The sequence below is a fragment of the Pseudophryne corroboree genome, chromosome 6 (genome assembly GCF_028390025.1).
Source record: "Pseudophryne corroboree isolate aPseCor3 chromosome 6, aPseCor3.hap2, whole genome shotgun sequence".
NCBI classification, from domain to species: domain Eukaryota; kingdom Metazoa; phylum Chordata; class Amphibia; order Anura; family Myobatrachidae; genus Pseudophryne; species Pseudophryne corroboree.
Window position 1 is genome coordinate 224,062,844 of NC_086449.1, and position 72,089 is coordinate 224,134,932.

Consider the following 72,089-nt stretch of genomic DNA (forward strand, 5'->3'; position numbering starts at 1 on the left):
CAGAACCCTGGGAGGGCTTCTGTTCCTGGGCAGGGGCTGCTTGCTGTCCTCTCTTACCCCTTCCTCTGCCCCGGGGCAGATATGACTGTCCTTTTGCCCGCTTGTTCTTATAGGACCGAAAGGACTGCGGCTGAAAAGACGGTGTCTTTTTCTGTTGGGAGGGGGTCTGAGGTAAAAAGGTGGATTTTCCGGCAGTTGCCGTGGCCACCAGATCCGATAGACCGACGCCAAATAATTCCTCCCCTTTATACGGCAATACTTCCATATGTCGTTTAGAATCCGCATCACCTGACCACTGTCGCGTCCATAAACTTCTTCTGGCAGATATGGACATCGCATTTACTCTCGATGCCAGAGTGCAAATATCCCTCTGAGCATCTCGCATATAAAGAAAAGCATCCTTTAATTGCTCTATAGTCAATAAAATACTGTCCCTATCCAGGGTATCAATATTTTCAGTCAGGGAATCCGACCAGACCACCCCAGCACTGCACATCCAGGCTGAGGCGATGGCTGGTCGCAGTATAACACCAGTATGTGTGTATATACTTTTTAGGGTAGTTTCCAGCCTCCTATCAGCTGGATCCTTGAGGGCGGCCGTATCAGGAGACGGTAACGCCACTTGTTATGATAAGCGTGTGAGCGCCTTATCCACCCTAGGGGGTGTTTCCCAGCGCGCCCTAACCTCTGGCGGGAAAGGGTATAATGCCAATAACTTTTTTGAAATTAGCACTTTTCTATCTGGGTTAACCCACGCTTCATCACATACATCATTCAATTCCTCTGATTCAGGAAAAACTACAGGTAGTTTTTTCACCCCCCACATAATACCCCTTTTTGTGGTACTTGCAGTATCAGAGATATGCAAAGCCTCCTTCATTGCCGTGATCATATAACGTGTGGCCCTACTTGAAAATACGTTTGTTTCTTCACCGTCGACACTAGATTCAGTGTCCGTGTCTGGGTCTGTGTCGACCGACTGAGGTAAAGGGCGTTTTACAGCCCCTGACGGTGTCTGAGACGCCTGGGCAGGTACCAACTGGTTTTCCGGCCGTCTCATGTCGTCAACTGATTTTTGTAATGTGCTGACATTATCACGTAATTCCATAAACAAAGCCATCCATTCCGGTGTCGACTCCCTGGGGGGTGACATCACCATTATCGGCAATTGCTCTGCCTCCACACCAACATCGTCCTCATACATGTCGACACACACGTACCGACACACAGCAGACACACAGGGAATGCTCTTATCGAAGACAGGACCCCACTAGCCCTTTGGGGAGACAGAGGGAGAGTTTGCCAGCACACACCCAAGCGCTATAATATATATGGGAACAACCTTATATAAGTGTTGTATCCTTATAGCAGCTTAAATATATAAAATATCGCCAAAAAAAAATGCCCCCCCTCTCTGTTTTACCCTGTTTCTGTAGTGCAGTGCAGGGGAGAGTCCTGGGAGCCTTCCTCACAGCGGAGCTGAGCAGGAAAATGGCGCTGTGTGCTGAGGAGAATAAGCCCCGCCCCCTATTCCGGCGGGCTTTTCTCCCGGAGTTTGAGATATCTGGCATGGGTTTAATACATCCATATAGCCTCAAGGGCTATATGTGATGTATTTTTTAGCCATAAAAGGTATTATACATTGCTGCCCAGGGCGCCCCCAGCAGCGCCCTGCACCCTCCGTGACCTATGGTGTGAAGTGTGTGACAACAATGGCGCACAGCTGCAGTGCTGTGCGCTACCTTCATGAAGACTGAAAAGCCTTCTGCCGCCGGTTTCTGGACCTTCAATCTTCAGCATCTGCAAGGGGGGTCGGCGGCGCGGCTCCGGGACGAACCCCAGGGTGAGACCTGTGTTCCGACTCCCTCTGGAGCTAATGGTGTCCAGTAGCCTAAGAAGCCAATCCATCCTGCACGCAGGTGAGTTGAACTTCTCTCCCCTAAGTCCCTCGATGCAGTGAGCCTGTTGCCAGCAGGACTCACTGAACATAAAAAACCTAAAAACTTTTTCTAAGCAGCTCCTTAAGAGAGCCACCTAGATTGCACCCTGCTCGGACGGGCACAAAAACCTAACAGAGGCTTGGAGGAGGGTCATAGGGGGAGGAGCCAGTGCACACCACCTGATCCTAAAGCTTTATTTTTGTGCCCTGTCTCCTGCGGAGCCGCTATTCCCCATGGTCCTGACGGAGTCCCCAGCATCCACTTAGGACGTCAGAGAAATATACCATAGCCACCAGAAAAAGGGTTAAAAGAGCTAAACATCTATGGCCTCTGATACAGACTTATACAGCATTGTCATCTTTGGCCAATACTTCCCTTTTACCTTGCCATACCCGTGGTAGGAATGTCGGGGACTATGTAGTGAAATTGGATGTAACTTAGTTAACCAAGAACCAGGAATCCCATTTTCTAAGAGCTAAAAATGGTTGTTTTAGATGTTTGGGGTGTGCTACGTGCAATATGTTAATCATGGGAGCTACGTTTAATCACCCATTGACAGGCAGAAAGCTAATGATCAAACACCATCTTACCTGCACTACCACACATGTAATTTACCTTCTCAGGTGTCCGTGTGTTCTTGTCTATGTGGGCAAGACTATAGGGCAGTTTCATGAACGAATGGTGCTATATCGAAGAGCCATTAAAAAAAGCGCATGAGAAAGGGGTGAGTGATCAACCATTTGCCCAACACTGTTTGTCAGCTAAACATGGAGTGGCGAGCATTAGGGCCATACTTCTCGACCATGTCCCTAGTGCCTTGCGGGGTGGCAATAGGGAAAAAGCTTTGTTGCAGAGAGAGTCCCGTTGGATCTATAAGTTTAAAAATAAAGAAATAAATCACGTGGTATTACGATGTCTAATCCTTTTCGCGTACAGTCAAAACACACTGGTACGCCCAATCTCGTCTGATCTTGGAAGCTAAGCAGTGTTTGGGCCTGATCAGTACTAGGAAAGGAGACTACCTGGGAAGATTGGGTACTGTAGTGTCTAATAAATTACGTCAATTTAATACCAACTTATAATGATAATTGTAATGTACACCTCCAATATACCATCGTAGTTCACGAAAAGCTCTGCACTCTAATTATTTTATTCATATGTCCTCAATCCGCACCTTGCACTGTCATTTTAATATATATTTTATATGTCACCACCTTGCACTTCGTACTGCTATATAATATATTTTTTTACCTACTGCTATTTATTATTTCTAACCTATGTATCTTAAGGTTCTTTATATAGTATATTATATGTATCATTGCACTAGCTTTTTTAATATATTTTATATGTCAATATCTTGCACTTTGCACTGCTATATAATATACCTTTGAATATTTCCAACCCATTTATCCTAAGCTCCTTTGCATATTGTCTTATATTTATTATTGCACTAGCACTTTACTTTTTTAATAAAACGAGAATTATGCATGTCCTTTATTCTACTATAGTTCTCATGGTTTGAGCTGATAATAATATAGAAACCGTTCTGAACGCTTGTAAATAACATTTTTGCTAAGTTATTACCATTTCTTTTCTCTTTATTTATGGAATCGTTGTCATGGACACGGATGTACCTAGAACACATCTGGGTCTGAAAGAACTACCAAAAGATGGCCACCACATTATGGAAATCATTGGACTTAATCCCAGCAAAGATGGCCGCCGCCTTACTGGTCTTTTGAGACAGAACTCTCCTGTATACTCTGATGAATGCCGGGGACAGCCATGGACGCAAGCGCAGAGGATCTCCTGGAAGCCGGGAGCTGCCGCGGGTTCGTGCGCAGATGCGGACCGGAAGTGGGGTGGAAATGACGAAGACGCGACACCCGTCACCGGAAGTGTGGCGGAAATGCCGCTACTAACATCTGTACAGGCCAGACACAACATGGCCATGTTAAAATATAGAATGATTGCGCAAGTGCCTAGCTCCTTAAGAAGAGGAAATAGATCAAAAAAATTGCTTCAATTAGAGGCTAAATGGATTTTCACCCTGGATACGGTTAATCCAAGGGGTTTGAATGAATCCCTCAGCCTGACATGTTTTCTGTAAAGAATTGAAGTTATCTAAAAGTGCATCCATGGTTATAGTTAGTCCCCTGTAAGGGTAGATACCCTCATGTAGTTTATGATATAATATATAGTTCCAAGTAATAATATAGGGGTTGATAGTATATGGCCCGGTGACCTAGTATCCTGTGCAGGGTAATGTTTCAGTTTTATATGGTTATTTTTATTTTTTATTTCTTATTTTGATATTCAAGCACTTAGCACTTTTGGCACAAGCATTACTCATGGTTATATGCATGGTGTAGTATGTACCATTAGGTTTAGTACTGTTATGTATTGAATTGACAGTTTTATGCACGGAATGATATAACTTTTGCCATAATGTTGCTGTTTGGCGATTGCCATGGTAACTAGCCCTGTGTGTGTTCCCTCCTCCCAGCCCGTCAGCTCCGCTGTGCTCATGGATGACGCCGCATCCGGTACACGTGACAGGAAGACTGGCATGACCCAGCGGCGGTTGGCAACACTGTCCAGAGGACGAGGTCACTTCCGGTAATCGTCACCGGAAGTGCAGCGGATTCCAGACTCGGCGTGCGGCAGTGGGCAGGTAGAGGCAGGAGTTTGTAAGTATAAATGTATTCACTATTGTACACTTTTGTTATCCTGATGATGGGGTGTTATGCCCCGAAACGTCGATAATATGCACTGACTTTGTGCACTTAAATTCATTCATTTGAAAGTCTTGGAGTGCCGCCTGTTTTTCTTTGGTTATATATATATATATATATATATATATATATATATATACACTGCTCAAAAAAATAAAGGGAACACTAAAATAACACATCCTAGATCTGAATGAATGAAATATTCTTATTAAATACTTTGTTCTTTACATAGTTGAATGTGCTGACAACAAAATCACACAAAAATTATCAATGGAAATCAAATTTATTAACCCATGGAGGTCTGGATTTGGAGTCACCCTCAAAATTAAAGTGGAAAAACACACTACAGGCTGATCCAACTTTGATGTAATGTCCTTAAAACAAGTCAAAATGAGGCTCAGTAGTGTGTGTGGCCTCCACGTGCCTGATGACCTCCCTACAACCCACAGGATGCACATCAATGCGAGCTGTGGCAAGAAGGTTTGCTGTGTCTGTCAGCGTAGTGTCCAGAGCATGGAGACGCTACCAGGAGATTGGCCAGTACATCAGGAGATGTGGAGGAGGCCGTAGGAGGGCAACAACCCAGCAGCAGGACCGCTACCTTCACCTTTGTGCAAGGAGGAACAGGAGGAGCACTGCCAGAGCCCTGCAAAATGACCTCCAGCAGGCCACAAATGTGCATGTGTCTACTCAAACGATCAGAAACAGACTCCATGAGGGTGGTATGAGGGCCCGACGCCGACAGGTGGGGGTTGTGCTTACAGCCCAACACCGTGCAGGACGTTTGGCATTTGCCAGAGAACACCAAGATTGGCAAATTCGCCACTGGCGCCCTGTGCTCTTCACAGATTAAAGCAGGTTCTCACTGAGCACTTGACAGACGTGACAGAGTCTGGAGACACCAAGAAGAACCTTCTGCTGCCTGCAACATCCTCCAGCATGACCGGTTTAGCAGTGGGTCAGTAATGGTGTGGGGTGGCATTTCTTTGGGGGGCCGCACAGCCCTCTATGTGCTCGCCAGAGGTAGCCTGACTGCCATTAGGTACCGAGATGAGATCCTCAGACCCCTTGTGAGACCATATGCTGGTGCGGTTGGCCCTGGGTTCCTCCTAATGCAAGACAATGCTAGACCTCATGTGGCCAGAATGTGTCAGCAGTTCCTGCAAGACAAAGCATTGATGCTATGGACTGGCCCGCCCGTTCCCCAGACCTGAATCCAATTGAGCACATCTGGGACATCATGTTTCGCTCCATCCACCAATGCCACATTGCACAACAGACTGTCCAGGAGTTGGCGGATGCTTTAGTCCAGGTCTGGGAGGAGATCCCTCAGGAGACCATCCGCCACCTCATCAGGAGCATGCCCAGGCATTGTAGGGAGGTCATACAGGCCCAAGGAGGCCACAGACACTACCTAGCCTCATTTTGACTTGTTTTAAGGATATTACATCAAAGTTTGATCAGTCTGTAGTGTGTTTTTCGACTTCAATTTTGAGGGTGACTCCATATCCAGACCTCCATGGGTTAATAAATTTGATTTCCATTGATAATTTTTGTGTGATTTTATTGTCAGCACATTCAACTATGTAAAGAACAAAGTATTTAGTAAGAATATTTCATTCAATCAGATCTAGGATGTGTTATTTTAGTGTTCCCTTTATTTTTTGAGCAGTATATATATATATATATATATATATATATATATATGTGGCCCGGCACTCCGAACAAAGATTACAGCTGCCACGGGTGCCTTCTATGAAGTGCAGTAGAAAAAATAGCGGCACTTCACTGGTCTTAATCCAGCCTCTTTGTCAGGGAGCATTTTTGTACTTTGACAAAGAGGCTGGATTAGCCTCATAACGTTGGTATTTTCTTGTATGCCAATACACTTTACACTTTGATTAAGACTATTGGAGTGCCGCTACTTTTTTCTACTATATATATATTTTTCTACTATATCTTTCGATCTCCCTACTGCAACCTCCATCCAGTGCCAGCTGTGATTCCAGAAACTTACTGCACCTGCATAGGGTCAGATTTCTCTGGAGAAGTACAGGTTGAGTATCTCATATCCAAATATTCCGAAATATGAAATATTCCGAAATACAGAATTTTTTGAGTGGGAGCGGAATAGTGAAACCTTTGTTTTCTGATGACCCAATGTAAACAAATTTTGTTTAATACACAAAGTTAGTAAACAGATTGTATTAAATGACCTTCAGGCTGTGTGTATAAGGTGTATATGAAACATAAATGCATTCTGTGTTTAGACTTAGGTCATATCGCCATGATATATCATTATGGTATGCAATTATTCCAAAATACGGAAAAATCCGATATCCAAAATACCTCTGGTCCCAAGCATTTTTGATAAGGGATACTCAACCTGTATTTCACAATGGTGAGGAAGTAACTCTCAGAGACAGCAGTTATCACTACCGCTGCCCGTTCAGGTTTCACTTAGTACATAGTGGGGGCATGTTCATTTAAGATGAAAATATCCACCATGAAATGGAGAGTTAGTAATCACAGCAGTGCCACAATTATTACTACATAGGCTCCTATCAATGACGTGCAATGAGGTAAACGGATGAGCAGGCAATGGCTAGTGCCAGAGCCAGATTTACACACACATATATGAACCCGAAGTTTCATGTGAGCATTATACAAGTATGTAGCAGTATATAATGCTGGAAATTTGATGAGTATTGAGCAGAGATGTGCAGGAAAGGTAGGTAGGGGAGGCAGTGCCTCAATTGTCATAGACCAGTTTACTCCAGACTTTTGACTATAAAAATTATAACAATAATAATATAAAGAAGATAATATCTTCTTTGTATTTTTCATATAATTTTTATAGTCAAAACGCTGGAGTATTGTTATGCACACCAGTGCCTGCAGGAATGTACTGGTGTCTGAACAGAGAGGGATGCAAAACAAATGAACTCACAGACAGACTGGGAAATATGACATAACGTACACAGAAGGTGATAGGGTAACAAAACCAACACAGAGTGAACAGAGAAGCCCAGAGACTAAGAAACTGGGTGTCTCCCTAGTATTAGAAATGCTCAGATGGAAAAAGCAAGATGTTGTGTTTTAATACGTAGAGAACCCGAAATGCTGTTGCTAAGGGCAACAGCAAAACCCTAAAGGGTTACCAACGGGTGTGGCAGTAAACTCCTTGGTCAGAGATGGAATAATAGACACAAGGAGAGTCTCCACAATCCTAATTCTCACTTGCAGGGCCCAGGTACAGCTTACTGCCACTAAACTGACACATGGACACCCTGCACAGTGAGAGAGGATTAAGCAGGCAGGTCTGAAAGTACAGCCACAAACCTGCTGGGTTCACAGAATATCAAAAGAACCTCAGCAGGCTAAACGACTGACTCCAGTCTTACTGCTAGGTCTGGATTGGCAGAGTGTAGTACCAAATCCCCAGGCCTATTTGCAGTAAGCAACAACAAATACAAAGCTACACAGTACTGGCTAACTTTCAGGAACTGACTAACCAACAAAGATTCAGCAGCATCTGCTTAACCTGAGAAGAGGCCTTATAAAGCAGGTGCTGTCCACGCCCCCCTCAGACCTCACAGACTGTGAGCACAAAAACCAGCACCGGATCCCCTGCCTGTAACCACTGCACAGCAAAAGACCCGAACCGGAGTATCAGCTGCGCTCAGGTTACTCCGCTAGCACTTGTCTCCCGGTTGCCATGACGACGTGGCAGCACAGGGCAGGAGACCCTAACAGTACCCCCCCTCTGACGAGGGGTCAAAGAACCCCTACCACCGGGTTTATCGGGGAACTGCGAGAAGAAAGAGCGTATCAGTCTGGGGGCATGAAGATCACAACTGCGCACCCACGACCGCTCCTCCGGGCCATACCCCTTCCAGTGCACCAAAAATGACAGCCGACCCCGAACCATCTTGGAGTCAAGAATCCTTTCAACAACAAACTCCCTCTGGCCACGTATCTGAAGAGGGGAAGGTCTTCCTCTGGAAGAAGGATTACTAATCGCCCGTTTTAAAAGGGAACAATGAAATGTTTTATTGATACCCAAAGAACGGGGCAGATCTAACTGAAATGCCACCGGATTGATAACCCTGGTGATCTTATAAGGGCCGATGAACCGGGGGCCTAACTTATGAGATGGCTGTCTCAACTTCAAATTCTTGGTAGACAACCAGACGAAGTCTCCTAATTTGAAGCTGCAGGGTCTTTTCCGCTTATCAAAAACCCTTTTGGTCACTAATGACACAGACACAAGGGCTTTCTTCACTTTCCTCCAAATACCTCTAAGGACCGAAACGACAGAGGAACCACCAGGCGTGGAGTCCAGGGGGTCAAAAGAATTGGCCTTAGGATGATGCCCATACACACAAAGGAAGGGAGAGATCCCTGTAGCAGAGTGAGCCGCGTTGTTATAGGCAAACTCCGCCATTGACAGATGAGCAACCCAGTCAGTCTGACACTTGGAGACATAACACCTGAGGAACTGCTCCAAGGACTGGTTCACCCTTTCAGTCTGCCCATTAGACTGCGGATGGTAGCCTGACGACAAGCTGACAGAAATCTGGAGATCGGAACAAAATGCCCTCCAGAATTTGGCCACAAACTGGGATCCGTGGTCAGAGACCACATCAAGTGGCAACCCGTGGAGACGCACAACATGCAGCATAAATAATTCAGACAGGCGTCTGGCCGATGGCAGCCCAACCAGTGGAACGAAGTGCGCCATCTTCGAAAACCTGTCAACGACAACCCAGATGGCTGTCATCCCCGAGGATTTGGGCAAGTCCACAACAAAATCCATTGAAATGTGGGTCCATGGCTTAGATGGAATAGAGAGTGGATGTAATGGGCCAACAGGAACCCCTCTAGGAGTCTTATTTCGGGCACAGATGTCACATGCCCGAACCCACTGATCCACATCCTTAGCCACCGAGGGCCACCACACCGCCCTAGATAGCAACTCCCGAGTTCTGGCAATACCCGGGTGACCTGCCGACTTCTTGGCATGGAATTCCAGGAACACTCGCTGTCTTAACCTAGGAGGCACAAACAAAAGACCTACCGGAAGGTCTGGAGGAGCCTGCTCCTGTGCTCTAAGGACTAATGACAAGAGGTCCTGGGTAATGCCCACTTTAATACATGATGGGGACACAATGGGCAACGGCTCCTCGGTGGTCTCCTGGATTGGAGCAAAACTCAGCGAGAGCGCATCAGCCTTGATGTTTTTTGACCCAGGGCGATATGTTATCAAAAAATTAAAGCGAGCAAAAAACAAAGCCCATCGTGCCTGCCTGGCATTGAGACGCTTCGCTGACTCTAAATATGCCAAATTCTTATGGTCGGTGAGAATTGAGACCACAAACTTAGCCCCCTCAAGCCAGTTTCTCCACTCCTCGAGTGCATCCTTAATAGCCAACAATTCCCGGTTACCCACGTCATAATTCATCTCGGCAGGCGAAAATTTACGGGAAAAGTAAGCACAGGGATGAAGGCGATTATCAGACACTCCCATCTTAGAGAGCACTGCCCCAATACCCATCTCAGAGGCATCCACCTCCACCACAAAAGGACGCTCTGGATCTGGGTGTCGCAGCACCTTGGCTGAGACAAATGCCCTTTTGAGACGGGCAAAAGCCGCTTTGGCCTCACGAGACCAGTGAGCAACATCCGCCCCTTTCTTAGTGAGTGCCACCAAGGGCGCCACTATAGACGAAAATCCAGCGATAAATCGTCTATAAAAATTTGCAATGCCCAGGAAACGCTGAAGCGCCTTCAAACTAGTGGGCTGCACCCAATCCAGGACTGCCTGTACCTTGGAACCCTCCATTTGGAAACCTTCTGGGGAGATAATATATCCTAGAAATGCGATTTGCTGAACTTCAAATTCGCACTTCTCCAGCTTCGCCCCAAGCCGGTGGTCTCTGAGTTTCTGGAGGACTAAGCGTACATGCTTCCGATGTTCCTCCAGGGAATGGGAGAAGATTAGGATGTCATCTAAGTATACAACTAAGAATCTATCCAAATATTCCCTGAGCACATCGTTCATGAAATCCTGGAAGACTGCCGGGGCATTACAGAGCCCAAAAGGCATCACCAAATATTCATAATGCCCTGAGTTGGTATTAAAGGCAGTCTTCCATTCATCCCCCTCTCTTATTCGGATTAGATTGTACGCACCGCGTAGGTCAATCTTAGAAAAAATGGTGGCAGTACGAAGCTGGTCAAACAAGACCGAAATGAGAGGCAGTGGGTATGAGTTTTTAATCGTGATACGGTTCAATTCCCTGAAGTCGATGCAGGGTCGCAATGAACCGTCCTTTTTACCCACGAAGAAGAACCCCGACCCAACTGGAGACTGTGAAGGTCTGATAAATCCTTTAGCCAAGTTCTCCTGAATGTACTCTGCCATAGCCTGAGTCTCAGGACGTGACAGGGAGTACAACCTGCTCTTGGGAAGCTTAGCATTCGGCAACAAATCAATGGCACAGTCATAGGGGCGATGGGGAGGTAGTACCTCTGCAACTTTTTTGGAGAACACGTCCGCAAAATCTGCATAACACCCTGGCAATCCTGGCAAACTTAGCTGCGAGAGCCTGACTGGAAGGCTCAAGCAACTCCTGAAACAATCAGTACCCCAACTAAGAATCTCCCCAGAGACCCAGTCAAATTGAGGATTGTGGGCCCTTAACCAGGGTAACCCCAACACCAATGGGGCAAAAGTACAGACAGTCACATAAAAGGACAATTTTTCAGAGTGTGTGGCTCCAATAAACAAAGAAATCTGGCTAGTGCAAGAGGTAATTTTACCCTGGGATAATGGTTCCCCGTTTAACCCACAAATCTCAATTTCCGACGCCAAGGGTACTAAGGAAACAGAGTGTTTCAGGGCGAATTGGCGGTCCATAAAAACCCCGTCGGCCCCACTGTCCACAAAGGCCCCAGTCTTGACAGTTTGACCGAGGATCTTCAAGGTCACCGGAATGATAAAAGTCTTCTTGGGAAATTCTGACTTCTGGCCTGACAGGATATTTCCCATCACCCTCAGGCCCTGAAGTTTTCCGGCTTTTCTGGGCATGATACTACCACATGACCCTTATTCCCACAGTACAAACACAACCCCTGCTGTCTCCTCCGCGTCTTCTCACGCGAGGAGAGGCGGGTAGCCCCAATCTGCATAGGCTCCTCGGAAAATTCCTCAGAGTCTGAGGTTCCCTTGGGAAAGAAGGAAACCTTGGTCTCCCTTTCAAGCCTACGCTCTCTCAGCCGTCTATCCACCCGGATGGATAACTGCATGAGCTGATCCAAGCTATCAGGCAAGGGATATTGTACCACTTGGTCTTTTATCTGGTTAGAAAGACCTCTTCGGTACTGGTGTCTCAGGGCTGGGTCATTCCACTGGGTATCATGGGCCAACCTCCGAAACTCCGTACAGTAAACCTCAACTGGCCTTCGCCCTTGCTTAAGGATCGAAATCTGAGCCTCGGCTGAGGCCGTCTTGTCAGGGTCATCATACAACATGCCCAGTGCCGTAAAAAAAGCATCAACACTTTTAAGCGACGGACAGTCAGGCTGCAACCCATATGCCCAGACCTGTGGGTCTCCTTGTAGCAAGGAAATCACTATGCCCACCCGCTGAATCTCTGACCCAGAAGACTGAGGCCTAAGCTGGAAATATAACTTGCAGCTCTCCTTGAAACAAAAGAACTGCGAGCGATCTCCAGAAAAACGATCCGGAAGATTTACTTTCGGCTCCTTAACCCCTGAAGGTGCTGCTGCTGAGGGAGCTCCGCCAGCGGCCTGGGAGGTGTGCATTTTAATGGACAAATCATTAAATTGACGAGTCAGGACCTGCACCTGATCGACCACCTGTTGCAACGTATTTTGAGGGGTATGCTCCATATTCCCACAAAATTTCAGCAGGAGTATTGGGCTGCTGAATATGTTATGCACACCAGTCCCTGCAGGAATGTACTGGTGTTTGAACTGTTATGCACACCAGTGCCTGCAGGAATGTACTGGTGTCTGAACAGAGAGGGATGCAAAACAAATGAACTCACAGACAGACTGGGAAATATGACATAACGTACACAGAAGGTGATAGGGTAACAAAACCAACACAGAGTGAACAGAGAAGCCCAGAGGCTAAGAAACTGGGTGTCTCCCTAGTATTAGAAATGCTCAGATGGAAAAAGCAAGATGTTGTGTTTTAATACGTAGAGAACCCGAAATGCTGTTGCTAAGGGCAACAGCAAAACCCTAAAGGGTTACCAACGGGTGTGGCAGTAAACTCCTTGGTCAGAGATGGAATAATAGACACAAGGAGAGTCTCCACAATCCTAATTCTCACTTGCAGGGCCCAGGTACAGCTTACTGCCACTAAACTGACACATGGACACCCTGCACAGTGAGAGAGGATTAAGCAGGCAGGTCTGAAAGTACAGCCACAAACCTGCTGGGTTCACAGAATATCAAAAGAACCTCAGCAGGCTAAACGACTGACTCCAGTCTTACTGCTAGGTCTGGATTGGCAGAGTGTAGTACCAAATCCCCAGGCCTATTTGCAGTAAGCAACAACAAATACAAAGCTACACAGTACTGGCTAACTTTCAGGAACTGACTAACCAACAAAGATTCAGCAGCATCTGCTTAACCTGAGAAGAGGCCTTATAAAGCAGGTGCTGTCCACGCCCCCCTCAGACCTCACAGACTGTGAGCACAAAAACCAGCACCGGATCCCCTGCCTGTAACCACTGCACAGCAAAAGACCCGAACCGGAGTATCAGCTGCGCTCAGGTTACTCCGCTAGCACTTGTCTCCCGGTTGCCATGACGACGTGGCAGCACAGGGCAGGAGACCCTAACAAGTATACTGGTCTATGACATGCCTCACCTTACCGCACGTTACTGACTGACTCATATATCTGTAATTATCATTTTCTGCATTTCGTAGAGAAGCCATACATCTCAAAGACTTCATTGCTTGTCTTAGCCTAATAGAAGATACCGTTAAATTGCATTTGTACTATTACTGTACTATTTCGATGGTTATTAGTATTGCATTATTCTATGCTACTGTCTATTTTACTGTCAATTGTTTTTATTTAATTGTAATTAGAGATACGCACCGGACATTTTTCGGGTTATGTGTTTTGGTTTTGGATTTGGATTCGGTTCCGCGGCCATGTTTTGGATTCGGACGCGTTTTGGCAAAACCTCCCTGAAATTTTTCTGTCGGATTCAGGTGTGTTTTGGATTCGGGTGTTTTTTTACAAAAACCCCTCAAAAACATCTTAAATCATAGAATTTGGGGGTAATTTTGATCCTATAGTATTATTAACCTCAATAACCACAATTTCCACTCATTTCCAGTCTATTCTGAACACCTCATACCTCACAATACTATTTTTATTCCTAAAATTTGCACCGAGGTCGCTGGATGACTAAGCAAAGCGACCCAAGAGGGCGGCACAAACACCTGGCCCATCTAGGAGTGGCACTGCAGTGTCAGACAGGATGGCACTTCAAAAAATTGGCCCCAAACAGCACATGATGCAAAGAAAAGAGAAAAAGAGGTGCACTGTGGTCGCTGGACGGCTAAGCTAAGCGACACAAACACCTCAATATCACAGGAATTATTAGTTCTAATCAATGGTATTATTGGTCCAAATCACTGGAAGAAAATGACAAAATCACTGGAATTATTCGTTCTAATCAATGGTATTATTGGTCCAAATCACTGGAAGAAAATGACAAAATCACTGGAATTATTCATTCTAATCAATGGTGTTATTGGTCCAAATCACTGGAAGAAAATGACAAAATCACTGGAATTATTCGTTCTAATCAATGGTATTATTGATCCAAATCACTGGAATTATTCGTTCTAATCAATGGTATTATTGGTCCAAATCACTGGAAGAAAATGACAAAATCACTGGAATTATTCGTTCTAATCAATGGTATTATTGGTCCAAATCACTGGAATTATTCGTTCTAATCAATGGTATTATTGGTCCAAATCACTGGAAGAAAATGACAAAATCACTGGAATTATTCGTTCTAATCAATGGTGTTATTGGTCCAAATCACTGGAAGAAAATGACAAAATCACTGGAATTATTCGTTCTAATCAATGGTATTATTGGTCCAAATCACTGGAAGAAAATGGAATGGATGGATACTTGCAGTGACACAGAGCTGCAAGATACAGCAATGGCCTACTGTACACAACTATATACTGTTGGGTCCCCAAAATGCTGCACTGTAATACTATATATACTGCTCACAAAAATGCCGCACAGATATGGAATGGAAACTTGCAGTGACACAGAGCTGCAAGATACAGCAATGGCCTACTGTACTGTACTACTATAATTATTATATAGATGACAGATATAAAGTTACATTGTGGGGGAATCCAGTATACGTTCTATCACCAGGTACCAGTGAATGGCCACATCATGTATATAGGTGACAGATATAAATTTACATTGTGGGGGAATCCAGTATACATTCTGTCACCAGGTACCAGTGAAAACCACATTATGTATATAGGTGACATATATAATGTTACATTGTGGGGGAATCCAGCATACGTTCTGTCACCAGGTACCAGTGAATGACCACATCATGTATATAGGTGACAGATATAACGTCACATTGTGGGGGAATCCAGTATACGTTCTGTCACCAGGTACCAGTGAATGACCACATCATGTATATAGGTGACAGATATAAAGTTACATTGTGGGGCAATCCAGTATACGTTCTGTCACCAGGTACCAGTGAATGACCACATTATGTATATAGGTGACAGATATAAAGTTACATTGTGGGGGAATCCAGTATACGTTCTGTCACCAGGTACCAGTGAATGACCACACCATGTATATAGGTGTCAGATATAAAGTTACATTGTGTGGTAATCCAGTATATGTTTTGTCACCAGGTATCAGTGAATGACCACATCATGTATATAGGTGACAGATATAAAGTTACATTGTGGGGGAATCCAGTATACGTGCTGTCACCAGGTATCAGTGAATGACCGCATCATGTATATAGTAGAGATGAGCGCCTGAAATTTTTCGGGTTTTGTGTTTTGGTTTTGGGTTCGGTTCCGCGGCCGTGTTTTGGGTTCGAACGCGTTTTGGCAAAACCTCACCGAATTATTTTTGTCGGATTCGGGTGTGTTTTGGATTCGGGTGTTTTTTTCCAAAAACACTAAAAAACAGCTTAAATCATAGAATTTGGGGGTCATTTTGATCCCAAAGTATTATTAACCTCAAAACCATAATTTACACTCATTTTCAGTCTATTCTGAATACCTCACACCTCACAATATTATTTTTAGTCCTAAAATTTGCACCGAGGTCGCTGTGTGAGTAAGATAAGCGACCCTAGTGGCCGACACAAACACCGGGCCCATCTAGGAGTGGCACTGCAGTGTCACGCAGGATGTCCCTTCCAAAAAACCCTCCCCAAACAGCACATGACGCAAAGAAAAAAAGAGGCGCAATGAGGTAGCTGTGTGAGTAAGATTAGCGACCCTAGTGGCCGACACAAACACCGGGCCCATCTAGGAGTGGCACTGCAGTGTCACGCAGGATGGCCCTTCCAAAAAACCCTCCCCAAACAGCACATGACGCAAAGAAAAAAAGAGGCGCAATGAGGTAGCTGTGTGAGTAAGATTAGCGACCCTAGTGGCCGACACAAACACCGGGCCCATCTAGGAGTGGCACTGCAGTGTCACGCAGGATGGCCCTTCCAAAAAACCCTCCCCAAACAGCACATGACGCAAAGAAAAAAAGAGGCGCAATGAGGTAGCTGACTGTGTGAGTAAGATTAGCGACCCTAGTGGCCGACACAAACACCGGGCCCATCTAGGAGTGGCACTGCAGTGTCACGCAGGATGTCCCTTCCAAAAAACCCTCCCCAAACAGCACATGACGCAAAGAAAAAAAGAGGCGCAATGAGGTAGCTGTGTGAGTAAGATTAGCGACCCTAGTGGCCGACACAAACACCGGGCCCATCTAGGAGTGGCACTGCAGTGTCACGCAGGATGTCCCTTCCAAAAAACCCTCCCCAATCAGCACATGATGCAAAGAAAAAGAAAAGAAAAAAGAGGTGCAAGATGGAATTATCCTTGGGCCCTCCCACCCACCCTTATGTTGTATAAACAAAACAGGACATGCACACTTTAACCAACCCATCATTTCAGTGACAGGGTCTGCCACACGACTGTGACTGATATGACGGGTTGGTTTGGACCCCCCCCAAAAAAGAAGCAATTAATCTCTCCTTGCACAAACTGGCTCTACAGAGGCAAGATGTCCACCTCATCTTCACCCTCCGATATATCACCGTGTACATCCCCCTCCTCACAGATTATCAATTCGTCCCCACTGGAATCCACCATCTCAGCTCCCTGTGTACTTTGTGGAGGCAATTGCTGCTGGTCAATGTCTCCGCGGAGGAATTGATTATAATTCATTTTAATGAACATCATCTTCTCCACATTTTCTGGATGTAACCTCGTACGCCGATTGCTGACAAGGTGAGCGGCGGCACTAAACACTCTTTCGGAGTACACACTTGTGGGAGGGCAACTTAGGTAGAATAAAGCCAGTTTGTGCAAGGGCCTCCAAATTGCCTCTTTTTCCTGCCAGTATAAGTACGGACTGTGTGACGTGCCTACTTGGATGCGGTCACTCATATAATCCTCCACCATTCTATCAATGTTGAGAGAATCATATGCAGTGACAGTAGACGACATGTCCGTAATCGTTGTCAGGTCCTTCAGTCCGGACCAGATGTCAGCATCAGCAGTCGCTCCAGACTGCCCTGCATCACCGCCAGCGGGTGGGCTCGGAATTCTGAGCCTTTTCCTCGCACCCCCAGTTGCGGGAGAATGTGAAGGAGGAGATGTTGACAGGTCGCGTTCCGCTTGACTTGACAATTTTGTCACCAGCAGGTCTTTCAACCCCAGCAGACCTGTGTCTGCCGGAAAGAGAGATCCAAGGTAGGCTTTAAATCTAGGATCGAGCACGGTGGCCAAAATGTAGTGCTCTGATTTCAACAGATTGACCACCCGTGAATCCTTGTTAAGCGAATTAAGGGCTGCATCCACAAGTCCCACATGCCTAGCGGAATCGCTCCGTGTTAGCTCCTTCTTCAATGCCTCCAGCTTCTTCTGCAAAAGCCTGATGAGGGGAATGACCTGACTCAGGCTGGCAGTGTCTGAACTGACTTCACGTGTGGCAAGTTCAAAGGGCATCAGAACCTTGCACAACGTTGAAATCATTCTCCACTGCACTTGAGACAGGTGCATTCCATCTCCTATATCGTGCTCAATTGTATAGGCTTGAATGGCCTTTTGCTGCTCCTCCAACCTCTGAAGCATATAGAGGGTTGAATTCCACCTCGTTACCACTTCTTGCTTCAGATGATGGCAGGGCAGGTTCAGTAGTTTTTGGTGGTGCTCCAGTCTTCTGTACGTGGTGCCTGTACGCCGAAAGTGTCCCGCAATTTTTCTGGCCACCGACAGCATCTCTTGCACGCCCCTGTCGTTTTTTAAAAAATTCTGCACCACCAAATTCAAGGTATGTGCAAAACATGGGACGTGCTGGAATTTGCCCATATTTAATGCACACACAATATTGCTGGCGTTGTCCGATGCCACAAATCCACAGGAGAGTCCAATTGGGGTAAGCCATTCCGCGATGATCTTCCTCAGTTGCCGTAAGAGGTTTTCAGCTGTGTGCGTATTCTGGAAAGCGGTGATACAAAGCGTAGCCTGCCTAGGAAAGAGTTGGCGTTTGCGAGATGCTGCTACTGGTGCCGCCGCTGCTGTTCTTGCGGCGGGAGTCCATACATCTACCCAGTGGGCTGTCACAGTCATATAGTCCTGACCCTGCCCTGCTCCACTTGTCCACATGTCCGTGGTTAAGTGGACATTGGGTACAACTGCATTTTTTAGGACACTGGTGAGTCTTTTTCTGACGTCCGTGTACATTCTCGGTATCGCCTGCCTAGAGAAGTGGAACCTAGATGGTATTTGGTAACGGGGGCACACTGCCTCAATAAATTGTCTAGTTCCCTGTGAACTAACGGCGGATACCGGACGCACGTCTAACACCAACATAGTTGTCAAGGACTCAGTTATCCGCTTTGCAGTAGGATGACTGCTGTGATATTTCATCTTCCTCGCAAAGGACTGTTGAACAGTCAATTGCTTACTGGAAGTAGTACAAGTGGGCTTACGACTTCCCCTCTGGGATGACCATCGACTCCCAGCGGCAACAACAGCAGCGCCAGCAGCAGTAGGCGTTACACGCAAGGATGCATCGGAGGAATCCCAGGCAGGAGAGGACTCGTCAGACTTGCCAGTGACATGGCCTGCAGGACTATTGGCATTCCTGGGGAAGGAGGAAATTGACACTGAGGGAGTTGGTGGGGTGGTTTGCGTGAGCTTGGTTACAAGAGGAAGGGATTTACTGGTCAGTGGACTGCTTCCGCTGTCACCCAAAGTTTTTGAACTTGTCACTGACTTATTACGAATGCGCTGCAGGTGACGTATAAGGGAGGATGTTCCGAGGTGGTTAACGTCCTTACCCCTACTTATTACAGCTTGACAAAGGGAACACACGGCTTGACACCTGTTGTCCGCATTTCTGGTGAAATACCTCCACACCGAAGAGCTGATTTTTTTGGTATTTTCACCTGGCATGTCAACGGCCATATTCCTCCCACGGACAACAGGTGTCTCCCCGGGTGCCTGACTTAAACAAACCACCTCACCATCAGAATCCTTCTGGTCAATTTCCTCCCCAGCGCCAGCAACACCCATATCCTCCTCATCCTGGTGTACTTCAACACTGACATCTTCAATCTGACTATCAGGAACTGGACTGCGGGTGCTCCTTCCAGCACTTGCAGGGGGCATGCAAATAGTGGAAGGCGCATGCTCTTCACGTCCAGTGTTGGGAAGGTCAGGCATCGCAACCGACACAATTGGACTCTCCTTGTGGATTTGGGATTTCAAAGAACGCACAGTTCTTTGCGGTGCTTTTGCCAGCTTGAGTCTTTTCAGTTTTCTAGCGAGAGGCTGAGTGCTTCCATCCTCATGTGAAGCTGAACCACTAGCCATGAACATAGGCCAGGGCCTCAGCCGTTCCTTGCCACTCCGTGTGGTAAATGGCATATTGGCAAGTTTACGCTTCTCCTCCGACAATTTTATTTTAGGTTTTGGAGTCCTTTTTTTTCTGATATTTGGTGTTTTGGATTTGACATGCTCTGTACTATGACATTGGGCATCGGCCTTGGCAGACGACGTTGCTGGCATTTCATCGTCTCGGCCATGACTAGTGGCAGCAGCTTCAGCACGAGGTGGAAGTGGATCTTGATCTTTCCCTAATTTTGGAACCTCAACTTTTTTGTTCTCCATATTTTATAGGCAGAACTAAAAGGCACCTCAGGTAAACAATGGAGATGGATGGATTGGATACTAGTATACAATTATGGACGGACTGCCACGGTTAGGTGGTATAAAAAAACCACGGTTAGGTGGTATATATTGTAATACAATTATGGATGGACGGACTGCCTGCCGAGTGCCGACACAGAGGTAGCCACAGCCGTGAACTACCGCACTGTACACTGGTTGATAAAGAGATAGTAGTATACTCGTAACAACTAGTATGACTGACTATGACGGTATAAAGAATGAAAAAAAAACCACGGTTAGGTGGTATATATTGTAATACAATTATGGATGGACGGACTGCCTGCCGAGTTCCGACACAGAGGTAGCCACAGCCGTGAACTACCGCACTGTACACTGGTTGATAAAGAGATAGTAGTATACTCGTAACAACTAGTATGACTGACTATGACGGTATAAAGAATGGAAAAAAAACCACGGTTAGGTGGTATATATTATAATACAATTATGGATGGACGGACTGCCTGCCGACTGCCGACACAGAGGTAGCCACAGCCGTGAACTACCGCACTGTACACTGGTTGATAAAGAGATAGTAGTATACTCGTAACAACTAGTATGACACTATGACGGTATAAAGAATGAAAAAAAAACCACGGTTAGGTGGTATATATTATAATAATACAATTATGGATGGACGGACTGCCTGCCGAGTTCCGACACAGAGGTAGCCACAGCCGTGAACTACCGCACTGTACACTGGTTGATAAAGAGATAGTAGTATACTCGTAACAACTAGTATGACTGACTATGACGGTATAAAGAATGAAAAAAAAACCACGGTTAGGTGGTATATATTGTAATACAATTATGGATGGACGGACTGCCTGCCGAGTTCCGACACAGAGGTAGCCACAGCCGTGAACTACCGCACTGTACACTGGTTGATAAAGAGATAGTAGTATACTCGTAACAACTAGTATGACTGACTATGACGGTATAAAGAATGAAAAAAAAACCACGGTTAGGTGGTATATATTGTAATACAATTATGGATGGACGGACTGCCTGCCGAGTTCCGACACAGAGGTAGCCACAGTCGTGAACTACCGCACTGTACACTGGTTGATAAAGAGATAGTAGTATACTCGTAACAACTAGTATGACTGACTATGACGGTATAAAGAATGAAAAAAAAACCACGGTTAGGTGGTATATATTATAATACAATTATGGATGGACGGACTGCCTGCCGACTGCCGACACAGAGGTAGCCACAGCCGTGAACTACCGCACTGTACACTGGTTGATAAAGAGATAGTAGTATACTCGTAACAACTAGTATGACACTATGACGGTATAAAGAATGAAAAAAAAACCACGGTTAGGTGGTATATATTATAATACAATTATGGATGGACGGACTGCCTGCCGACTGCCGACACAGAGGTAGCCACAGCCGTGAACTACCGCACTGTACACTGGTTGATAAAGAGATAGTAGTATACTCGTAACAACTAGTATGACACTATGACGGTATAAAGAATGAAAAAAAAACCACGGTTAGGTGGTATATATTATAATACAATTATGGATGGACGGACTGCCTGCCGAGTGCCGACACAGAGGTAGCCACAGCCGTGAACTACCGCACTGTACACTGGTTGATAAAGAGATAGTAGTATACTCGTAACAACTAGTATGACTGACTATGACGGTATAAAGAATGAAAAAAAAACCACGGTTAGGTGGTATATATTATAATACAATTATGGATGGACGGACTGCCTGCCGACTGCCGACACAGAGGTAGCCACAGCCGTGAACTACCGCACTGTACACTGGTTGATAAAGAGATAGTAGTATACTCGTAACAACTAGTATGACACTATGACGGTATAAAGAATGAAAAAAAACCACGGTTAGGTGGTATATATTATAATACAATTATGGATGGACGGACTGCCTGCCGACTGCCGACACAGAGGTAGCCACAGCCGTGAACTACCGCACTGTACACTGGTTGATAAAGAGATAGTAGTATACTCGTAACAACTAGTATGACACTATGACGGTATAAAGAATGAAAAAAAAACCACGGTTAGGTGGTATATATTATAATAATACAATTATGGATGGACGGACTGCCTGCCGACTGCCGACACAGAGGTAGCCACAGCCGTGAACTACCGCACTGTACACTGGTTGATAAAGAGATAGTAGTATACTCGTAACAACTAGTATGACTATGACGACGGTATAAAGAAAGAAAAAAAAATACCACGGTTAGGTGGTATATAATTATACAATTATGGATGGACGGACTGCCTGCCGAGTGCCGACTGCCGACACAGAGGTAGCCACAGCCGTGAACTACCGCACTGTACTGTGTCTGCTGCTAATATAGACTGGTTGATAAAGAGATAGTATACAACAATATACTACTATACTGGTGGTCAGGCACTGGTCACCACTAGTCACACTGGCAGTGGCACTCCTGCAGCAAAAGTGTGCACTGTTTAATTTTAAATTAATATAATATTATGTACTCCTGGCTCCTGCTATAACAACCTGCAGTGCTCCCCAGTCTCCCCCACAATTATTATAAGCTTTTATACATTGATGTGCAGCACACGGGGCTGAGCTGAGTGCACACAGACTGAGTCACACTGTGTGACTGCTGTGTATCGTTTTTTTCAGGCAGAGAACGGATATAGCAGAGAACGGATATATTAAATAAAAGTTAACTTAACAACAACTGCACTGGTCACTGTGGTAAACTCTGTCTGCACAATCTCTCTCTCTCTCTCTCTCTTCTAATCTATTCTAATGGAGAGGACGCCAGCCACGTCCTCTCCCTATCAATCTCAATGCACGTGTGAAAATGGCGGCGACGCGCGGCTCCTTATATAGAATCCGAGTCTCGCGAGAATCCGACAGCGTCATGATGACGTTCGGGCGCGCTCGGGTTAACCGAGCAAGGCGGGAAGATCCGAGTCGCTCGGACCCGTGAAAAAAAAAGTGAAGTTCGTGCGGGTTCGGATTCAAAGAAACCGAACCCGCTCATCTCTAGTATATAGGTGACAGATATAATGTTACATTGTGGGGGAATCCAGTATACATTCTGTCACCAGGTACCAGTGAATGACCACATCATGTATATAGGTGACTAGTGATGTGCACCGAAAATTTTTCGTGTTTTGTGTTTTGGTTTTGGGTTCGGTTCCGCGGCCGTGTTTTGGATTCGCACGCGTTTTGGCAAAACCTCACCGAAAATTTTTTGTCGGATTCGGGTGTGTTTTGGATTCGGGTGTTTTTTTTTACAAAAAACCATAAAAAACAGCTTAAATCATAGAATTTGGGGGTCAATTTGATCCCATAGTATTATTAACCTCAATAACCATAATTTCCACTCATTTCCAGTCTATTCTGAACACCTCACACCTCACAATATTATTTTTAGTCCTAAAATTTGCACCGAGGTCGCTGGATGGCTAAGCTAAGCGACACAAGTGGCCGACACAAACACCTGGCCCATCTAGGAGTGGCACTGCAGTGTCAGGCAGGATGGCACTTCAAAAAAATTGTCCCCAAACAGCACATGATGCAAAGAAAAAAAGAGGCGCATTGAGGTAGCTGTGTGACTAAGCTAAGCGACCCAAGTGGCCGACACAAACACCTGGCCCATCTAGGAGTGGCACTGCAGTGTCAGACAGGATGGCACTTGAAAAAAATACTCCCCAAGCAGCACATGATGCAAAGAAAAAAAGAGGCGCACCAAGGTCGCTGTGTGACTAAGCTAAGTGACACAAGTGGCCGACACAAACACCTGGCCCATCTAGGAGTGGCACTGCAGTGTCACGCAGGATGGCCCTTCAAAAAAATACTCCCCAAACAGCACATGATGCAAAGAAAAAAAGAGGCGCAATGAGGTAGCTGTGTGACTAAGCTAAGCGACCCTAGTGGCCGACACAAACACCTGGCCCATCTAGGAGTGGCACTGCATTGTCACGCAGGATGGCCCTTCAAAAAAATACTCCCCAAACAGCACACGACGCAAAGAAAAAAAGAGGCGCAATGAGGTAGCTGTGTGACTAAGATAAGCGACCCAAGTGGCCGACACAAACACCTGGCCCATCTAGGAGTGGCACTGCAGTGTCAGACAGGATGGCACTTCAAAAAAATTGTCCCCAAACAGCACATGATGCAAAGAAAAATGAAAGAAAAAAGAGGTGCAAGATGGAATTGTCCTTGGGCCCTCCCACCCACCCTTATGTTGTATAAACAGGACATGCACACTTTAACGAACCCATCATTTCAGCGACAGGGTCTGCCACACGACTGTGACTGAAATGACTGGTTGGTTTGGGCCCCCACCAAAAAAGAAGCAATCAATCTCTCCTTGCACAAACTGGCTCTACAGAGGCAAGATGTCCACCTCATCATCATCGTCCGATTCATCACCCCTTTCACTGTGTACATCCCCCTCCTCACAGATTATTAATTCATCCCCACTGAAATCCACCATCTCAGGTCCCCGTGCACTTTCTGGAGGCAATTGCTGCTGGTGAATGTCTCCACGGAGGAATTGATTATAATTAATTTTAATGAACATCATCTTCTCCACATTTTCTGGAAGTAACCTCGTACGCCGATTGCTGACAAGGTGAGCGGCGGCACTAAACACTCTTTCGGAGTACACACTGGAGGGAGGGCAACTTAGGTAGAATAAAGCCAGTTTCTGCAAGGGCCTCCAAATTGCCTCTTTTTCCTGCCAGTATACGTACGGACTGTCTGACGTGCCTACTTGGATGCGGTCACTCATATAATCCTCCACCATTCTTTCAATGGTGAGAGAATCATATGCAGTGACAGTAGACGACATGTCAGTAATCTTTGGCAGGTCCTTCAGTCCGGACCAGATGTCAGCACTCGCTCCAGACTGCCCTGCATCACCGCCAGCGGGTGGGATCGGAATTCTTAGCCTTTTCCTTGCACCCCCAGTTGCGGGAGAATGTGAGGAGGAGATGTTGACGGGTCACGTTCCGCTTGACTTGACAATGTTCTCACCAGCAGGTCTTTGAGCCTCTGCAGACTTGTGTCTGCCGGAAAGAGAGATCCAACGTAGGTTTTAAATCTAGGATCGAGCACGGTGGCCAAAATGTAGTGCTCTGATTTCAACAGATTGACCACCCGTGAATCCTGGTTAAGCGAATGAAGGGCTCCATCCACAAGTCCCACATGCCTAGCGGAATCGCTCTGTTTTAGCTCCTCCTTCAATGTCTCCAGCTTTTTCTGCAAAAGCCTGATGAGGGGAATGACCTGACTCAGGCTGGCAGTGTCTGAACTGACTTCACGTGTGGCAAGTTCAAATGGTTGCAGAACCTTGCACAACGTTGAAATCATTCTCCACTGCGCTTGAGACAGGTGCATTCCACCTCCTTTGCCTATATCGTGGCCAGATGTATAGGCTTGAATGGCCTTTTGCTGCTCCTCCATCCTCTGAAGCATATTGAGGCTTGAATTCCACCTCGTTACCACCTCCTGCTTCAGATGATGGCAGGGCAGGTTCAGGTGTGTTTGGTGGTGCTCCAGTCTTCTGTACGCGGTGCCTGAACGCCGAAAGTGGCCCGCAATTCTTCGGGCCACCGACAGCATCTCTTGCACGCCCCTGTCATTTTTTAAATAATTCTGCACCACCAAATTCAAGGTATGTGCAAAACATGGGACGTGCTGGAATATGCCCAGATGTAATGCACGCACAATATTGCTGGCGTTGTCCGATGTCACAAATCCCCAGGAGAGTCCAATTGGGGTAAGCCATTCTGCGATGATCTTCCTCAGTTGCCGTAAGAGGTTTTCAGCTGTGTGCGTATTCTGGAAAGCGGTGATACAAAGCGTAGCCTGCCTAGGAACGAGTTGGTGTTTGCGAGATGCTGCTTCTGGTGCCGCCGCTGCTGTTCTTGCAGCGGGAGGCAATACATCTACCCAGTGGGCTGTCACAGTCATATAGTCCTGAGTCTTCCCTGCTCCACTTGTCCACATGTCCGTGGTTAAGTGGACATTGGGTACAACTGCATTTTTTAGGACACTGGTGACTCTTTTTCTGAGGTCTGTGTACATTTTCGGTATCGCCTGCCTAGAGAAATGGAACCTAGATGGTATTTGGTACCGGGGACACAGTACCTCAATCAAGTCTATAGTTGGCTCTGAAGTAACGATGGATACCGGAACCACGTTTCTCACCGCCCAGGCTGCCAAGGCCTGAGTTATCTGCTTTGCAGCAGGATGACTGCTGTGATATTTCATCTTCCTCGCAAAGGACTGTTGGACAGTCAATTGCTTACTGGAAGTAGTACAAGTGGTCTTCCGACTTCCCCTCTGGGATGCCGATCGACTCCCAGCAGCAACAACAGCAGCGCCAGCAGCAGTAGGCGTTACACTCAAGGATGCATCGGAGGAATCCCAGGCAGGAGAGGACTCGTCAGACTTGCCAGTGACATGGCCTGCAGGACTATTGGCTTTCCTGGGTAAGGAAGAAATTGACACTGAGGGAGTTGGTGGTGTGGTTTGCGGGAGCTTGGTTACAAGAGGAAGGGATTTAGTGGTCAGTGGACTGCTTCCGCTGTCGCCCAAAGTTTTTGAACTTGTCACTGACTTATGATGAATGCGCTGCAGGTGACGTATAAGTGAGGATTTTCCGAGGTGGTTAATGTCCTTACCCCTACTTATTACAGCTTGACAAAGGCAACACACGGCTTGACACCTGTTGTCCGCATTTGTGTTGAAATAATTCCACACCGAAGAGCTGATTTTTTTTGTATTTTGACCAGGCATGTCAATGGCCATATTCGTCCCACGGACAACAGGTGTCTCCCCGGGTGCCTGACTTAAACAAACCACCTCATCATCAGAATCCTCCTTGTCAATTTCCTCCCCAGCGCCAGCAACACCCATATCCTCATCCTGGTGTACTTCAACACTGACATCTTCAATTTGACTATCAGGAACTGGACTGCGGGTGCTCCTTCCAGCACCTGCATATGGCGTGCAAATGGTGGAAGGCGCAAGCTCTTCCCGTCTAGTGTTGGGAAGGTCAGGCATCGCAACCGACACAATTGGACTCTCCTTGGGGATTTGTAATTTCGAAGAACGCACAGTTCTTTGCTGTGCTTTTGCCAGCTTAAGTCTTTTCTTTTTTCTAGCGAGAGGATGAGTGCTTCCATCCTCATGTGAAGCTGAACCACTAGCCATGAACATAGGCCAGGGCCTCAGCCGTTCCTTGCCACTCCGTGTCGTAAATGGCATATTGGCAAGTTTACGCTTCTCCTCAGACGCTTTTAATTTTGATTTTTGGGTCATTTTACTGATCTTTTGTGTTTTGGATTTTACATGCTCTGTACTATGACATTGGGCATCGGCCTTGGCAGATGACGTTGATGGCATTTCATCGTCTCGGCCATGACTAGTGGCAGCAGCTTCAGCACGAGGTGGAAGTGGATCTTGATCTTTCCCTATTTTTTTAACCTCCACATTTTTGTTCTCCATATTTTAATGCGCACAACTAAAAGGCACCACAGGTATACAATGTAGATGGATGGATAGTATACTTTATGGATGACGAGTGACGACACAGAGGTAGTACAGCAGTGGCCTACCGTACTGCTATATACAGTATAATGGACCTGGTGGACACTGTCAGCAGACTGCGTTTATAGTATAAAAAAAAGACACCACAGGTATACAATGTAGATGGATGGATAGTATACTTATGGACGACGAGTGACGACACAGAGGTAGGTACAGCAGTGGCCTACCGTACTGCTATATACAGTATAATGGACCTGGTGGACACTGTCAGCAGACTGCGTTTATAGTATAAAAAAAAAGACACCACAGGTATACAATGTAGATGGATGGATAGTATACTTATGGACGACGAGTGATGACACAGAGGTAGGTACAGCAGTGGCCTACCGTACTGCTATATACAGTATAATGGACCTGGTGGACACTGTCAGCAGACTGCGTTTATAGTATAAAGAAAAAAAGACACCACAGGTATACAATGTAGATGGATGGATAGTATACTTATGGATGACGAGTGACGACACAGAGGTAGGTACAGAAGTGGCCTACCGTACTGCTATATACAGTATAATGGACCTGGTGGACACTGTCAGCAGACTGCGTTTATAGTATTAAAAAAAAAGACACCACAAGTATACAATGTAGATGGATGGATAGTATACTTATGGACGACGAGTGACGACACAGAGGTAGGTACAGCAGTGGCCTACCGTACTGCTATATACAGTATAATGGACCTGGTGGACACTGTCAGCAGACTGCGTTTATAGTATAAAAAAAAAAAGACACCACAGGTATACAATGTAGATGGATGGATAGTATACTTATGGATGACGAGTGACGACACAGAGGTAGGTACAGCAGTGGCCTACCGTACTGCTATATACAGTATAATGGACCTGGTGGACACTGTCAGCAGACTGCGTTTATAGTATAAAAAAAAAAGACACCACAGGTATACAATGTAGATGGATGGATAGTATACTTATGGACGACGAGTGACGACACAGAGGTAGGTACAGCAGTGGCCTACCGTACTGCTATATACAGTATAATGGACCTGGTGGACACTGTCAGCAGACTGCGTTTATAGTATAAAAAAAAGACACCACAGGTATACAATGTAGATGGATGGATAGTATACTTATGGACGACGAGTGACGACACAGAGGTAGGTACAGCAGTGGCCTACCGTACTGCTATATACAGTATAATGGACCTGGTGGACACTGTCAGCAGACTGCGTTTATAGTATAAAAAAAAAGACACCACAGGAGTGTTTTTCAGGCAGACAAACGTATACTGGTGGTCACTGTCAGCAAAACTGTGCACTGTACTCCTGCTATAGCTGCTCCCCAGTCCCCACAATTAAGCAGTGTGAGCACTCATCACAGATATATCATGCAGCACACTGAGCACAGATATGGTATGGAGCGTTTTTTTCAGGCAGAGAACGGATAAAAAACTGGTGGTCACTATTAGCAAAACTCTGCACTGTACTCCTCCTAACAGCTGCTCCCCAATCCTCCCCACAATAAGCTAAGCAATCAGATCAACTGTGTAGTATATAACTATATAAACTGAGAGGACGCCAGCCACGTCCTCTCCCTATCAATCTCAATGCACGTGTAAAAATGGTGGCGACGCGCGGCTGCTTATATAGAATCCGAATCTTGCGAGAATCCGACAGCGGGATGATGACGTTCGGGCGCGCTCGGGTTAACCGAGCCATACGGGAGAATCCGAGTATGGCTCGGACCCGTCTAAAAAGGGTGAAATTCGGGGGGTTCGGTTTCTCGGAAACCGAACCCGCTCATCACTATAGGTGACAGATATAAAGTTACATTGTGGGGCAATCCAGTATACGTTCTGTCACCAGGTACCAGTGAATGACCACATCATGTATATAGGTGACAGATATAAAGTTACATTGTGGGGGAATCCAGTATACGTTCTGTCACCAGGTACCAGTGAATGACCACATCATGTGTATATAGGTGACAGATATAAAGTTACATTGTGGGGGAATCCAGTATACGTTCTGTCACCAGGTACCAGTGAATGACCACATCATGTGTATATAGGTGACAGATATAAAGTTACAGTGTGGGGGAATCCAGTATACGTTCTGTCACCAGGTACCAGTGAATGGCCACATCATGTATATACTTATACTGGTGGTCCCCAGTCCGCACAATGCAGCACACTGATCAGATATTTGCAGCACACTGAGCAAGATTATTTGCAGCACACTGAGCACAGATATTTGCAGCACACTGAGCCCAGATTACGGAGCTTTTCAGGGAGAGAACGCTGCCACGTCCTCTCCGTTCAATCTCCAATGCACGAGTGAAAATGGCGGCGACGCGTGGCTCCTTATATAGAATACGAATCTTGCGAGAATCCGACAGCGGGATGATGACGTTCGGGCGCGTTCTGGTTAACCGAGCAAGGTGGGAAGATCCGAGGCTGCCTCAGAACCGTGTAAAATGGGTGAAGTTCGGGGGGGTTCGGATCCCGTGGAACCGAACCCGCTCATCTCTAATTGTAATATTGTTATTGTATTATTATCCAATGTGCATCCTGTTTTAAATGTTTGCTGCTTTAATTCACACTGAGCCTAATTCAGAGATGGATTGTTACACGACAGCAGCTGCGTGTTTTGCCCACCATTGCATCTGCATTCTAATGCCGCAACTGATTTTCAAACAACTGAGTCATCCACTTGCAACGGCTTAAGACAGTGCATTTCCATCACTGTGGATATTTAGATGCACCGTCCATTGGTCGCACCATTTAAACTTCCACCAGCCCTGTGGCAGATGCAGTTTCTCCATCTGAGTATGGACACACCTACAACACTCTCAGCTTCGCCGCCCCCTGTTGCCTCCCAGGAATGCCCACTAAAATTCTCAGACCATATGTCTGATTCTGTACTGCATCTCTGTACACAGGAAGTCAGGATGCATTATTGGTGTGACTCACACGTAAACACTGGCTTTTGTGTGTGACGTCACCCCATCACACACACCTCCTAGAGGGGAGATGCAGGTGGCCACTAGGTTGGCTGGGGTGAATTGCATCATTATACATATACAGAGAAAAGGGACAACACTCAAGGACCTCTATCGGGATACAGACTACATCCCTTTAATTGTATGTGTATATATACACACAGATATACATATACTTGTATGCTTCTTATTGTGTTCCATCCCCCATCTTTAAGTTAATTACTAACCCGCATACAGAGACATCATTCAGTTTTTTTGCCAGATGAGTTCAGTGGTGCCCTCCAGTGGCCAACGCACCTAGGCAGCCGCCTAAAGCTGCTTAATGGTAGAGCCGGCCCTGCCTGTGCCCCTTAGTCTGGCACTGGTAGTCAGGGAGCAGTTTCTTTTACTCAACACCTGGTAGACTTTGTATGTACACCCTGTTAAAATAGGAGTGTGCTACTGTGCAGGCTCCCATTTTCCTTTTCTCCTGGAAGGCTGGAGATTGAGTGACAATGTACAGTAACATGGGGAAAACAGATCTCCTGCTAAGCTCCTATCAGAATACTGGTTAATATCTGCTAAAAAGCTGTTACATCATTGCTTGTTTGCAGCAATACTCACCGGCTGGTGAACTTTATGTATTCCCATTCCGCCCAAGCTCCTATTCATCATCAGTGTACATGTAACAGTGACTATGGTTCTACCTGATATCTATCAATAAATCAATACCACTGGTTAAGTAAGTGGGATGTGCATAATTTAAGTCATCCTACTTGTGTGGCCTACAATTACAAAGCTTTGCTATATCAAATCTACACACATCATTTACAACACACACAACTGAAAAATGAAACGGGTGAAGGCACTGTGTCAAGACAAATACTTGGAAAAGATGAGAGGAGGCTAATTATGAAATGTAACATTCTACCACCTTCCCCATCCCCCACCTCCCCCTTCTCCAGGGACAGAGTGGTGCTCAGATATGCAGAGCTTACTGGAACTGCCACTTTATCACTGTGATTTGCTGTAGCTGTCCAATATTTGTGGGATACATGCAAAAGTAGACAGTATTTTCAGTATCCTGCACAGAAACAATATAACCCACCTAAATCTAAAACTCCTCGCACATGTTATATCAGCCCCACCTACAGTGTAACATGGTTTTGCCCAGCTGAGTGTGTTTTGGCTTTGCTTGCAACTCTGAATCATCAGTATGAATGACACCATGTTACTCCCCCCTCCCCCAGTCTGCAGTGTGTGTCACCCTGTCTACCCTATGCCTCAGTGCGTGCATCTCCATGTCTCCCAGGCCTCAGTGTGTGCATCACTATGTACCCCCAGATCTCAGCGTATGTCTTCATGTTCCCCTAGGCCTCAGTATAAATGTCAATATGTCACCCATAGACCCCAATGTGTGTCTACATGTCCCTCCCCCATGCCGAAGTATGTGTCACCATGTTGTCCCCAGGCTTCAATGTGTATATCTCCATGTCCCCTTCAGTCCCCAATATATATGTATCCATGTCTTCACAGACCCCAAGTTGTATGTTTCCATGTCTCCCCAAGCCCCAGTATGAATATCATTATGTCACTCCTCCCCCAAGACCTCATGGTATGCCACCATGTCTGCCCCAGTCCGTGTCCCGTGTCTTGCCTCCGGGTGCCTGGGATGAAGTTATGTAACTGTGGGGGTCATTCTGAGTTGTTCGCTCATTATTTTTTTCTCGCAACGGAGCGAATAGTCGCTAATGCGCATGCGCAATGTCCGCAGTGCGACTGCGCCAAGTAAATTTGCTAAGCAGTTAGGTATTTTACTCGCGGCATTACGAGGTTTTTTTCTTCGTTCTGGTGATCGGAGTGTGATTGACAGGAAGTGGGTGTTTCTGGGCGGAAACAGGCCGTTTTATGGGTGTGTGCGAAAAAACGCTACCGTTTCTGGGAAAAATGCGGGAGTGGCTGGAGAAATGGAGGAGTGTCTGGGCGAACGCTGGGTGTGTTTGTGACGTCAAACCAAGAACGACAAGCACTGAACTGATCGCAGATGCCGAGTAAGTGTGGAGCTACTCAGAAACTGCTAAGAGGTGTCTATTCGCTATTTTGCTAATCTTTCGTTCGCAATTTTGATAAGCTAAAATTCACTCCCAGTAGGCGGCGGCTTAGCGTGTGCAAAGCTGCTAAAAGCAGTTTGCGAGCGAACAACTCGGAATGACCCCCAGTGTCCATTCATTCTTATGGCCCATTCATTTCAGTTAAAGTGGCATTCTTGCTGTCCTTTGTATTTTGTATTTCTATCCCTGAGACTTTGTATTGCCTTATCGAGATTTATTCAATTTCATATAAACATCTTGTTCTTTTGGTACAGGATATTGATTAACATTGTACTTTATTACTGAAAACATTTATAAAATAAATGACTGTTCGCATGTTTTAGTTTAAAAGATAAGTTTCAAAATATACCTGAGAGATCTAAGGTAGAGTCTCTTTTTTTATTTTAGGAAATAAAATAACATATTGTACCACACGCTATTTCATTTTCTTTTCTCCTGCAGAACCACTCCCCACATAGATTCTGATGGAAACGTGGTTGGATAACATAATGCAGACACACAATTTGACTGTTCCCAAGTAAGGAATTTAGTTAAATGTTAATTTTTATTCACATCCTAAATTATGAATTCTCTTATTCATCATGGCAACTGTGGGCATTCTGCAGACTTATATTCTCAATTAAATGTGAACATCTGAAAAGGCTGTAATAAAATCAGCACATATTGTACAATCTATATTATTTGTGTAGTTCTCCGTGTTCTGTGCCTTAACTCAATAATGCTCATTACCACAAGTTATGTGATTTTGTGGAGAATGTGATAAACTTTGGCATTCAGTTTTGTGTTCTTCCACCAGTACGGACTTGAGTCAGTTCTGTACTGATGGTTTATTTACCTGCTTACTTACAATTTATCATATTTATAAATCAAATATGGTGAGCAAAAATATCCAATTTATGGCTCTCAAGATCATCACTAAAGACAACAACTTCTGCTCCACTCCACTTTATAACAACACAAACTTTATTTATTTTACAATATACAGCTATGTTGCGCATACAGATATGATAGCTACCTGTACACATAGAAAGAGACTTAGGGCCTAATTCAGATCTGATCGCTGCTGTGCTTTTTCGCACAGTGGGTGATCGAATTCTAACTGCGCATGCATCTATGCCGCAATGCGCACGTGAATTGGGTGGCTACAATGGGCATTGGCGGTCAGCGACGGGATGGTGCAAAGGATCTATTTGCACAAGCGTACGGAAGGTCAGGGCCGAAACTAGGGTTTCTGTCACCCGGGGCAAGACAGTCATTTGGCGCCCCCCCCCGTTATACAGAAATACATCCTCCCATACATGTACACACCATCAATAATACACAGTACAGTACATATCTACACAGCCCCTGAATATACACATACTGCCAAAATTAACATATATACGTGCCCCTGTATATACACATACCCCAATATACTGTGATTAATTACACCCTTCCTATACATACAAATGATGTACGCACCCCGGGTACTCCAGCATACACACACAACACCGGGTTACGCTGCACTGCTCCAGTACACACACACAGGGTTACACTGCACTGCTCCAACACATGCACACACACACACACACACACACACACACAGGGCTACACTGGACTGCTCCAACACATACACAAAGGGTTACACTGCACTGCTCCAACACACATACACACATGGTTACACTTCACTGCTCCAGTACACACACAGGGTTACACTGCACTGCTCCAGCAGACACACACTGGGTAACACTGAACTGCTCCAGCAAATGCACACACACACACAGTTACACTTCACTGCTCCAACACACACACACACAGGGTTACACTGCACTACTCCAACACACATACACACAGGGTTACACTGAACTGCTCCAGCACACACAGGGTTACACTTTACTGCTTCAACACACATACACACAGGATTACACTGCACTGCTTCAACATACACACACAGGGTTACACTGCCCTGCTCCAACACATGCACACACACATAGGGTTACACTGCACTGCTCCAACACACATACACATACACACACACACACACACACACACACACACACACACAGGGTTACACTGCACTGCTCCAACACACATACATACAGGGTTACACTGAACTGTTCAAGCACACATACACACAGGGTTACACTGCACTGCTTCAACACACACACACACTCAGGGTTACACTGCACTGCTCACACACATTAGGTTAAAGTACACTGCACACACACATATTGTACATATACAGCTGCCCGCCTCTCCCTACCTACTTTTAGTGCTGATCTGCTGTGTCAGTCAGGGCCCCCTCCTCTCCATTTCCGAAGCGCACAGTCACACACACCGCGCTGGCAGAAGCGACGGCTGTGTTTCTTATCAGGAAGCAGCTCTGACTAGCCTCTACGCTACGGAAGCGTCCTGGTGCAGCGGAGCGGGACGGCGCCTCTTCAACCCTGCGCCGTCCTGCACTGCTCGTTCCCGCTTACTGCCTCGCGCCGGCGCCCTCTCCTTTTCCGCGCCCAGGTCGCGTGCCCCCCTAGCCCCCCCCCCTAGTTTCGGCTCTGGCAAGGTGATTGACAGGAAGAGGCCAAATGTGGATAGCAACTGACCGTTCACAGGGAGTGTCCGGAAAAATGCAGGCGTGTCCAAGCATTTTGAGGGAGGGTGTCTGACGTCAGCTTCGGCCCCGATCAGCAGGATGCAATCACACTGGAAGTGTAAGTCCTGGGCTGTGCAGAGACTGCACAAACTGATTTTTTGCAGCTCTGCTGCACATAGAAACGCACACTTGTACAGCGAAAATACACTCCCCCTGTAGGCAATGACTATCTGATCGCAGGACAGCTAAAAACGCAGCCCAGCGAACAGATCTGAATTAGGCCCATAGGGCCTCATTCAGACCTGATTGCTGTGCTGCAAATTTGCAGCGGTCTGAGATCAGAAGATTGAAAACCTGCCCAGTGCAAGTGTGCAAATGCATGTATACGCCATGCGAAAATTCCGCCGGACAGTGGAAAGCTGCAAATCCGTTCCCAACTCACTCACCATCAAATGATTTTTCCAGTGTGTGCAGTCTCTGCGCAGCCCAAAACTTGCTCCTACAGTGCGATACAAACAGGCTGATCAGGGCTGCGTTTTTCCTGACGCCATGAAAATGGCCAGTTACCACCCACAAACGTCCTCTTACTGTCAATCACCATGCAAACGTCTTGCAATCAAAATTTTCACACCATCCTGTTTGGCGATGTGCCTGCTAACTGTGGTGCAATTAGAGTTTGAACACATAAATCATAGAGATGAGCGGGTTCGGTTCCTCGGAAACCGAACCCGCCCGAACTTCAGTTTTTTTTACACGGGTCCGAGCGACTCGGATCTTCCGGCCTTGCTCGGTTAACCCGAGCGCGCCCGAACGTCATCATCCCGCTGTCGGATTCTCGCGAGGCTCGGATTCTATCGCGAGACTCGGATTCTATATAAGGAGCCGCGCGTCGCCGCCATTTTCACACGTGCATTGAGATTGATAGGGAGAGGACGTGGCTGGCGTCCTCTCCGTTTATAGAGAGTGAGACTAGAGTAGAGAGAGACACAGTATTATTTACTTTAGTAATTTTGGGGAGCATTAGGAGGAGTACTACTACTTGCTGAAGTGATAGTGTGACTGTATATCTGACTTGTGGGGGAGACAGTGGGGAGCAGTTAGAGTCTGAGAGCAGGAGTACATATTTTAACGTAGAGTGCACACTTTTGCTGGCACTCTGCTGCCAGAGTGCCACACTGCCATTGTGACCACACTGACCACCAGTATATATTGTGATTGTCTGCTTAGGAGTACTACTTGCAAGTTGCTGATAGTGTGACCAGTGACCTGACCACCAGTTTAATTAATCACCACCAGTTTAATATATATATATATATATATATATATATATATATATATAATTGTATATAATATATATATAATTGTATATGTATACCACCTACCCGTGTTTTTTTTTCTTTTCTTTCTTCTTGATACATACTACTATAGTAGCTTACTGTAGCAGTCTGCGGTGCTGCTGAGCTGACAGTGTCCAGCAGGTCCGTCATCAGTCATTACATAATAAATATATATACCTGTCCGGCTGCAGTACTAGTGATATTATATATATATATATATATATATATATATATTAATTTCATCTCATTATCATCCAGTCTATATTAGCAGCAGACACAGTACGGTAGTCCACGGTTGTAGCTACCTCTGTGTCGGCAGTCGCTGGTCCATCCATAATTGTATACCACCTACCCGTGGTTTTTTTTTTTCTCTTTCTTCTTGATACATACTACTATAGTAGCTTACTGTAGCAGTCTGCGGTGCTGCTGAGCTGACAGTGTCCAGCAGGTCCGTCATCAGTCATTACATAATAAATATATATACCTGTCCGGCTGCAGTACTAGTGATATTATGCATATATATATATATTATTTTCATCTCATTATCATCCAGTCTATATTAGCAGCAGACACAGTACGGTAGTCCACGGCTGTAGCTACCTCTGTGTCGGCAGTCGCTGGTCCATCCATAATTGTATACCACCTACCCGTGGTTTTTTTTTTTCTCTTTCTTCTTGATACATACTACTATAGTAGCTTACTGTAGCAGTCTGCATTGCTGCTGAGCTGACAGTGTCCAGCAGGTCCGTCATCAGTCATTACATAATAAATATATATACCTGTCCGGCTGCAGTACTAGTGATATTATACATATATATATATATATATATATATATTAATTTAATCTCATTATCATCCAGTCTATATTAGCAGCAGACACAGTACGGTAGTCCACGGCTGTAGCTACCTCTGTGTCGGCAGTCGCTGATCCATCCATAATTGTATACCATCTACCCGTGGTTTTTTTTTTCTCTTTCTTCTTGATACATACTACTATAGTAGCTTACTGTAGCAGTCTGCGGTGCTGCTGAGCTGACAGTGTCCAGCAGGTCCGTCATCAGTCATTACATAATAAATATATATACCTGTCCGGCTGCAGTACTAGTGATATTATATATATATATATTAATTTCATCTCATTATCATCCAGTCTATATTAGCAGCAGACACAGTACGGTAGTCCACGGCTGTAGCTACCTCTGTGTCGGCAGTCGCTGGTCCATCCATAATTGTATACCACCTACCCGTGGTTTTTTTTTTCCTCTTTCTTCTTGATACATACTACTATAGTAGCTTACTGTAGCAGTCTGCGGTGCTGCTGAGCTGACAGTGTCCAGCAGGTCCGTCATCAGTCATTACATAATAAATATATATACCTGTCCGGCTGCAGTACTAGTGATATTATATATATATATATATATATATATATATATTAATTTCATCTCATTATCATCCAGTCTATATTAGCAGCAGACACAGTACGGTAGTCCACGGCTGTAGCTACCTCTGTGTCGGCAGTCGCTGGTCCATCCATAATTGTATACCACCTACCCGTGGTTTTTTTTTTTCTCTTTCTTCTTGATACATACTACTATAGTAGCTTACTGTAGCAGTCTGCAGTGCTGCTGAGCTGACAGTGTCCAGCAGGTCCATCATCAGTCATTACATAATAAATATATATACCTGTCCGGCTGCAGTACTAGTGATATTATATATATATATATATATATATATATATATTAATTTCATCTCATTATCATCCAGTCTATATTAGCAGCAGACACAGTACGGTAGTCCACGGCTGTAGCTACCTCTGTGTCGGCAGTCGCTGGTCCATCCATAAGTATACTAGTATCCATCCATCTCCATTGTTTACCTGAGGTGCCTTTTAGTTGTGCCTATTAAAATATGGAGAACAAAAATGTTGAGGTTCCAAAATTAGGGAAAGATCAAGATCCACTTCCACCTCGTGCTGAAGCTGCTGCCACTAGTCATGGCCGAGACGATGAAATGCCAGCAACGTCGTCTGCCAAGGCCGATGCCCAATGTCATAGTACAGAGCATGTCAAATCCAAAACACCAAATATCAGTAAAAAAAGGACTCCAAAATCTAAAAAAAATTGTCGTAGGAGAAGCGTAAACTTGCCAATATGCCATTTACCACACGGAGTGGCAAGGAACGGCTGAGGCCCTGGCCTATGTTCATGGCTAGTGGTTCAGCTTCACATGAGGATGGAAGCACTCAGCCTCTCGCTAGAAAAATGAAAAGACTCAAGCTGGCAAAAGCACCGCAAAGAACTGTGCGTTCTTCCAAATCCCAAATCCACAAGGAGAGTCCAATTGTGTCGGTTGCGATGCCTGACCTTCCCAACACTGGACGTGAAGAGCATGCGCCTTCCACCATTTGCACGCCCCCTGCAAGTGCTGGAAGGAGCACCCGCAGTCCAGTTCCTGATAGTCAGATTGAAGATGTCAGTGTTGAAGTACACCAGGATGAGGAGGATATGGGTGTTGCTGGCGCTGGGGAGGAAATTGACAAGGAGGATTCTGATGGTGAGGTGGTTTGTTTAAGTCAGGCACCCGGGGAGACACCTGTTGTCCGTGGGAGGAATAGGGCCGTTGACATGCCTGGTGAAAATACCAAAAAAATCAGCTCTTCGGTGTGGAAGTATTTCAACAGAAATGCGGACAACATTTGTCAAGCCGTGTGTTGCCTTTGTCAAGCTGTAATAAGTAGGGGTAAGGACGTTAACCACCTCAGAACATCCTCCCTTATACGTCACCTGCAGCGCATTCATAATAAGTCAGTGACAAGTTCAAAAACTTTGGGCGACAGCGGATGCAGTCCACTGACCAGTAAATACCTTCCTCTTGTAACCAAGCTCACGCAAACCACCCCACCAACTCCCTCAGTGTCAATTTCCTCCTTCCCCAGGAATGCCAATAGTCCTGCAGGCCATGTCACTGGCAATTCTGACGAGTCCTCTCCTGCCTGGGATTCCTCCGATGCATCCTTGCGTGTAACGCCTACTGCTGCTGGAGCTGCTGTTGTTGCTGCTGAGAGTCGATGGTCATCCCAGAGGGGAAGTCGTAAGCCCACTTTTACTACTTCCACCAAGCAATTGACTGTCCAACAGTCCTTTGCGAGGAAGATGAAATATCACAGCAGTCATCCTGTTGCAAAGCGGATAACTGAGGCCTTGACAACTATGTTGGTGTTAGACGTGCGTCCGGTATCCGCCGTTAGTTCACAGGGAACTAGACAATTTCTTGAGGTAGTGTGCCCCCGTTACCAAATACCATCTAGGTTCCACTTCTCTAGGCAGGCGATACCGAGAATGTACACGGACGTCAGAAAAAGACTCACCAGTGTCCTAAAAAATGCAGTTGTACCCAATGTCCACTTAACCACGGACATGTGGACAAGTGGAGCAGGGAAGACTCAGGACTATATGACTGTGACAGCCCACTGGGTAGATGTATGGACTCCCGCCGCAAGAACAGCAGCGGCGGCACCAGTAGCAGCATCTCGCAAACGCCAACTCTTTCCTAGGCAGGCTACGCTTTGTATCACCGCTTTCCAGAATACGCACACAGCTGAAAACCTCTTACGGCAACTGAGGAAGATCATCGCGGAATGGCTTACCCCAATTGGACTCTCCTGTGGATTTGTGGCATCGGACAACGCCAGCAATATTGTGTGTGCATTAAATATGGGCAAATTCCAGCACGTCCCATGTTTTGCACATACCTTGAATTTGGTGGTGCAGAATTTTTTAAAAAACGACAGGGGCGTGCAAGAGATGCTGTCGGTGGCCAGAAGAATTGCGGGACACTTTCGGCGTACAGGCACCACGTACAGAAGACTGGAGCACCACCAAAAACGCCTGAACCTGCCCTGCCATCATCTGAAGCAAGAAGTGGTAACGAGGTGGAATTCAACCCTCTATATGCTTCAGAGGTTGGAGGAGCAGCAAAAGGCCATTCAAGCCTATACAATTGAGCACGATATAGGAGGTGGAATGCACCTGTCTCAAGCGCAGTGGAGAATGATTTCAACGTTGTGCAAGGTTCTGCAACCTTTTGAACTTGCCACACGTGAAGTCAGTTCAGACACTGCCAGCCTGAGTCAGGTCATTCCCCTCATCAGGCTTTTGCAGAAGAAGCTGGAGGCATTGAAGGAGGAGCTAAAAGGGAGCGATTCCGCTAGGCATGTGGGACTTGTGGATGGAGCCCTTAATTCGCTTAACAAGGATTCACGGGTGGTCAATCTGTTGAAATCAGAGCACTACATTTTGGCTCGATCCTAGATTTAAAACCTACCTTGGATCTCTCTTTCCGGCAGACACAAGTCTGCTGGGGTTCAAAGACCTGCTGGTGAGAAAATTGTCAAGTAAAGCGGAACGCGACCTGTCAACATCTCCTCCTTCACATTCTCCCGCAACTGGGGGTGCGAGGAAAAGGCTCAGAATTCCGAGCCCACCCGCTGGCGGTGATGCAGGGCAGTCTGGAGCGACTGCTGATGCTGACATCTGGTCCGGACTGAAGGACCTGACAACGATTACGAACATGTCGTCTACTGTCACTGCATATGATTCTGTCACCATTGAAAGAATGGTGGAGGATTATATGAGTGACCGCATCCAAGTAGGCACGTCAGACAGTCCGTACTTATACTGGCAGGAAAAAGAGGCAATTTGGAGGCCCTTGCACAAACTGGCTTTATTCTACCTAAGTTGCCCTCCCACAAGTGTGTACTCCGAAAGAGTGTTTAGTGCCGCCGCTCACCTTGTCAGCAATCGGCGTACGAGGTTACTTCCAGAAAATGTGGAGAAGATGATGTTCATTAAAATGAATTATAATCAATTCCTCCGTGGAGACATTGACCAGCAGCAACTGCCTCCACAAAGTACACAGGGAGCTGAGATGGTGGATTCCAGTGGGGACGAATTGATAATCTGTGAGGAGCGGGATGTACACGGTGATATATCGGATGTTGATGATGAGGTGGACATCTTGCCTCTGTAGAGCCAGTTTGTGCAAGGAGAGATTAATTGCTTCTTTTTCGGTGGGGTTCCAAACCAACCCGTCATTTCAATCACAGTCGTGTGGCAGACCCTGTCACTGAAATGATGGGTTGGTTAAAGTGTGCATGTCCTGTTTATACAACATAAGGGTGGGTGGGAGGGCCCAAGGACAATTCCATCTTGCACCTCTTTTTTCTTTCATTTTTATTTGCGTCATGTGCTGTTTGGGGAGTGTTTTTTAAAAGGGCCATCCTGCGTGACACTGCAGTGCCACTCCTAGATGGGCCAGGTGTTTGTGTCGGCCACTAGGGTCGCTTATCTTACTCACACAGCTACCTCATTGCGCCTCTTTTTTTCTTCATTGCGTCATGTGCTGTTTGGGGAGTGTTTTTTGGAAGGGCCATCCAGCGTGACACTGCAGTGCCACTCCTAGATGGGCCAGGTGTTTGTGTCGGCCACTAGGGTCGCTTATCTTACTCACACAGCTACCTCATTGCGCCTCTTTTTTTCTTCTTTGCGTCATGTGCTGTTTGGGGAGTGTTTTTTGGAAGGGCCATCCTGCGTGACACTGCAGTGCCACTCCTAGATGGGCCAGGTGTTTGTGTCGGCCACTAGGGTCGCTTATCTTACTCACACAGCTACCTCATTGTGCCTCTTTTTTTCTTCTTTGCGTCATGTGCTGTTTGGGGAGTGTTTTTTGGAAGGGCCATCCTGCGTGACACTGCAGTGCCACTCCTAGATGGGCCAGGTGTTTGTGTCGGCCACTAGGGTCGCTTATCTTACTCACACAGCTACCTCATTGCGCCTCTTTTTTTCTTCTTTGCGTCATGTGCTGTTTGGGGAGTGTTTTTTGGAAGGGCCATCCTGCGTGACACTGCAGTGCCACTCCTAGATGGGCCAGGTGTTTGTGTCGGCCACTAGGGTCGCTTATCTTACTCACACAGCTACCTCATTGTGCCTCTTTTTTTCTTCTTTGCGTCATGTGCTGTTTGGGGAGTGTTTTTTGGAAGGGCCATCCTGCGTGACACTGCAGTGCCATTCCTAGATGGGCCAGGTGTTTGTGTCGGCCACTAGGGTCGCTAATCTTACTCACACAGCTACCTCATTGTGCCTCTTTTTTTCTTCTTTGCGTCATGTGCTGTTTGGGGAGTGTTTTTTGGAAGGGCCATCCTGCGTGACACTGCAGTGCCACTCCTAGATGGGCCAGGTGTTTGTGTCGGCCACTAGGGTCGCTTAGCTTAGTCATCCAGCGACCTCGGTGCAAATTTTAGGACTAAAAATAATATTGTGAGGTGTGAGGTATTTAGAATAGACTGAAAATGAGTGGAAATTATAGTTTTTGAGGTTAATAATACTTTGGGATCAAAATGACCCCCAAATTCTATGATTTAAGCTGTTTTTTAGTGTTTTTTAAAAAAAAACACCCGAATCCAAAACACACCCGAATCCGACAAAAAAAAATCGGTGAGGTTTTGCCAAAACGCGGTCGAACCCAAAACACGGCCGCGGAACCGAACCCAAAACCAAAACACAAAACCCGAAAAATTTCAAGTGCACATCTCTAATAAATCATACAGTGGTGCAACTGGCTAAAAGATATAAAGGGGCGTACTGACGTGGAGATTTCCCCAGAGATGTGTGCTGAGCGGTCTAGCACAGACCAATCAGCACACATTCTCGCACCGCTCAGCACAGCAAGGGGGGGGAGGAAGGGACAGACATGGGGGGCCGCTAATTTCACCCCCCTGTGAAATGAGCAACCTGCTAGATTGTGCCTGCATGCGGGCCAATCTAGTACTGGCGATAGCAACTAGCAGAACCATGTATCGCTGTCGTCAGCACCCATACACACGGAGCGATGTTCAGCTAATTTCTAACCAATCTAGTCAGATTGCTTGGGAAATAAAATGAACATCGCTCCGTGTATAATCTGGGAATAGATAAAGTCTTGTATCTTGAATTCTATAAATCAGCTTTACTAACAGTATAAGCTTGAAAACTGGCAGCTGGACTGCAAATGGAGAATATGCTAACTATAGGGGAGATTAATAAAACTGGAACATAGTAATAATTAGAGATGAGCGGGTTCGGTTTCTCTGAATCCGAACCCGCCCGAACTTCATGTTTTTTTTCACGGGTCCGAGCGACTCGGATCTTCCCGCCTTGCTCGGTTAACCCGAGCGCGCCCGAACGTCATCATGACGCTGTCGGATTCTCGCGAGGCTCGGATTCTATCGCGAGACTCGGATTCTATATAAGGAGCCGCGCGTCGCCGCCATTTTCACACGTGCATTGAGATTGATAGGGAGAGGACGTGGCTGGCGTCCTCTCCATTTAGATTAGGGTTGAGAGAGAGAGAGAGAGATTGACCTGAGGCTGTGATACTGTAGAAGAGAGTGCAGAGTTTAGTGACTGACGACCACAGTGACCACCAGACAGTGCAGTTGTTTGTTTTATTTAATATATCCGTTCTCTGCCTGAAAAAAACGATACACACAGTGACTCAGTCACATACCATATCTGTGTGCACTGCTCAGCCCAGTGTGCTGCATCAATGTATATATATATCTGACTGTGCTCAGCTCACACAGCTTATAATTGTGGGGGAGACTGGGGAGCACTGCAGTGCCAGTTATAGGTTATAGCAGGAGCCAGGAGTACATAATATTATATTAAAATTAAACAGTGCACACTTTTGCTGCAGGAGTGCCACTGCCAGTGTGACTAGTGACCAGTGACCTGACCACCAGTATATATAATATTAGTAGTATACTATCTCTTTATCAACCAGTCTATATTAGCAGCAGACACAGTACAGTGCGGTAGTTCACGGCTGTGGCTACCTCTGTGTCGGCACTCGGCAGCCCGTCCATAATTGTATATACCACCTAACCGTGGTTTTTTTTTCTTTCTTTATAGTCATACTAGTTACGAGTATACTATCTCTTTATCAACCAGTCTATATTAGCAGCAGACACAGTACAGTGCGGTAGTTCACGGCTGTGGCTACCTCTGTGTCGGCACTCGGCAGCCCGTCCATAATTGTATATACCACCTAACCGTGGTTTTTTTTTCTTTCTTTATACATACATACTAGTTACGAGTATACTATCTCTTTATCAACCAGTCTATATTAGCAGCAGACACAGTACAGTGCGGTAGTTCACGGCTGTGGCTACCTCTGTGTCGGCACTCGGCAGCCCGTCCATAATTGTATATACCACCTAACCGTGGTTTTTTTTTCTTTCTTTATACATACATACTAGTTACGAGTATACTATCTCTTTATCAACCAGTCTATATTAGCAGCAGACACAGTACAGTGCGGTAGTTCACGGCTGTGGCTACCTCTGTGTCGGCATTCGGCAGCCCGTCCATAATTGTATATACCACCTAACCGTGGTTTTTTTTTTCTTTCTTTATACATACATACTAGTTACGAGTATACTATCTCTTTATCAACCAGTCTATATATTAGCAGCAGACACCGTACAGTGCGGTAGTTCACGGCTGTGGCTACCTCTGTGTCGGCACTCGGCAGCCCGTCCATAATTGTATATACCACCTAACCGTGGTTTTTTTTTCTTTCTTTATACATACATACTAGTTACGAGTATACTATCTCTTTATCAACCAGTCTATATATTAGCAGCAGACACAGTACAGTGCGGTAGTTCACGGCTGTGGCTACCTCTGTGTCGGCACTCGGCAGCCCGTCCATAATTGTATATACCACCTAACCGTGGTTTTTTTTTCTTTCTTTATACATACATACTAGTTACGAGTATACTATCTCTTTATCAACCAGTCTATATATTAGCAGCAGACACAGTACAGTGCGGTAGTTCACGGCTGTGGCTACCTCTGTGTCGGCACTCGGCAGCCCGTCCATAATTGTATATACCACCTAACCGTGGTTTTTTTTTCTTTCTTTATACATACATACTAGTTACGAGTATACTATCTCTTTATCAACCAGTCTATATTAGCAGCAGACACAGTACAGTGCGGTAGTTCACGGCTGTGGCTACCTCTGTGTCGGCACTCGGCAGCCCGTCCATAATTGTATATACCACCTAACCGTGGTTTTTTTTTCTTTCTTTATACATACATACTAGTTACGAGTATACTATCTCTTTATCAACCAGTCTATATTAGCAGCAGACACAGTACAGTGCAGTAGTTCACGGCTGTGGCTACCTCTGTGTCGGCACTCGGCAGCCCGTCCATAATTGTATATACCACCTAACCGTGGTTTTTTTTTCTTTCTTTATACATACATACTAGTTACGAGTATACTATCTCTTTATCAACCAGTCTATATATTAGCAGCAGACACAGTACAGTGCGGTAGTTCACGGCTGTGGCTACCTCTGTGTCGGCACTCGGCAGCCCGTCCATAATTGTATATACCACCTAACCGTGGTTTTTTTTTCTTTCTTTATACATACATACTAGTTACGAGTATACTATCTCTTTATCAACCAGTCTATATATTAGCAGCAGACACAGTACAGTGCGGTAGTTCACGGCTGTGGCTACCTCTGTGTCGGCACTCGGCAGCCCGTCCATAATTGTATATACCACCTAACCGTGTTTTTTTTTTCTTTCTTTATACATACATACTAGTTACGAGTATACTATCTCTTTATCAACCAGTCTATATTAGCAGCAGACACAGTACAGTGCGGTAGTTCACGGCTGTGGCTACCTCTGTGTCGGCACTCGGCAGCCCGTCCATAATTGTATATACCACCTAACCGTGGTTTTTTTTTCTTTCTTTATACATACATACTAGTTACGAGTATACTATCTCTTTATCAACCAGTCTATATATTAGCAGCAGACACAGTACAGTGCGGTAGTTCACGGCTGTGGCTACCTCTGTGTCGGCACTCGGCAGCCCGTCCATAATTGTATATACCACCTAACCGTGGTTTTTTTTTCTTTCTTTATACATACATACTAGTTACGAGTATACTATCTCTTTATCAACCAGTCTATATATTAGCAGCAGACACAGTACAGTGCGGTAGTTCACGGCTGTGGCTACCTCTGTGTCGGCACTCGGCAGCCCGTCCATAATTGTATATACCACCTAACCGTGGTTTTTTTTTTCTTTCTTTATACATACATACTAGTTACGAGTATACTATCTCTTTATCAACCAGTCTATATATTAGCAGCAGACACAGTACAGTGCGGTAGTTCACGGCTGTGGCTACCTCTGTGTCGGCACTCGGCAGCCCGTCCATAATTGTATATACCACCTAACCGTGGTTTTTTTTTCTTTCTTTATACATACATACTAGTTACGAGTATACTATCTCTTTATCAACCAGTCTATATTAGCAGCAGACACAGTACAGTGCGGTAGTTCACGGCTGTGGCTACCTCTGTGTCGGCACTCGGCAGCCCGTCCATAATTGTATATACCACCTAACCGTGGTTTTTTTTTCTTTCTTTATACATACATACTAGTTACGAGTATACTATCTCTTTATCAACCAGTCTATATATTAGCAGCAGACACAGTACAGTGCGGTAGTTCACGGCTGTGGCTACCTCTGTGTCGGCACTCGGCAGCCCGTCCATAATTGTATATACCACCTAACCGTGGTTTTTTTTTCTTTCTTTATACATACATACTAGTTACGAGTATACTATCTCTTTATCAACCAGTCTATATTAGCAGCAGACACAGTACAGTGCGGTAGTTCACGGCTGTGGCTACCTCTGTGTCGGCACTCGGCAGCCCGTCCATAATTGTATATACCACCTAACCGTGGTTTTTTTTTCTTTCTTTATACATACATACTAGTTACGAGTATACTATCTCTTTATCAACCAGTCTATATATTAGCAGCAGACACAGTACAGTGCGGTAGTTCACGGCTGTGGCTACCTCTGTGTCGGCACTCGGCAGCCCGTCCATAATTGTATACTAGTATCCAATCCATCCATCTCCATTGTTTACCTGAGGTGCCTTTTAGTTGTGCCTATTAAAATATGGAGAACAAAAATGTTGAGGTTCCAAAATTAGGGAAAGATCAAGATCCACTTCCACCTCGTGCTGAAGCTGCTGCCACTAGTCATGGCCGAGACGATGAAATGCCAGCAACGTCGTCTGCCAAGGCCGATGCCCAATGTCATAGTACAGAGCATGTCAAATCCAAAACACCAAATATCAGTAAAAAAAGGACTCCAAAACCTAAAATAAAATTGTCGGAGGAGAAGCGTAAACTTGCCAATATGCCATTTACCACACGGAGTGGCAAGGAACGGCTGAGGCCCTGGCCTATGTTCATGGCTAGTGGTTCAGCTTCACATGAGGATGGAAGCACTCAGCCTCTCGCTAGAAAAATGAAAAGACTCAAGCTGGCAAAAGCAGTAGCACCGCAAAGAACTGTGCGTTCTTCGAAATCCCAAATCCACAAGGAGAGTCCGACTCCAATTGTGTCGGTTGCGATGCCTGACCTTCCCAACACTGGACGTGAAGAGCATGCGTCTTCCACCATTTGCACGCCCCCTGCAAGTGATGGAAGGAGCACCCGCAGTCCAGTTCCTGATAGTCAGATTGAAGATGTCAGTGTTGAAGTACACCAGGATGAGGAGGATATGGGTGTTGCTGGCGCTGGGGAGGAAATTGACCAGGAGGATTCTGATGGTGAGGTGGTTTGTTTAAGTCAGGCACCCGGGGAGACACCTGTTGTCCGTGGTAGGAATATGGCCGTTGACATGCCTGGTGAAAATACCAAAAAAATCAGCTCTTCGGTGTGGAAGTATTTCACCAGAAATGCGGACAACAGGTGTCAAGCCGTGTGTTCCCTTTGTCAAGCTGTAATAAGTAGGGGTAAGGACGTTAACCACCTCGGAACATCCTCCCTTATACGTCACCTGCAGCGCATTCATAATAAGTCAGTGACAAGTTCAAAAACTTTGGGTGACAGCGGAAGCAGTCCACTGACCAGTAAATCCCTTCCTCTTGTAACCAAGCTCACGCAAACCACCCCACCAACTCCCTCAGTGTCAATTTCCTCCTTCCCCAGGAATGCCAATAGTCCTGCAGGCAATGTCACTGGCAATTCTGACGAGTCCTCTCCTGCCTGGGATTCCTCCGATGCATCCTTGCGTGTAACGCCTACTGCTGCTGGCGCTGCTGTTGTTGCTGCTGGGAGTCGATGGTCATCCCAGAGGGGAAGTCGTAAGCCCACTTGTACTACTTCCAGTAAGCAATTGACTGTTCAACAGTCCTTTGCGAGGAAGATGAAATATCACAGCAGTCATCCTGCTGCAAAGCGGATAACTGAGGCCTTGACAACTATGTTGGTGTTAGACGTGCGTCCGGTATCCGCCGTTAGTTCACAGGGAACTAGACAATTTATTGAGGCAGTGTGCCCCCGTTACCAAATACCATCTAGGTTCCACTTCTCTAGGCAGGCGATACCGAGAATGTACACGGACGTCAGAAAAAGACTCACCAGTGTCCTAAAAAATGCAGTTGTACCCAATGTCCACTTAACCACGGACATGTGGACAAGTGGAGCAGGGCAGGGTCAGGACTATATGACTGTGACAGCCCACTGGGTAGATGTATGGACTCCCGCCGCAAGAACAGCAGCGGCGGCACCAGTAGCAGCATCTCGCAAACGCCAACTCTTTCCTAGGCAGGCTACGCTTTGTATCACCGCTTTCCAGAATACGCACACAGCTGAAAACCTCTTACGGCAACTGAGGAAGATCATCGCGGAATGGCTTACCCCAATTGGACTCTCCTGTGGATTTGTGGCATCGGACAACGCCAGCAATATTGTGTGTGCATTAAATATGGGCAAATTCCAGCACGTCCCATGTTTTGCACATACCTTGAATTTGGTGGTGCAGAATTTTTTAAAAAACGACAGGGGCGTGCAAGAGATGCTGTCGGTGGCCAGAAGAATTGCGGGACACTTTCGGCGTACAGGCACTATGTACAGAAGACTGGAGCACCACCAAAAACTACTGAACCTGCCCTGCCATCATCTGAAGCAAGAAGTGGTAACGAGGTGGAATTCAACCCTCTATATGCTTCAGAGGTTGGAGGAGCAGCAAAAGGCCATTCAAGCCTATACAATTGAGCACGATATAGTAGGTGGAATGCACCTGTCTCAAGCGCAGTGGAGAATGATTTCAACGTTGTGCAAGGTTCTGATGCCCTTTGAACTTGCCACACGTGAAGTCAGTTCAGACACTGCCAGCCTGAGTCAGGTCATTCCCCTCATCAGGCTTTTGCAGAAGAAGCTGGAGACATTGAAGGAGGAGCTAACACGGAGCGATTCCGCTAGGCATGTGGGACTTGTGGATGGAGCCCTTAATTCGCTTAACAAGGATTCACGGGTGGTCAATCTGTTGAAATCAGAGCACTACATTTTGGCCACCGTGCTCGATCCTAGATTTAAAGCCTACCTTGGATCTCTCTTTCCGGCAGACACAAGTCTGCTGGGGTTGAAAGACCTGCTGGTGACAAAATTGTCAAGTCAAGCGGAACGCGACCTGTCAACATCTCCTCCTTCACATTCTCCTGCAACTGGGGGTGCGAGGAAAAGGCTCAGAATTCCGAGCCCACCCGCTGGCGGTGATGCAGGGCTGTCTGGAGCGACTGCTGATGCTGACATCTGGTCCGGACTGAAGGACCTGACAACGATTACGGACATGTCGTCTACTGTCACTGCATATGATTCTCTCAACATTGATAGAATGGTGGAGGATTATATGAGTGACCGCATCCAAGTAGGCACGTCACACAGTCCGTACTTATACTGGCAGGAAAAAGAGGCAATTTGGAGGCCCTTGCACAAACTGGCTTTATTCTACCTAAGTTGCCCTCCCACAAGTGTGTACTCCGAAAGAGTGTTTAGTGCCGCCGCTCACCTTGTCAGCAATCGGCGTACGAGGTTACATCCAGAAAATGTGGAGAAGATGATGTTCATTAAAATGAATTATAATCAATTCCTCCGCGGAGACATTGACCAGCAGCAATTGCCTCCACAAAGTACACAGGGAGCTGAGATGGTGGATTCCAGTGGGGACGAATTGATAATCTGTGAGGAGGGGGATGTACACGGTGATATATCGGAGGGTGATGATGAGGTGGACATCTTGCCTCTGTAGAGCCAGTTTGTGCAAGGAGAGATTAATTGCTTCTTTTTGGGGGGGGTCCAAACCAACCCGTCATATCAGTCACAGTCGTGTGGCAGACCCTGTCACTGAAATGATGGGTTGGTTAAAGTGTGCATGTCCTGTTTTGTTTATACAACATAAGGGTGGGTGGGAGGGCCCAAGGACAATTCCATCTTGCACCTCTTTTTTCTTTTCTTTTTCTTTGCGTCATGTGCTGTTTGGGGAGGGTTTTTTGGAAGGGACATCCTGCGTGACACTGCAGTGCCACTCCTAGATGGGCCCGGTGTTTGTGTCGGCCACTAGGGTCGCTTAGCTTACTCACACAGCTACCTCATTGCGCCTCTTTTTTTCTTTGCGTCATGTGCTGTTTGGGGAGGGTTTTTTGGAAGGGACATCCTGCGTGACACTGCAGTGACACTCCTAGATGGGCCCGGTGTTTGTGTCGGCCACTAGGGTCGCTTATCTTACTCACACAGCAACCTCATTGCGCCTCTTTTTTTCTTTGCGTCATGTGCTGTTTGGGGAGGGTTTTTTGGAAGGGACATCCTGCGTGACACTGCAGTGCCACTCCTAGATGGGCCCGGTGTTTGTGTCGGCCACTAGGGTCGCTAATCTTACTCACACAGCTACCTCATTGCGCCTCTTTTTTTCTTTGCGTCATGTGCTGTTTGGGGAGGGTTTTTTGGAAGGGCCATCCTGCGTGACACTGCAGTGCCACTCCTAGATGGGCCCGGTGTTTGTGTCGGCCACTAGGGTCGCTTATCTTACTCACACAGCGACCTCGGTGCAAATTTTAGGACTAAAAATAATATTGTGAGGTGTGAGGTATTCAGAATAGACTGAAAATGAGTGGAAATTATGGTTTTTGAGGTTAATAATACTTTGGGATCAAAATGACCGCCAAATTCTATGATTTAAGCTGTTTTTTAGGTTTTTTGGAAAAAAACACCCGAATCCAAAACACACCCGAATCCGACAAAAAAAATTCGGTGAGGTTTTGCCAAAACGCGGTCGAACCCAAAACACGGCCGCGGAACCGAACCCAAAACCAAAACACAAAACCCGAAAAATTTCCGGCGCTCATCTCTAGTAATAATGTGCTGTTGCCTATAGTAATATAATGTGTGTTTTAGAATATGATTGCTACAGGTAAAAAGCACATTTTCCAAGTGCTCTGTTCTTAAGGCTATTACATATGCTCCAGGTAGCGCCGGCCAGCAAAATACCAAATGGATTTTTGCCGCAGCCATGCTGCTTAGACACATGCACAGCAATGTGTCAATTCAAACGGCATGGCCCCGTCACGGCTGCCGGAAATATCCACTGAAAGGTCCGGCTGCTGTGCCATCCTTGCAGGCAGTAAGTTAAGTGTGTGAATTGGCGCTTTCACACACAACGAGTTTTTTGTGCCGTGCTGCTGCTGCGGTGCATGCACACAGCTTTAAACACGGCACAAAACCATTGTGTGTATAAGGCACTGACAGATGGCAAAAAGCCGGACAAAGTTTGTCCGTATTTTTGCCATCCGGTGAAAACCGAGTAGTGTGAAACAGCCCTTAGAGGCTAATTCAGTAAGGATAGCTAATCAGCAATATTTGCTATCCTTTTCCTAGCATGGTGGGTGTCACCATCGCTGGGCAAAGCCGCCCAGGATGCTGACCGGAGGGTGTCCCCCCCCCCTTCAACAAGCAGAAATTAGCGAGTGATCGCAATTTCTGCTTGTTAGCAGAAATACTGAAAGCCTCCTGCCGGCGCAGCTTGGCTGCGCCCACAGGAGACCCGCCGCCTTCTCACTGATCACGGCGGCTGCATTTGACATCACACAGCCGTTGTGATCAGGCACATGACATGCCCCCGCTCGGTCAACTCCGCCCCCCATTCGTGCCGCAACACTCCATCTTCTCCCTGGAAATGGAGCATTGCTGGCCCCCCCGCCCCACCCCGCGAGTGCCTCTTTCTGCGGCTCCTCCCAGGATGGGGCAATCGTAAAAATTCCAGTTGGATCGCGATTTGCAATCAGACCTGAATTAGCCCCTTAATATGGTAAATGTCTCCTACATTTTGCAAGAAATTGTCACACAATACAGACTTTCAGGCTCTACATGTCAATATTATTATTATTATTATTATTATCCTTCCTCTGTTTTAACGGCATATTCTGTTGCGTTTTACAGTTGGGTACAAGTACAATAATATAAAGAGATTGGTTAATAACAGACAGAGAGGTAAGAGGGTCCTGGCTAAAAACTTACAAGCTATAGCAGTGGTTCTCAATAATGTTTCACTTGGGTACCACCTGACAGCAGTGTCGAGCGGTGAGGTCAGTGGCTGGTGAGACACTGCAGCCATAATGTCCGCTGAGTCCTGCCGATGCCCATTACTGCCCCTGAGCCAATGCAGTTACTGCCGCTGTCCCTGTGTGCGCCGAAGGTACACATGGTCCCAGAAAAGTGGGCATGGTCTTGCAATGAGGTTGTGTCCTCACAACAAGGGGTGTGGTCATATGACGAGGAGAGGGTGATGCCTTGGAAAAACAGATGGTAACAGGAGAGAGATTGTGATGGGGAGACAGTGATGCAGGGGAGATGCAGTGGGTGACAGGTAAAGGGTGATGGAGAGAGGCAGTGGGTGACAGGGAGAGGGTAACACCAGGGAGATGGTGACACCAGGGAGAGGATTACAGCAGTGGGTGACATCAGGGAGAGGGTGATACTAGGGAGGGGGTAACAGCAGTGGGTAACAGGGAGAGTGTGGTATTGAGAGGGGCAGTGGGTGACAGGTAAAAGGTGACAGAGAGAGGCAGTGGGTGATGAAGAAAGGCAGTGGGTGACAGGGAGAGGATGACAGCAGTAGGTGATGCCAAGGAAAGGGGGTGACATCAGGGAGAGGGTGAGACTAGGTGAGGGTGACGCAAGTAAAAGGGTAATAGCAGTTGGTGACAGGGAGATGGTGATGCCAGTGTGAATGTGACAGGGATATGGTGATAGCAATGGGTGACAGGGAGAGGGTAACACCTGAAAGAGGTTGACAGCAGTGGGTGACAGGGAGATGGTGACACTAGGGAGAGGGTGATGCCAGGGAGCTGGTGAAAGGAAGAGAGTGACATCAGCCATTAGTTCATGTGACACTGCAAAGGGAAATGGCAAGCATCCGTACAGTATGTCAGGTCCCCTCCAATTGTCCTCCCTGCTTGCACGGGGTGCAGGGATTCTGGCTAGATAGAAAATACTGTACGGCGTAATGATCCGCGCGTACAGCATTGCCCATACAGTGTACAGTAAAGTATTTCTTGCGCTATAGTGTACTGTATTTCAATGGAGACCACACACATGCATGTGCAATGGATGATTGCAGGTACTACACTCACTGGTAATGCCAAACGCCATGATAAGCTCTGTGAGCCTCCCTACAACTAGGCACGCCGCCTTGCATCCAGGCACGCTGTGACTCCATGCTCGGTACTAACGCCATAGACAGCATAGATGAGCAAGGCTCCTTCTGTAGGTGCCGCTTATAGGGCTTTTCTTAATGGGCTTTTACTCCCAATGCTTGGCTCTGCCCCTCCTTCTGGCACTTTCACACAGACAGCGGGAGGCACTCGGTGCCTCCGAAACACATTTAAAACAGTTTTTTGTAAGGTAAAATTTATAAAAATAATGTAAAGGCTAAAGCAAATACTTATGACACAGAATATGTGTCATAAGTATCTTCTTTATATTATTTTAATCATTAATGATAGGGCACTGCCTCCCCTGACTGCTCGTCCCTGCCTGACAGCAAATATGCATTGTTTGTACTCCAAACATTTGCAAAGCAATACATTTGTAGTGAATGTAAACGCTATTAGGTAAAATGTGGCTATACAGTATATAAAAGCAATAAATCTATATATATAAATGCAAAAGCCCTTACTCACTGACTGACTGACTTACTCATCACTAATTCTTACTTCCCAATATGTTAGAAAGCTGATATTTAAGATATGTATTCTGCAGGTAGGAAATAGGAAAACAACATAATTAGAATTTTAATAAACCTCCCCTAAGGGGATAAAAAGGGGGATGACATAATGACATTATTATCGATGCGTGGCTTGCGTTGAGTGAACGATAACGCCCAAATGAACAATCAGATCAAAAATTGGATTGCACCTCCAGTGTGTAGAATTTAATAAACTACATAAATAGTCCTCTCACTTTTTACTGTATCTGCTACAGGTGCTGCTCAGGTAACGCCAAGAACCATGGATTAATATTTACTTACATTAAGACGTCTCAAATTTACATCTCTATAGATTTTCCAAATTATTAACACTCATTAACATGTACTGTACACAGTGAAAATCAGAAACTCCTGTGCGAAGAACGGGTAGAACAGCTAGTATGTTAAAAAGAAGACTTAAAAGAAATTTCACCATAATAGAGATTAAATTAATAATTGAGTGTGTATATATATATATATATATATATATATACACACACATATCACATTATATGAAAACTGTAAAAACTAACACTAAAGCTATAGTCCACATACCTTTATGCTTTCTTTTAAAGGGATATCATTTTTCAATTTGCTACAGTGTCATGGTCCACTGTGCATAAGGATTGAGATTTTTCACATGCAGAGAATTTTTCACATGCCCCTGGACATCTCAGTGAGTACCCATGGGGGTACTCACCAATCTATTGGATAATAGGAGTTTCGTGTGAGTAATATGTAACATTTAACCTTATATATGAAACTTCTATTAGTAGGAAAATAGAAGTTTAATACATGAGGTTAAGTGCTACATATTGCATATTGGTCCAGTCCAGTGGCGGAACATGTGAATGGTGGGCGCAGGAGCAAAAATTTGCTTTGGGCCCCCTCCTCCGCCCCATCCCATGTTCACAATATGTCACATGGCAGTCTGTGACAGGAGAGGCAGTGGTTGATGGAAAGGAGTATAAAGGTGACAGGGACAGGCAGACAGTGACAGGAAGAGGCATAAAATGATGGGGAGGGGGAGACAGATATAGGGAGAGGGTGACAAGGAACGGCAGTGGATGATGGAGAGAGTGACATAGGCAGTAGGAAACACAGAGAGGGTGACAGGGACAGGAAGCGGGTGACAGGGATAGGCAGAGGATGATGGGGAGCGGGTGAAAGGTATAGGCAGTGGGTGACAAGCAATGTGTGACAGGAAGAGAGTGAGCGGAAGAGGGGGACAGGGAGAGGCAGTGGATGATGGAGAGAGTGACATAGGCAGTAGGAAACAGGGAGAGGGTGCGGGTGACAGCGAGAGGGTTCCAGGTATAGACAATGGGAGACAGGGAGAAGGTGACAGGTATAGGCAGAGGGTGACAGGAAGAGGGTGACAGGTACACTACATAACAGTGGGTAACAGTTACACGCAATGGGAGCGAGGGAGAGGGTGAGAGGTAAAGGCCATGGGTGATGGAGAGGGTGACAGGTATAGGCCGTGGGTGACAGGGAGAGGGTGACAGGTATAGGCCATGGGTGACAGGGAGAGGGTGATAGGTATAGGCAGTGGATGAAAGGTATAGTACATGGCAGTGGGTGACAGTTATAGGCAATTGGAGTCAGGTAGTAGGTGACAGATATAGACCGTGGGTGACAGGCAGTGGGTGACAGTTATAGGCAATGGGAGACAAGTAAATTACACACCTGTGATAGCTTCAGCAACCAGCTCCTGACAGTTGTCTTCTAATGCTCCGTCCTCTGGTGATGTCATTGGCGGGCAGTGAAAACTGTTTTGTCACAGCCTGACCACATACACTGGATTGGCTCTATATGTGGATGGACACTCTCAGTGGTAGTGGGGGGGGGGAGCCAGCTTGAACTGCTTTTTCAGATTCCCGCTATTCACAGGGGAACTGCTGCTCCAGAAACCTGACAGGTGCTGGGCTCTCTGCAGCTGGTGGCCGCTCCGCCTCTTCCCGGCTCTTTTGCTCCTTACCCCCGAAGACCTCAGCACCCACTCCACTTCTAGGATTCCTTTCTCCCCTAAAGCAGCAAGCCTCAGATAGGAAGAGCCAAACTGGTTGGGAGAAAAGGGAGGAGTGGGGAAGAGAGGGAATTGGCGCCCCTTCTCCTTCAGCTGGACTGTGGATCTCATCTCTCCACTGCAGCAGTGGGCTCAATCTATAATACTAGGACCAGGACGGACGGGCAGCGCGATGCAACAATGGCAGCTTATCATGATGACTCATTATAATGCTGCTGGCTTCGGGTTCCCTTAATTGCTGTGGGCCTCAGTGCTATGCACCGGCTGCACCGGCGGAAGTTCCACCCCTGGTCCAGTCAGATTCCAAAGGTAAAAGGTGCTTGGTGGGCTGTATGTCAGAAAGCTGTGTGAGTGCAGAAAAAAAGAGACATGCAAGTTGCTTTTTTTTTAAATCAAGTATTTTTTATTGCTTTTCAATAAACACAAAGAAAACAAGTAATAAAATATAACAAATACAAACACAAAATACGTGCATTTCATGTGGTACAGTCAGCAGATCAGAAATAATGATATAGGTTTTCTTAATAGGATAGAAAACCGAACTATCACTCTAAGCAGTAAATTTTCATCAATCAAGAAATACCAATTTCGAGTTGAGGTATTAAAAGTCAATGCAGTTCACTCATAGACAAGATAAAATAGTCCTGTTAAACAAAATAGCTGAAACACATTTAAATGCAGATATACATGGAGGCAGGTTGGTGTATGTCAGAAGCAAAAAAATTGGTGAATGAACCATGAACCATAAACAACAAGAGATAAGTGGTGTTATCAACTTTCCAGGGACCCTATATGTTATCATATTTTATTGGACATTGAAGTTTAGCATACATAAAGCGCTCATGGGAAAGTGTGGTGTTAACTAATGCCACCCAGGCTGCTGAGGAGGGAGGGTCGTGGGCCATCCAAGTACGAGCTATAAACGGGACAGTGTAAGGAGATTATTAACACAGAGACGTAGATGGGCAGAGAGAGAATCCTGTAAGTCTAGTCCAAATATACAAATGTGTGGATTCATTAAAGTGATCTAAATACCTGTGTTATGTATGCATGTCGTGACGGCTTTCCAAAAGGCAGAAACCCGTGGGCACAGCCAGAGGAGATGCCAAAAAACAGCAGTTGTAGCGGAGCACTTAGAGCAAGTATCAGATTCCGATCCTCCAATTTGAAACAATGCGTTCAGGGTGTAAGTTTTGTGTGAACTCTGTAAAAGATAAGGGAGGTAATTAGGATAGACTAGAGAGACACTGGCGTTTCTATAATGGGTGCAATGTGTGCGGTGCTCATTGCACCCTGGGTCCAGGGGGGCCACACTGCACACATTGCACCCATGTTTTTATTACTTACCTTTCCAGAATCCCGTGTCGAAGCTGCAGCCGCGGTGCAAAAATCACCACCAAAATTGCAGATGCACAAGCGCAGTAGAGATTTAGGGGGTCATTCCGAGTTGATCGTAGATGTGCTAAATTTAGCACAGCTATGATCATCTTCCCTGACATGCGGGGGGATGCCCAGCACAGGGCTAGTCCGCCCCGCATGTCAGTGCCCCCTTGCCCCCCCCCCCCCCCCCCACGCACAAATACAAAAGCATCGCACAGCGGTGATGCCTTTGTATTTGAGGAGTAACTCCTGGCCAGCGCAGCTCCTGCAGCTGGCCGGGAGTTAATTGTCGCTGCCGCTGGCCGCTGCGGCCGCCACCCCCCCCCCCCCCCCAACGGTCCAGCCACACCAGCTTTGGCAGGACCGCTCCCCCTAAACGGCGGCCTAACACCGCCATTCAGCCCCCTCCGGCCCAGCAACCACCTCTGTCTCAGGGGCGATCGCTGGGCAGCGAAAGCTGCCATGCGCCGGCCCACTGTGGCGCCAGCGCAGCTCCGACCTGATCGCTGCGCCGCGACAAACTGCAGCGAGCGATTGGGTCGGAATGATCCCCTTAGACTCCAGAACATGGCGGCAGCCATGTTTCCAGAGTCGCACATGCACAGTAGACTCAGACATAATACCAGCACCTACTGTGCCGCTAAGAGGAGGAGGCCCACCTGGAGCCTGCACACATGTGAGTAGGGAGGGTTAGGTTTAAGCTGCAGGGATGGGGGTTAGGGTTAGGCACCACGAGGAGGGTTAGGGTTAGTCTGCTGGGGGGGGGTGATTAGGGCCAGCATCTCAAGCGCAGGGATCCCAATACCATCCCAGATTGAATGTTGAATGTGGGGAGCAGATGATTTTTATCCTTCTGTAAACCTACCTCCTCTTTCCTATACCTGTAAGGTTAGCTCTTAACAAGTATGCATTCTTCTTTGATCTCAGACCAAAAGAGAATGCAGTTGTAGAGCTGGACAGTGGACTATATTGTGGAGGTGACAACTACCATGTTAATGGATGACAGATGTGTACACAAAGGTGTTTTAAGATAAAAACGAATGAAGTTTTCAAAGTGAGCATAAGGCTATGATACATCTAGCAACTGGATATATTTGTCACACATAAATTGAAAATATATTCTAAATAATATCTGACAAGTGTAAACCATGTTTGAATTTCTTATTTTCACTTGGTGACTTCTGACATAAGTAACAGAAGTGCTATCTCCTTGGTTTAGTAACGTTACCTGTGACTTTAATGCATAAAATGACTCTGACTTTCCCTTGATAACATAGACATGATTTAGTAATTAGAGCATAACATGCTGTGAGACTAAAAGGTAACCTGCGCATTTAAAGGTCCCATGCAAATATGAGAGGACTTACAGGGGTGATAAATAGTTATAAAAAGATTATAACCCAAAACAAATAATTGTGCTTTGACCTTAAGGCAGGCATGTCCAAACTGCGGCCCTCCAGCTGTTGTGAAACTACATATCCCAGCATGCCCTGACACAGTTTTGCTGTCAGAGAATGCTAAAGCTGTGTCAGGGCATGCTGGGATGTGTAGTTTCTCAACAGCTGGAGGGCCGCAGTTTGGACATGCCTGCCTTAAGAGGTATATTATTTAGTTTATTTACTAAGGCTCAGTTTGTTAATGCTTCCCAGCCAAGGTAAACAGACTTATAGAGATGATACAATAGCAATATATTCTCTCCTTCTGTCCTTTTCAGCACTACATTCCTCTGGACAGATCCCCTGACAGTTTGTTTGATCTCCTTCCTACCCTGGAGATTATGGGGTAAATGTATGATCCATCGTTATGGGGAGAAGTGGTATCAGTGCACGTTATGTACACTGATACCGCTTCTCCCCCATGTAATACTCTGGCGGTGCCGGCTCAGTGGCAGAGGAGATAGCACACCGATATGAGGGAGCAATGTATGAATGGTTGGTTTTGCTGACCATTCTGATACCTTCAGCTATTGATTTAGAGAGCTGCAGGTTTTGTTGCCTATAAACTACAGCCAGGGACAGTTCAGTCCCTTGCTGCAGCTGCTGCCAGCCCCGGACTCCATGAGAGATCTTGTGATATTAGTGAGATCTCACTCATGCCCCATGTTGTTGCCCATACACTACAGCCAGAGACAGCTCAGTCCCTGGCTGCAGCAGCTGCTGCCAGCCCCGGGCTCCATGTGAGATCTTGTGATATTAGTGAGATCTCACTCATGCCCCATGTCGTTGCCCATACACTACAGCCAGAGACAGCTCAGTCCCTGGCTGCAGCAGCTGCTGCCAGTCCCGGGCTCCATGTGAGATCTTGTGATATTAGCAAGATCTCACTCATGCCCCATGTCGTTGCCCATACATTACAGCCAGAGACAGTTCAGTCCCTGGCTGCAGCAGCTGCTGCCAGCCCCAGGCTCCATGTGAGATCTTGTGATATTAGTGAGATCTTGCTCATACCCCATGCCGTTGCCCATACACTACAGCCAGAGACAGCTCAGTCCCTGGCTGCAGCAGCTGCTGCCAGCCCCGGGCTCCATGAGAGATCTTGTGATATTAGCGAGATATCGCTCATGCCCCATGTCGTTGCCCATACACTACAGCCAGAGACAGCTCAGTCCCTGGCTGCAGCAGCTGCTGCCAGCCCCAGGCTCCATGTGAGATCTTGTGATATTAGTGAGATCTTGCTCATACCCCATGCCGTTGCCTATACACTACAGCCAGAGACAGCTCAGTCCCTGGCTGCAGCAGCTGCTGCAGTTTTCGCTCCTGACTGCCCTGCATCACCGCCAGCGGGTGGTTTTGGAAATCTGATCCTTTTCCTGGCAGCTCCAGTGGCGGGAGAAAATGAAGGAGGAGCTGTTGGCGGGTCACGTTCCGCTTGACTTGAAAAGTGTCACACCAGCAGGTCTTTAAACATGTGCAGACTTGTGTCTGCCGGAAAGAGAGATGCAACGCAGGCTTTAAACCTAGAATCGAGCACGGTTGCCAAAATGTAGTGCTCTGATTTCAACAGATTGACCACCCGTGAATCCTGGTTAAGCGAATGTAGGGCTCCATCCATAAGTCCCACATGCCTAGCGGAATCGCTCCGTTTTAGCTTCTCCTTCAATCTCTCCAGCTGCTTCTGCAAAAGCCTGATGAGGGGAATGACCTGACTCAGGCTGGCAGTGTCTGAACTGACTTCACGTGTGGCAAGTTCAAAGGGTTGCAGAACCTTGCACAACGTTGAAATCATTCTCCACTGTGCTTGAGTCAGGTGCATTCCCCCTCCTTTGCCTATATCGTAGTCAGATGTATAGGCTTGAATGGCCTTTTGCTGCTCCTCCATCCTCTGAAGCATATAGAGGGTTGAATTCAACCTCTTGCTTCAGATGATGGCGGGGCAGGGTCAGGAGTGTTTGCTGGTGCTTCAGTCTTCAGCACGCGGTGGCTGAATGCCGAAAGTGGCCCGCAATTCTTCGGGCCACAGACAGCATCTCTTGCACGCCCCTGTCATTTTTAAAAAAATTCTGCACCACCAAATTCAATGTATGTGCAAAACATGGGACGTGCTGGAATTTGCTCACATGTAATGCACGCACAATATTGGTGGCGTTGTCCGATGTCACAAATCCCCAGGAGAGTCCAATTGGGGTAAGCCAATCTGCGATGATGTTCCTCAGTTTCCGTAAGAGGTTGTCAGCTGTGTGCCTCTTATGGAAAGTGGTGATACAAAGCGTAGCCTGCCTAGGAACGAGTTGGCGTTTGCGAGATGATGCTACTGGTGTCGCCGCTGCTGTTCTTGCTGCGGGAGGCAATACATCTACCCAGTGGGCTGCCTAGTCATATAGTTCTGAGTCTGCCCTGCTCCACTTGTCCACATGTCCGTGGTTAAATGAACATTGGGTACAACTTCATTTTTTAGGACACTGGTGAGTCTTTTTCTGACGTCTGTGTACATTCTCGGTATCGCCTGCCTAGAGAAGTGGTACCTAGATGGTATTTGGTACCTGGGACACACTACCTCAAGAAATTCTCTAAGTCCCTGTGAACTAACGCCGGATACCGGACGCACGTTTAACACCAACACAGCTGCCAAGGCCTGAGTTATCTGCTTTGCAACAGGATGACTGCTGTGATATTTCATCTTCCTCGCAAAGGACTGTTGGACAGTCAATTGCTTACTGGAAGTAGTACAAGTGGTCTTCCGACTTCCCCTCTGGGATGATGATCGACTCCCAGCAGCAACAACAGCAGCAGTAGACGTTACACTCAAGGATCCATCGGAGGAATCCCAGTCAGGAGAGGATTCGTCAGACTTGCCAGTGACATGGCCTGCAGGACTATTGGCTTTCCTGTCTAAGGAGGAAATTGACACTGAGGGAGTTGGTGGTGTGGTTTGCAGGAGCTTGTGTACAAGAGGAAGGGATTTAGTTGTCAGTGGACTGCTTCCGCTATCACCCAAAGTTTTTGAACTTGTCAATGACTTCTGATGAATGCGCTCCAGGTGACGTATAAGGGAGGATGTTCCTAGGTGGTTAACGTCCTTACCCCTACTTATTACAGCTTGACAAAGGCAACACACGGCTTGACACCTGTTGTCCGCATTTCTGTTAAAATAATTCCACACCGAAGAGGTGATTTTTTTTGTAATTTGACCAGGCATGTCAATGGCCATATTCATCCCACGGACAACAGGTGTCTCCCCGGGTGCCTGACTTAAACAAACCACCTCACCATCGGAATCCTCCTTGTCAATTTCCTCCTCAGCGCCAGAAACACCCATATCCTCATCCTGGTGTACTTCAACAGTGACATCTTCAATTTGACTATCAGGAACTGGACTCTCCTTGGGGATTTGTGATTTAGAAGAATGCACAGTTCTTTGCTGTGCTATTGCCATCTTAACTCTTTTCAGTTTTCTAGAGGGAGAATGAGTGCTTCCATCCTCATGTGAAGCTGAGCCACTTGCCATGAACATAGGCCAGGGCCTCAGTCGTTCCTTGCCACTCCGTGTCGTAAATGGCATATTGGCAAGTTTACGCTTCTCCTCAGAGGCTTTTAATTTAGATTTTTGGGTCATTTTACTGAACTTTAGTTTTTTGGATTTTACATGCTCTCTACTATGACATTGGGCATCGGCCTTGGCAGACGACGTTGATGGCATTGAATCATCTCTGCCATGACTAGTGGCAGCAGCTTCAGCACTAGGTGGAAGTGGATCTTGATCTTTCCCTATTTCACCCTCCGCATTTTTGTTCTCCATTTTTTAATGTGTGGAATTATATGCCAGTAATATTATTATATCAATGGCAATGGCCTACTGTACTGTACAACTATATACTGTTGGTCACCAAAATGCTGCACTGTACTACTATATATACTGCTCACAAAAATGCAGCACAGATATGGAATGGATACTTGCAGTGACACAGTGCTGCAAGATACAGCAATGGCCTACTGTACTGTACAACTATATACTGTTGGTCACCAAAATGCTGCACTGTACAACTATATATACTGCTCACAAAAATGCAGCACAGATATGGAATGGATACTTGCAGTGACACAGAGCTGCAAGATACAGCAATGGCCTACTGTACTGTACAACTATATACTGTTTGCAATTGGATTCAAGGTAAAAACCTGCGCACTCTATTTGCAGCCTTTAGTGGTGCCTTACCCTGATGTGTCACCACACACACCTGAAGGACATACACAATGCAAAACAATGGGATGGGGACCAACTAGCGGCGCAAAAAGAAAAAGCAAAGTGAACGAAAAGGTACGATTACCTAGACACAGCTGAGATTACGCAATGTCCTTATGAGTCAGAAAGTCCAGAGTTCAGGGAATTCTCAAATAGGTTTCTCGTGAATGTCCGAAACCAAATGGTAACATGTAAAAAAACACAAATGGTATACACTAGTTCAGAAAAACATCCCAGATTTTTTCAGTGATAAATGCTTCTTCCCGGATTCCTTGTACTGAGATGTCTATGGGAGGTGATGTTCTAGCCGTACAGGTTCACCTCGGTGTGAAAGGTAATATAGGTTCCTCACATGTGTGCTTACTTTAATATACTTCCAAACAAACTTATAAAGGTTTCTTTAGATTCTTGACATATAAACTTTATATCATATAATCTTTTAAAGTAGCAGCTCACATTCAGGCTTACTTCAAAAGATGCCGTTCTGGACTTTCTGACTCATAAAGACATTGCGTAGTCTCAGCTGTGTCTAGGTAATCGTACCTTTTCGTTCACTTTGCTTTTTCTTTTTGCGCCGCCAGTTGGTCCCCATCCCATTGTTTTGCATTAACTATATACTGTTGGTCACCAAAATGCTGCACTGTACTACTATATATACTGCTTACAAAAATGCAGCACAGATATGGAATGGATACTTGCAGTGACACAGAGCTGCAAGATACAGCAATGGCCTACTGTACTGTACAACTATATACTGTTGGTCACCAAAATGCTGCACATGTACTACTATATATACTGCTCACAAAAATGCAGCACAGATATGGAATGGATACTTGCAGTGATACAGAGCTGCAAGATACAGCAATGGCCTACTGTACTGTACAACTATATACTGTTGGTCACCAAAATGCTGCACTGTACTACTATATATACTGCTCACAAAAATTCAACACAGATATGGAATGGATACTTGCAGTGACACGGAGCTGCAAGATACAGCAATGGCCTACTGTACTGTACAACTATATACTGTTGGTCACCAAAATGCTGCACTGTACTACTATATATACTGCTCACAAAAAATGCAGCACAGATATGGAATGGATACTTGCAGTGACACAGAGCTGCAAGATACAGCAATGGCCTACTGTACTGTACAACTATATACTCTTGGTCACCAAAATGCTGCACTGTACTACTATATTTACTGCTCACAAAAATGCAGCACATATATGGAATGGATACATGCAGTGACACAGAGCTGCAAGATACAGCAATGACCTACTGTACTGTACAACTATATTCTGTTGGTCACCAAAATGCTGCACTGTACTACTATATATACTGCTCACAAAAATGCAGCACAGATATGGAATGGATACTTGCAGTGACACAGAGCTGCAAGATACAGCAATGGCCTACTGTACAACTATATACTGTTGGTCACCAAAATGCTGCACTGTACTACTATATATACTGCTTACAAAAATGCAGCACAGATATGGAATGGATACATGCAGTGACACAGAGCTGCAAGATACAGCAATGGCCTATTGTACTGTACAACTATATACTGTTGGTCACCAAAATGCTGCACTGTACTACTATATATACTGCTCACAAAAATGCAGCACAGATATGGAATGGATACTTGCAGTGACACAGAGCTATATATATATATAACTTGTGCGCGTGTGTGTGTGTGTGTGTGTGTGTGTGTGTGTGTGTGTGTGTGTGTGTGTGTGTGTTAACTGAGGTCCATGATGCTTTCAACCATGGAGAAATACTCTTCTTTGCACCTTTCATACTTGAGTGTTTTATCTTGAGAAATGATTTAAGTAGTTGATGTAAAAATAAATCTAGCCAACGCTCCCAACAGAATTGCAAAACAACACAAATCCAGCACCATCAGCTTACTGTAAATTACCTGACACTCTGAAGACATGCAAAACACAGTTGTTATAACCTGTTAAAATCAATGTAAAGTTCATGGACATTCCTGCAGCATGGTAGTATGAAAATCAATACAAATGCAATGCAATCAAAACAGCAATACTACAGTGGCTGCATTTTTATGTATCTATTATTGTATGCTCTTGTAAGCCTGCAGTTATTACGTGATGTGATTTACTAGTTCTTATTGTGCGTGAAGCCTTACATTCTTGTCCAAGAAGGGATCCAGGAGGTGCAGAGACCCATCTTCAACAGTTATGGAAAGGCCGTAGCTACCATTGGTGCAGGGAGTGCAGCTGTTATGGGGCTCGGAGTAGAGAGGGCATCCCTGTGGCAGGAGGCAATGCTGGGGAGCTGACAGAACATGACAGCTGAGTGCAGTGGAAAGGAGCCCCGGTGAGTGTTGGGGCAATATACGTCAATATATACGTGTCAGGGTACACACCAGTAGGAGAAGAACTGCTATAGAGAGCAGCTGGTGACTAGAGCTGTGAAGAATACGGGTTGGGTATGGAATCCCAGAAGTCGGAATCCCATCGGTCAAAATACTGCCGCCGGAATCCCGACCACCAGAATGCCAGAAGGGGCAAAGCCTCTTGTGGGCTCGGTGGCACGCTTCGCTCACCACAGGTTCTATTCCCACTCCATGGGTGTCATGGATACCCAGGAGAGTGCATAGCTGTGGTGGCACTGCCAGTATCCTGGCGGTCGGGATTCCGGCATCTGTATTTTGACCATCGGGATTCCGACCGCCGGGATTCCAACTACATCCCAAGGAGACTACAGTTAAGTCACAGGGAGAAAGGGGGAGATTTTTCAAAACTTGGAGAGAGATAAAGTACCAACCAATCAGGTCCTATTTGTCATTTTGCGGGCTGTGTTTGAAAAATATCAGTTAGGAGCTGATTGGTTAGTACTTTAACTCTTTACAAGCTTTGATAAATAACCCCATATAGGAGACCTATGTGGTGATTTAGCTGTGTCCAGACTATGAACTTCTGGAGAAGCCTTGAAAACTATCATAAAAGCAAGGCAATTAAGGCAAGTCCCTGGTCCATGAGCCTCAGTGGAGAGTGATTGAGTGGAGAGGACTGCAAGCAAGAAGAAAGGTCTAGCTCTATGTCAGTTGAGTCTGGAGCCAGAATCATTGTGAGACAGATCAGGTGCAGAATCCCTATTCAGTATTTATCATATTGCTTATGTTTGTTTCTGAATAGAATATATTCTAATCCTGCAAAATGTAGTATTGCAAATAGTAAGCATTACCATATCCAGATGTATACTTAGAAAGCATCCAAGCTTTTGGAACATTGTGATTAAGTGGATACATTGAGTATCTTACACAGAAATACATAATCATAAAAGTGGCCTGGTTTCCCCATCTATGTTTCCAGTGTATACATTTGTATACAGTCACCATGAGTGTTGACAGTTATGATCTCTACATTGTTGAAATGTTGACATGTTCACAATCTTGACATGTGAAATGTAAACATTCTGCAGGGAGCAGGTTAGGGTTAGGCTGTGAGTCCGGAGGGTTAGGATTATTAATAATAATAATTATTATTATTATTTTATTTATATAGCGCTCTTTCTCCAATAGGACTCAAGGCGCTTAACAGATACATAGCATAATATAGTACAGAAAATAATGAAGTACAGAACAGCTTTAACTAAAGAGACATTATGGGAATGCTTGAGTAAACAGGAAAGTCTTGAGTCTACTTTTGAAGGAATCTATAGTTGGGGCCTCTCGCATTGTGCGTGGAAATGAGTTCCATAGAGACGGAGCCGCATGACTAAAAGCTCGACCCCCAGATGAATTATGGGAGATTCTAGGTACTGCTAAAAGTCCTTCATCTACAGATCGCAGTAATCGAGTGGGCTGTTGGAATGCAGGGATAGGGTGAGGCACTATGGGGAGGTTAGGCTGTAGGACCAGATGGTTAGGGTTAGCCTGTGGGACTGCATAGTCAGGCACTAGGGGGAGGGTTGGGGTTAGGCTGTGGATCCGGAGGGTTAGGGTTAAGCTGTTGGAATGCAAGGTTAGGGTTAGGCACTATGGGGAGGGTTAGGCTGTGGGATGAGGGGGTGAGGGTTAGGCATTAGAGGGTGTTTTAAGACTAGCATTAGGAGTTAGCATTTCTATTGCTAGATCAGATGACTCCTGGAACTATGGATCAGCTGGCCACTAGACCCAGAAGACACCTCTGTATCAGTTGAGCCATTAAATAATTGCTGCACCAACTAGAGATGAGCGGGTTCGGTTTCTCTGAATCCGAACCCGCCAGAACTTCATGTTTTTTTTCACGGGTCCGAGCGACTCGGATCTTCCCGCCTTGCTCGGTTAACCCGAGCGCGCCCGAACGTCATCATGACGCTGTCGGATTCTCGCGAGGCTCGGATTCTATCGCGAGACTCGGATTCTATATAAGGAGCCGCGCGTCGCCGCCATTTTCACACGTGCATTGAGATTGATAGGGAGAGGACGTGGCTGGCGTCCTCTCCGTTTAGAATTAGAATAGATTAGAGAGACACTTGATTTACTAATTTTGGGGAGCATTAGGAGTACTCAGTAGTGTACAGTGCAGAGTTTTGCTGATAGTGACCAGTGACCACCACTTTTATTTATAATCCGTTCTCTGCCTGAAAAAAGCGATACACAGCACACAGTGACTCAGTCACATACCATATCTGTGTGCACTGCTCAGGCTCAGGCCAGTGTGCTGCATCATCTATATATATTATATATCTGTCTGACTGCTCAGCTCACACAGCTTATAATTGTGGGGGAGACTGGGGAGCACTACTGCAGTGCCAGTTATAGGTTATAGCAGGAGCCAGGAGTACATAATATTATATTAAAATTAAACAGTGCACACTTTTGCTGCAGGAGTGCCACTGCCAGTGTGACTAGTGACCAGTGACCTGACCACCAGTATATAATATTAGTAGTATACTATCTCTTTATCAACCAGTCTATATTAGCAGCAGACACAGTACAGTGCGGTAGTTCACGGCTGTGGCTACCTCTGTGTCGGCACTCGGCAGCCCGTCCATAATTGTATATACCAGTGACCTAACCGTGGTTTTTTTTTCTTTCTTTATACATACATACTAGTTACGAGTATACTATCTCTTTATCAACCAGTCTATATATTAGCAGCAGACACAGTACAGTGCGGTAGTTCACGGCTGTGGCTACCTCTGTGTCGGCACTCGGCAGCCCGTCCATAATTGTATATACCACCTAACCGTGGTTTTTTTTTCTTTCTTTATACATACATACTAGTTACGAGTATACTATCTCTTTATCAACCAGTCTATATATTAGCAGCAGACACAGTACAGTGCGGTAGTTCACGGCTGTGGCTACCTCTGTGTCGGCACTCGGCAGCCCGTCCATAATTGTATATACCAGTGACCTAACCGTGGTTTTTTTTTCTTTCTTTATACATACATACTAGTTACGAGTATACTATCTCTTTATCAACCAGTCTATATATTAGCAGCAGACACAGTACAGTGCGGTAGTTCACGGCTGTGGCTACCTCTGTGTCGGCACTCGGCAGCCCGTCCATAATTGTATATACCACCTAACCGTGGTTTTTTTTTCTTTCTTTATACATACATACTAGTTACGAGTATACTATCTCTTTATCAACCAGTCTATATATTAGCAGCAGACACAGTACAGTGCGGTAGTTCACGGCTGTGGCTACCTCTGTGTCGGCACTCGGCAGCCCGTCCATAATTGTATATACCAGTGACCTAACCGTGGTTTTTTTTTCTTTCTTTATACATACATACTAGTTACGAGTATACTATCTCTTTATCAACCAGTCTATATATTAGCAGCAGACACAGTACAGTGCGGTAGTTCACGGCTGTGGCTACCTCTGTGTCGGCACTCGGCAGCCCGTCCATAATTGTATATACCACCTAACCGTGGTTTTTTTTTCTTTCTTTATACATACATACTAGTTACGAGTATACTATCTCTTTATCAACCAGTCTATATATTAGCAGCAGACACAGTACAGTGCGGTAGTTCACGGCTGTGGCTACCTCTGTGTCGGCACTCGGCAGCCCGTCCATAATTGTATATACCAGTGACCTAACCGTGGTTTTTTTTTCTTTCTTTATACATACATACTAGTTACGAGTATACTATCTCTTTATCAACCAGTCTATATATTAGCAGCAGACACAGTACAGTGCGGTAGTTCACGGCTGTGGCTACCTCTGTGTCGGCACTCGGCAGCCCGTCCATAATTGTATATACCACCTAACCGTGGTTTTTTTTTCTTTCTTTATACATACATACTAGTTACGAGTATACTATCTCTTTATCAACCAGTCTATATATTAGCAGCAGACACAGTACAGTGCGGTAGTTCACGGCTGTGGCTACCTCTGTGTCGGCACTCGGCAGCCCGTCCATAATTGTATATACCAGTGACCTAACAGTGGTTTTTTTTTCTTTCTTTATACATACATACTAGTTACGAGTATACTTTCTCTTTATCAACCAGTCTATATATTAGCAGCAGACACAGTACAGTGCGGTAGTTCACGGCTGTGGCTACCTCTGTGTCGGCACTCGGCAGCCCGTCCATAATTGTATATACCACCTAACCGTGGTTTTTTTTTCTTTCTTTATACATACATACTAGTTACGAGTATACTATCTCTTTATCAACCAGTCTATATATTAGCAGCAGACACAGTACAGTGCGGTAGTTCACGGCTGTGGCTACCTCTGTGTCGGCACTCGGCAGCCCGTCCATAATTGTATATACCACCTAACCGTGGTTTTTTTTTCTTTCTTTATACATACATACTAGTTACGAGTATACTATCTCTTTATCAACCAGTCTATATATTAGCAGCAGACACAGTACAGTGCGGTAGTTCATGGCTGTGGCTACCTCTGTGTCGGCACTCGGCAGCCCGTCCATAATTGTATATACCACCTAACCGTGGTTTTTTTTTCTTTCTTTATACATACATACTAGTTACGAGTATACTATCTCTTTATCAACCAGTCTATATATTAGCAGCAGACACAGTACAGTGCGGTAGTTCACGGCTGTGGCTACCTCTGTGTCGGCACTCGGCAGCCCGTCCATAATTGTATATACCACCTAACCGTGGGTTTTTTTTCTTTCTTTATACATACATACTAGTTACGAGTATACTATCTCTTTATCAACCAGTCTATATATTAGCAGCAGACACAGTACAGTGCGGTAGTTCACGGCTGTGGCTACCTCTGTGTCGGCACTCGGCAGCCCGTCCATAATTGTATATACCACCTAACCGTGGTTTTTTTTCTTTCTTTATACATACATACTAGTTACGAGTATACTATCTCTTTATCAACCAGTCTATATATTAGCAGCAGACACAGTACAGTGCGGTAGTTCACGGCTGTGGCTACCTCTGTGTCGGCACTCGGCAGCCCGTCCATAATTGTATACTAGTATCCAATCCATCCATCTCCATTGTTTACCTGAGGTGCCTTTTAGTTGTGCCTATTAAAATATGGAGAACAAAAATGTTGAGGTTCCAAAATTAGGGAAAGATCAAGATCCACTTCCACCTCGTGCTGAAGCTGCTGCCACTAGTCATGGCCGAGACGATGAAATGCCAGCAACGTCGTCTGCCAAGGCCGATGCCCAATGGCATAGTACAGAGCATGTCAAAACCAAAACACCAAATATCAGTAAAAAAAGGACTCCAAAACCTAAAATAAAATTGTCGGAGGAGAAGCGTAAACTTGCCAATATGCCATTTACCACACGGAGTGGCAAGGAACGGCTGAGGCCCTGGCCTATGTTCATGGCTAGTGGTTCAGCTTCACATGAGGATGGAAGCACTCAGCCTCTCGCTAGAAAACTGAAAAGACTCAAGCTGGCAAAAGCACCGCAAAGAACTGTGCGTTCTTTGAAATCCCAAATCCACAAGGAGAGTCCAATTGTGTCGGTTGCGATGCCTGACCTTCCCAACACTGGACGTGAAGAGCATGCGCCTTCCACCATTTGCACGCCCCCTGCAAGTGCTGGAAGGAGCACCCGCAGTCCAGTTCCTGATAGTCAGATTGAAGATGTCAGTGTTGAAGTACACCAGGATGAGGAGGAT